Genomic DNA, 69,995 nt, shown 5'->3' with positions numbered 1-69,995 from the left:
TTTGCCGCAGCTGGGCGACTGCCCTGGACAGCTGCTTAGGCCCCAGCTGGTCGCTCCCAAAATGCGTGTACTGATCTTGCAGCTTCTGGTGCTTCTGGCTACATTTGCTTATTTCATAGTTTCACAGTAGGGTGTCTCAGGAATTAGAATGGCCACTGGCAAATGCTCCTGCTTATGAGTTAATGAGCACGGGACTTTTTAGTCTCTTTAAATCCATAAAAGGAATTTAGAATAAAGGAATATAGAATTTATGTGTATATATTTAAATACATAGAAGAATGGACAGAATAGTTCTATGCATACTCATATACACACAGTTAACAGTTGACCATTTGCTTTGCGTTTGTGCTTGTGTGTGCGTGCATGTATACGTTTGTTGTTGAACCATTTTAAGTAAAACAATGCTTCATCCTTAAATACTTAAGTGCGGGTCACCAAGAAATAAGGACAGTCTCATACTCAACTACAATCCTGTTGTTGCCCCTAATAAAATCAAGAATGCTCCATTAATCTAATTCCCTGTAAAGAATGGGCATATTTTGAAAGATATGAAAGGAATCAGCTGGTAGACTGAGTCAGGGAGTAAAGGCCAAGCAGGATTTCTAAATAAGAGAAGTGAGGGAGGGGAGGGAGGGGAGAAACAGTCTTCAGATGCCCTGGCACAGGGAATCTCGTGTGCACCTCCTTCCGTGTAAACCGGCGGGTCAGCAGCTAGCGGAGGCCGCCCTGGGCACACTGTCTTTGCGGAGGTGGACTGGGTAGCAAGGAAAGCCACTAATGTTGCTGTGGCTTCTCCGCAAAGACTTGGGAGTGTAGTTGATGCATCGCTGCGGCAGGCGGCCTGTGTAGCGTGGGCTGGAGTCCCTCCGCCCTCTAACCCCACCAGAGGCCAGGCCTCCACCATTTCTACCTTTTCTCCGACTGGCATTTTGCAGATTGGAAGGAAATAGTGGGGCACAAGGTAAACGCTCAAAAGACCGACCTCATGTTTCCTGCCTGGGATGTCATGCTTTGGCCTAGTGCCTCTCCCCTGCGGGCCTCTCAGCCCTCTCTCAGGAGGACCTGCCCCTGGGATGTGGTGCTTTCCACCACATCTGTGGCCTAAGGAGCTATTTTGGGGACCCTCGTTTAACACAGGAGGCCCAAGTTGGTCTCAGAAGTCCAAGACAGTCATTAGAAAGTATTCTCTGTGCATCTGGAAAGATTAACTTGTCCCTTCACTTTCTTCCAGAGGATACTATCATCCAGATGATAGTGCAGCTGCTCCGAGACGTGGGAGACCATTTGGAAGGGGAGGTGAGGAGCCGCCTGTGGAGGTCCCCGGGGGCTTGATGTTTCCCCGTCCTGCTCCCTCCCTCCCCCCTCCTCCCTCTGCCTGCCCTACTTGTCCTTCAGGCCTCCCAGCTCCCCTGCCCCAGGCTCTGTCACTCCCTTGCCTGGGGACACCTGAAGCCCTTGGTTGCTATTGAGTTGCTTCTCAGGGAGCTTTCCTCTCTCCTCAGGTCAAGGACCTGACTCAGTTTCTCTCATCTCCCCCACAACAACTTCAAGCCCCTGAGCCAGAGGTGGCTCCACAAAACCCGGCAGCAGGCCTCAGGAAGAAATCCCAGGAGAAGTCTAACCTCAAGAGAACCATTTCTCATAAGAAGCATGGCTCTGAGGAGCCCAAGAGTGCTGGGGCTGCAGACGCTCCCAGGCCGGGGTCCCGGCCGACCAAGAGGCCCAGCTTCCTGTACCTGTGTTTTGGGGGCCACCGGCCCTCCATCTCCAACAGCCTTGGTGAGCGGGCTCACCATTACAGCAACACTGCAGCTGCCTCCAGCTCTGGAAGCTTCCCCAGGGTTGGCATTGGCCACTCGAAGGGCAGCCAGCCCAGCTGACTTTTTCTCTTCCCTGAGCCACATGGGGGGGGCCTTGGGGAGGAGAAGAGGGATGCCAGCAGGCCACCCCCCCACATGCAACACCTCACCGGCTAGGCAGCCCAGAGAAGCCCCCAATGGAAATTGTATTCAGGGACCCCAGTTGTCCACATCTCCCTGCAGCCTCAGCTCTCGCACCCTGGCAGTGGGGAGGCACAGGAAGGAAATGCGACTGGGAGGCAGGAGACCTGTGTTGGGAGCTGTACTTTCGATGTCATTCTGCATCTTTGTGCCTCAGTCTCGCCTATAAAATGGGACACTTACCCCCTGTGTATCTATCCGCCATCAGCCCTCAGCCATTTCATTACCTCCATTTACAGAAGAAGGAACTGATACTTAGGGAGGTAAAACAGGGCTCAAGGTCATGGCGCATCGATGATGGAGCCGATGATGGAGCCAGAGACAGAGGGAGAAAGGATCATCCTGGGTGTCAGGGAAGAACTGCCTGGCCGGGGTAACTTACATTTTAAAAAGGAGGGGCAATGCTTTACACCAGGGGTGGGGAACGCTTTTTCTGCCAAGGGCCATTTGGATATTTATAACATCATTCATGGGCCGTACAAAATTATGGACCTGAAAATTAGCTATGAAAAATGCTCCTAGATTTATTGAATTTCGAGTCCCATGGTTGCCTTGGCAGGGGCAGGCCAAATGATGTTCCCCACCCCTGCCTTACACCAAAGAGGGGGTTTTCATGCAGGGGACTCTGGCCCGATGCGTTAATTCATTCTCTGGCATCTACTCTCCAGCTAGTGGATCAAGCCAAGCTGGTGGAGGGGTGAGGTCGCGTGGGGAGGGAGTGGAGGGAACAAAGCCCAGGAAGCCAGGTGTGTGGAAGTACAAAGGCCCTGCCCAGCAGCTCCCCTCCCCCCGGGCTCACCACCCTGCTCAGTCCACCGTGATCTGGGCACAGGGCCTACCGTGGAGGCTCTGCTAACTTCTGTGCAGTAGTTAACAGCCTCGGGCTAACAAAACACGCTCACCATTTCATTTTGCTTCTCAGACCTGGAAGAACCTCAAGTCCAAGAGGCCTTGTCTACAGACTGTGGGGATCTACATCCCTTCGAGCCGTCCACCCAAGCAGGAAGCCAGGGGCCTGGAGAGGACTTGCAGCCAGACAGAGCCTCGGAATGCAGTGAGTACCTCTCTCCTTGTCTCTGGCCTCACCCCTCCCTTGCAGAAGAGAAACTGAGCCAGGGAGAGGCAGAAACTTGTCCTGACCACCTTCTGAGTGCAGCAGGCTGGGGAGGCAGTGTGGGGTCCCCAGCACAGGCACCCAGCCACACTGCTGTCAGTCACCCTGTCTGAGCCTCCATGCATGTGGAATACCCCCCTGGGGGGGGGGGGGCGGGACACAACATAGGCCCTGCGAAGAAGGCATCGGCCCACAGGACAGGCTGGGTAGACGATGTGATTTAGGGCCTGGGTTTGAATTTGGGCTCTGACTTCTTCCAGCCGTATGAACTTGGACAAGCTGCTGCTTTTCTGGTCTCAGTTTTCTCATCAGTGTAATGGGAATAGCAATAGAACTGACTTCACAGAGCTTGTGGGGGCGCTGAATGAATGAGAGCCAATAAAGCCCTGAGAGCAGTGCTCGTTAGCAGCTAATAAGTGCTAGCTGTCATTTGTTGTTATTGCTGAGGTTGCTCAGAGCCCCGGGAAGAGCAAAGAGGATGGGAAGGGGCAGGGGCCCCAGGAGGGAAGCTCAACAAATGGTAGCTGCCTCACGATTGTTGTGTCCTCATGGCGGAGCAAGCTCAGAATCATCACTGGTAGTTCCGTGGGTCTGAAGATGCTCTTAAAGATCTGCTCCCCCACCCCCTTCTGCCTGTTTCCTTTCACCAAAAATGTGCCTTGAATGGGAATGGGAAGGGCCCTGTGCTGCTTTCCTCACACCTAACCAGCACCTCTAGGCCCTGGCTGGGGAATGGATGAATGAATGTGTTCCCTTGAAACGGGCCCTGCCCTCAGGCCGCGCCTCAGGAAGCTGGGAGTCCCCTGGGCCAGGCCTGGGACAGCCACACATGCAAGCACCTGGGAGACCCGTGAGAATCACCCACCCAGGCCTTAGGAAATGAAGGATGACCATAGAAAAGCTCTGATCTGCACCAGAGTGAAAGCAAACACTTTGTTCATTTTAGGAGAATTTATCCAGAAGATCATCACCCTACTCCAAGATGAGGAGGAGCAGGAGGGAGAGGTGAGGAGGGCATTCCCCGCAGAGACCCTGGCCCTCACTCTGGACCCCCGGTGAGGCCTGGCCGAACTGGCCTGCCCCTCCCCCAGTTCTACACCTGGCAGGAGCCCTGCTCTGCTCCCTCCTCCTGCCTTGCAGCCCCAGGGCACAGTCCCTGTCCCACCTATGAGCGTCAGAGTAGCTTCTCTCTGGGCCACACTCTCTGGGCCAAGGCAGGTCTCTTGGTTTCAGGGGCTGCTGGTCCCTTTCCCCAGCTCACTTGCAATTTCCTCAAAGCCAAGGGCCCTGACTCATTCTCTCTCATCTCATGGCAGCAACTTCAAGTCCAGGAGCTAGAAGGGGCTCTAGAAAACCTGGTCCAGCCCTGCAGGAAGAAATCCCAAGAGAAAAAGTCCAGCTTCAGAAAAGCCTTTTCTCATAAGAAACACAGCTCCAAGGAGCCCAAGAGAGTGGGGGCTGCAGGTGCCACCAGCCCCGAGTCCCGGCCACCCAAGAGGCCCAGCTATCTGCCCCTGTGTGTCGGGGGCCATCGGCCCTCCATCTCCAGCAGCCTTGGTGAGTGGGCCTGGGGTTGCCACGGTAACAGGTTGCCTGGGGGGGCCCCCCTTCCTCCAGGGCAGGGGTTGGCCAGCTGCAAGGCCTCCTGTTCAGTCTTGACTTTTGCTCTGGGCCCGGAGCAGAATGAGAGGTGTGGGAGGACTGCGGGGAAGAGAGGGGCGGGTTGCTGGAGGACCCACCGCTCTCAACACATTCTCCACATCCCACCACACAGACACACACACGCAAACATTTTAAAACAAGTGTGGTAGGAGAACAGTGCCTCTGTGTTTTGGACAAGTGCATCAGAATCACCTGGAAGCTAACAGAAAAACATACAGAGCCAGGTTTGATGAAGGAGGGTATGCCCTGGGCCGGCTCTGTACTGCACCGGAGTGTGCGGGCCGCTGGCATACAGTGATTCTGACATCTACGGAGTGATACTCCATGCCCCTTTCACACGTTAGCTCATGTAACTAGCTCACAACCCTGCGAGGCCAGTCTTATTACCCCCATTGAACAGATGGAGAAAGTGAGGTTCCGACAGGCTGAGTCCGCAGAGCCTCGCAGAGTTAAAGGGGAAGTGAATTCACCTGGGGGACCTGCTGGCAGGCCTGTTTGTTTTCCTCCCAGGCAGAGAGGAGGGAGAGGGGGTTGGTGGAAGAAAGAATGAGATTTCTGGAGGGGCAAATGGAGTCCTGTGAACTCTGAGGTGGGCCCAGGGGCTTGGGGGCTCACCCAGGAGCCTGGAAAACCAGGGCCCCACTCGTGCCAGTGCCTTTGGATAGCTGCTTGTCAGAACCTAGGCGCAGTGATGGGCTTGTGGATTTGACAGGTGCAAACACACTCACACAGCTCCTTTCACCCTAGATCCAGAGGGTCTTGAGACCTGGGACTCTTCGCCTGCAGAAGGGGGACAAGTTGGGTCCTCAGAAGCACCCTCCCAGACCAGAGGCCACACGCCGGAAGGGAGACCTCTGCCGGATGGAGCCCATGAATCTAGTTAGTATCTCCTGCTCTCACCTGGGATGGTGCCCCATGGATTTCACAGGCTGGACCTGAGTAGGGAACTTTAGGCAGCTGACAAATATCCAGGAGACCTCGAGGGGCAGGGAGGAGTGAGGGGTGACCTTACAGCTGGGCTGCTGGGGCGGAGTTGGAGGTGGGGAGCACCTGTCTATTATACGGGATGTAACTTCCCCCCACCCCACTGGTTTGCTCGAATATTTCATTAAATTCCCAGCTTGCTCTGGGTCTCATAATGAGAGGTGTACTGGCAAGCAGCTCTGGGTGGGGTGTCAAGAGGGAAGCCCTGCTCTGTAGCCTTTGCAGACTTCTGTGGCATAAATATCTCCACTGGCTAATCTCAAGCTGCCAACAGTTTATAACAATGGGTCCACAATTTCCCTGAGCATTTACAATGAACCCTTGGTACAGGCGGCCACCTGCATACCACTGTTTATAGCCCTGGCCGATGGCTACACTCCTGCTCCATCCGTAGCCATGAAATTCCCCTCCCTGCATTCTGATGAGCTGCTCCTGGTCCCAACTCCCATTCTTGACAGTGCTACTCTGTAGCCTGGATAAGGGACTTGGGAGGTCTCAGTTTTCCCATCTGTCAAATGGTTACATGTGGAGCCCAGCCCAAAGTCCCTTCTATTTCTATAAAGCAAACCCAAGCAAAGCTCTCATGCTGCAGCTCCAGCTCCAGCTTGGGGAAGATGCTTCTTTGCCCTTCATAACTGATCTGTGTGCTGTGCTTTAGAGACAAAATAGTCTGTAATCCATGGATGTGCTACGGCAGAACTTATCAACAGTCTCTCAATTCTTCTTTATTTGCCTTAGAGGAGCTGATCATTCAGAAGCTGATGGTCCTTCTCCAAGGGATAGATGGCCATTTGGGGAAGCAGGTAAGGACGACTCAGTCCCCCCAAGGCCAACTCTTGAGTCTCATCAACTCACAGCTGAGGCCTGAGTTCAACCCCCATTTCTGTATCTGGGTGACCTTGGGTGTGTCCCTTAACCTCTCTGAGCCTCGCTTGCCTCTTTTGCAAAATGGAGAATTAAATACCTGCTTGGCAAAGTTTAGCATATATATAGAAAACACCACACATGCAGCAGATGAGTTAAACGCTAGTTTAAAATAATATAAAGCTTGTGCAGCTCCCTTGCCAGCCAGGACCTCCTCCATCTAAGTCCTCCGTGAAGTTCAGCTCACCTCCCACCTCCCAGGAAGCCTCCTTCCCTGAGTCTGGATGGTGTTGAATTGGGGGAGGCCCTGGCCCACCCTTTGGCATCTATCTGATCTCCAATTCTTTAAAGCTTTTAGATTTCCCTCCCTGCTAGATAGCCTATAAAGAGATGATTCCCTGCCCCCGAAAACCTCCCAGTCTACTGGAGTGACAAACACAGATGGCACAGGAAGGGGCCATCAGGTGTGAGCGCAGGTCACAGATGAGTGACAGTGTGGCGGACGCTATAGGTACCTGGCAGCACAGTGTATCCCAGCCCAACTCCCCTGGGCCAGCACCTGCATCCTCTTACCTGAGAACTGGCTGCCAGAGCCACTTTGCCACCCCTGAGGTAGGTTGGAATGAACACCCTCTGCCTCCCCAGGAGCTGCCCTCCACCGGCGGCTGATGGGACCTGGTGGATACAGGCCCCAGGTCCTCTCGCTTAGGCATAAAGGAGCTGCACCCCGGACCTGGTCTCTGGGGCGGCCTCTGGAGGGGCCTAAGACATCAATACCTAAGACATTTAGGTATTAAGAGGAAGAGGCTTAGATGGGAACTAAAATTCATCAGCATCTACGCTAACAAAATATTTTGCATAAACCACCTTCCTTAAGCCCCTCCCCCACCAGTAATCAAATCAGGAGGGTGGGGTATCACTTCCCCATTTTCTACATGGCCAGGCCGAGGCTCAGAGAGGCCACTCAGGTGGTGGATGCGATTTAAACCTGGTTGTCTGGGTCCAAAGGCCTGCATTTTCCCCAGTTTGTCCTGCTATTTGCAGCCGGACCTTGCAAGACAGATCCTGAGTGGCTGTGGGTGGCGGAGGAATGGAACCCTGGAGCCTGGCTGCGTAGAGTTGGAGGGAGGCTGTGGGTGGGAGGGTCACCTGCCAGCGACACTGATGGCCTGCCTTCGTTTCTGCTTCCAGATCAGGCGACACCCCAGCTTCAAGAAGCTTTTTTACCAGCTCCCAGACTCCTCCCTCATAAAGCTGGCAGCCACCCTGCGCAGACGGGGCGCCCACTCCCTGGAGCCCCACAGGGACCTCACTGAGAGGCCCTACCAGTTTGCCTTCAGCTTGGCTAACAAGTTTTCTGGCAAAAATTGTCATGCCACCCTCAGCCTGATGGGTCTGCACTACCCCCAGTTCCTATGCAAGGAGGCCCAGCAGGTGAGAAATGGCAATATGGCACAAGTGACGACAGGGTCTGCTTACTGACCCCTGCTCTCCCTGCCTAGTCCAGGACTTCTGGGGTCCAGCTGAAATGCCACTCCCGTGCTGAGGCCTTCCTAGACAATTCTACACCACCGTGACCTTTTTCTTTCCCAAAACCCTCACTGGCTTTACTTGATGACTAGCATCTTCTTTATCCGGCTCTGGTCCCTAACTGCGTGCATTTTCATACTTTCTGATATCAGTGTGGAACATTGGACAGACTGCTATCTTAGTTGCTATCGTATTATTTCATGGGTTCTGCTGCTTGGCTCCCCAATTTGAGACTGTCATAAAATTTAAATAACAAAGCTAAGTAAGATTATATACCAAGCAAGAGATGGTGGAGGTAGACCAGAAGGAGCCTTCACAGACCTTGGTCATTAAGAAGAGCAATTGCTTTCATACTTTGTCCCCTCCCCCAAGGCTCTGAGATGGTCCCTTTGGAAATAATACTTATTACTGATTTTTTTAAAAATCTGAGTTTTCACATGTTTTCTGGAAGACCCTGATAAACAGTTTCCCCCACCCCTTTCAAATCCACTTAAGATAACCTGCTTACAAACACTGGACCCAGACCTATAGAGCAGAAGCTACTGAACGAGGGTGTGACTTTAAAGGACAGAAATGTTCTGTTTGTGGTGTTGGACACATGGAACCAGAACTTCTACATCCCAGTAGTCCCCTGGGAAACCAGAGTGTGATTGCAATGATGTCGCCATCACTCAAACACTCTGTCTTCCTCTCTGAGTTAATTGCCTTTGGAAGCCATGGCTAAGCCTTACAGGAAAGCTGGTCTTACTTCATGATGTTTGTACATTGTTAATCGAATGCTCTGCACAACGTTGGCTTATTTTCCTGGTGAGGACTCCTTGCGACCTTAGACCTCTCTTTACTCAGCCTCTCTGTCTTCTCCTGGAGAATGGGGCTATTACAGATAATTTACCCTCTAAGATGGGTCAGGTAATAGTTTATGGAGTGATCTGAGTTCTTTGTGAGAGATATTACAGAAACACCAGATTCGACATCCTCAGTAGCCCTAACTCCATCCTCTGGTTCTATCATTCATTCATTTATTCATTTAACCAATAGATAGTGTGCTAGGTGCTGTGAGGGCCTGTGGAAGGTTCTGCCAGTGGAAAATACAGAATGATCATTGATGACAAGATTAAATATCAATTAAATGCCAAATTAGTGGTAACTGAGGTCGATAAAGCAAGTTGGCTCTGGAAGACTTCCAGGAGGTGGCAGGCATTGATTTTGACTTTTGGGAACAGAGAGGCTGCAGATGGGGAGAAAGGGCCAGGAGGACACCATAGGCAGAAGGTACCATACAAGCAAAGACGCAGAGGGGGAGCGAGTATGGTGTGTTGATGGATTAATGAGACGGCTGTTGTTACCAGATAACTGGGCTCTGGCTAAAACCTATGTTCTTTTTCTCCTCCCAGAACATCACAAGTCCTGATGTCCAAAGTCCAGATTGAAAGCTGTGCTTTGCACTCAAGTGCCCTTGAACTAGCCAAAGAATTGGTGGCTTTAGCCAGAAGACCCTGAAGATGCTTCATGACTGTCCCAATTCAGTGCTTCGCAGACACGGCTGCAGACAGAGGAGACGGCCATCTGTGTCCTCACATCCCCGTGGGCTTGCCGAGGACACACGACGCATTCTTCCACAGCACGGGAGGCAGACACTGCGCTGGGAGAAATAAGCACCGGACTGGAAGTTAGGAGACGCTGGGCTCCAACTGCCGACCTGCTTCAGACTTGCTGCAAGGCCCTGCCTGTCCCCTGTCCTCTCCAGACCTTGGATTCTGGGCTGGAGGTGACTCACTGTATCCCTTCTGGTTCTGTATCTCTGAAATCTGTCTAAAGAGGAGTAGTGAGTGCTTCTACTCTGTGGCTAAATATACCGTCCCCACTGAGCTGGAGACACTCACCGAATGAATGAATGAATGAATGAATGAATGAATGAATGAATGAATGAGTAAAAAGGCAGAGAACTCCCAAGATCCAGGCGGCATTCCTGGGGGGGCCTTGCTCCTCAGCTGGAATTGGACAACCAGTGATCCTGCCTCTAAGCTGTGGGTCAGGGAGGAAGCCGGGGAGCTCCCTCAACAAGCACTGGTCTGCAGTGTTAGCCTGGGGGTCAAAGCCCTGCATTCTGGGGACAACCCTAGTGCTGACTTACGTGCCCTTGGGTGACACTCCTGGTTTTTACTTTCATTTAAGAGTTACTAAGTCCTTAATCTTATATTTTTATCAGCATGTATTTTCTTTTTTTTAATCCTTACCTGAGGATATTTTTTTCCTCATTGCTTTTCAGAGAGAGTGGAGAGAGAAAGCGAGAGAGAGAGAGAGAGAGAGAGAGAAATATCGATCTGAGAGAGACACATCAACTAGCTGCTTCCCACACACACTCCTATCGGGGCCGGGGAATTGAGCCTGCAACCCAGGTGTGCACCCTTGGCCAGAATTGAACCTGGGACACTTCAGTCCACGGGCCGATGCTCTATCCACTGAGAGAAATGGCTAAAAATATAGCCACTATCATAGAGAAGACCTGATGACATTTTCCCAGATGTTAGTTTTAAACGAGTCTTCGTTTTAAAAGTAAAATTTTGTTTAACCTCTCACCAGAACATCCACATGCATTTAAACAGATGTGCCTCCATGTGCAACATGTCATTCATTCAGTTGACCGAGCCCACGTGGACTTGTCGCCACCTCCCAGGAACTCTGCAGGCCCAGGCAGGGAAGACCTGCGGGCTGGGGACCACTGGTGTCAGAAACCTTGCAACCCCGCGTCCCTTAATTCTACGCCAGGGAAATGAAGCCGATGCCTTGCAGCTCTCCCACATCCTGAGCGTTTGCCAAGAGTCAGTGAGACATGAATGTGAAGGGTTCTGAAGGTTAGCTAGTGCCATGTCCCTGCGTGTCGTTAGTTTTATTAGAGCCACAATCTGGTAGCTTTCAGGAAAGGGAGAGGGGAGGTTCCAGCTGAATCACCATGGTTCCCGGGCGTGCCCTGCTCAAGAGCACAGTGGCCCAGGGAGGCTGCTCAGCTCCGGGACACTGTGGATTTGTAGACTTATGATGACGTTTTTCAGCTGGTGGCAGTAAAGTGTCTTAAGAAGGGGCCTCCTTTTGTTTTTGTCTGAAGGTGAGAGGTGGGCTGTGAGGGGCTCTGCCTCCTACACAGCTGAACAGTTTCCACAGCTTGGCTCAGGTGAGCCACTTGCCACATGGCCATCAGCTACTTGCGTGCCCCACAGGGCTGTGACTGCAGCCCTCGGATACTGCCTGGGACACATGGTCACAGGGGCGAGGGTGTTAACACCTGGATGGCAATCAGTCTTGTCACGCTCGGTGGACACTTCTGCTATGTGACCCTTTGGTGAGCGCTGGGGTGGGACTGGGGCGGAGAAGCCCAGGGCAGAGAGGCCTTAGGCGTTTAGACTGGACTGGCCTCAAACCTGAGGCAAACTTTAGCAATTGCCACTAAGCATATTCTGAAAGCCATTTAGTGTTATTGCTGCTAAGAAGTGGGGGGAGGCGAGCTATTTATGCACTTATTTTCGGCGGTGTGTAGGAGCACAGCGCCAAAATGTGGAGGAGGGGAATCAGTTTTAGATGGGGTCAGGGACCTTCGGGACAGTTTCCTGTTTGGAGCGCTGTTCTTTAAGCTCTGTGTATTTGGTATGAGTCCTGATGCTGGCATCTGTCTCATTTTTGTACTGTGTTATTTGGACAAATAAAGAAACTGACTTGCAAAAAGGTCTCAGCTGGATTATTCACAGTGGAGGCAAGATGGGGCCCACTGGGGGTCAGCCTCCTTGCCCCTGCCTGGGGACGCTCTCTGGATGCTTTCCAGGTGTCCCATCCATGGCGTGGTATTTTGCTGAGGCAGTGAAAAAAGTGTTCTGGGCTGGGCCTCAGGGGACGCTGCCCACAGGCTGATGACCTTGGAGACAAGACACTTGCCCTCCACACCTGACATTCTACAACTCTGTGACTCTTACGTATGTCCAGGAAAATGTGGGCCAGTCCTCATTCTCTGTCATCTGTTTCATTCGTCCCTAAATTCTGATGCCTGAATTCTTGTCACTCAGAACCAGGATAGAACTGGCAGAACACAGTGCCTGGTTTTGGTCTAGGAAATGTGGCCTCCACTGAAAGTCACTGAAGGCCTCCTTTCCCCTCTCAGATAGCATAGGAGTTCTGCCAGTGGCTCCCCAGGAAGGCGACCCTTGTCGTCTTTTCAAACCACATTTCCATTCCCCGAGCTCTGAAGGCTCACGGGGATGCTCTGAGGAGGATATGAGAGGGCAGGATTATGAGCCTCATCTCCCCGGTGAGGCAGCTAAGGCTCAGAGAGGGGCAGTGCTTTGTTCAAGGTTACACAGCCAGCTGGTTCAAGGTTACACAGACTAAACAGGCCAGGGCCCAGCTCTGAGAGCACCAGTTTTAATGCCCCCATTATTGTCTAATTCATTAATTCATATATTCAACCAATATATATATATATTTAAATATATCTTTATTGATTTCAGAGAGAGGAAAGGAGAGAGAGAGAGATAGATAGAAACATCAATGATGAGAGAGTCATTGATTGGCTGCAGCTCGCAACCCGGGCATGTGCCCTGACCAGGAATCGAACCCTGATCGCCTGGATCCTAGGTCGATGCTCAACCGCTGAGCCACGCCCGGCCAGGCTCAACCAATATTTATTGAGCACTTACCATGTGCCAGGTCTGATGTAAAAGACACAGTCCCTGCCCTCAGGGTGCTAATGGACCTCCCTGGTGATGGGAATTTTGTGCCAGTGGGAATGCAGGGTGGTGGACACCCTGTGAGGGTGGCCTCCCTCAGGAACACTGGGCTGCATGGGAGACCCTGCTGCTTTGAAAGGCTTTTAAAAGTTGAGCAAATAACACCAGGACATAATTAACCTAATTTCTCACCCTGAGACGTCAGGAGGCTAAGTGGGTGAGTCAGAGATAATGGGGTCTGCCGAGAGCTGGTCGAGTTTGGGTGTTAGTCGGTCACAGAGAGCGTGGAACTGCCACTGTCATTCAGATGCTTGTTTGGAAAACCAGAGTGTTCTGGCCTTGGCCTTGGTCCCAGTGAGAACTCCCAATTTCAAAGCATTAGTGTTGTTTTTTAAAAAATCATAAAACAGAGAAAGGAACCAATTAGAGTTGCCAAATTTAGCAAATAAAAATATGCTGGCCCTGTTCAATTTGAATGTCAGATATACAAAAATAATTACAATACTGGGACATATACTAAATAATCACTCATTGTTTATCCGAAATTCAAACTTCACAAAGCTTCCCGTATTTTATCTGGCAACCCTGGAACTAATGCGAGAACAATTCTCTTGATTACCTCAAAATGGGGAAAAAGAAATTAAGCCACATGAGGGAAAATACACAAGGGGATTTATTGATACTTATAACTGTAGCATAAGAGCAGCTGGGCTCTGAACACGGGCTTTGAGTTAAAACAGTTACTGTCACGTTCGGTTCTCCTTGCACACCAGGGAGCACGCATTCCTGAGCTGTGCAAGACCGGCACCTCCCTCCCCGGTCCCCACGTCTCAGGCCTCTGGGCACACAGCCACCTTCGAAGGGCAAGGGCAAGGGCACTGCCCAAGGAAGGCCTGCAGCGGCTGCTCCCCAGAGCCAGGCGCTTCCCTGGTGGTCTGGGCCACAAAATCAGGGGAGGCAGGGGGCCAAGTACACCTGACACTTGATTCTGCTCAGGCCTCTAGAGGTACATCGGGTTCTTCCAGGCAGAAGCTTCTGAAGGGGGCTCGCATAGACTGTTCCCTGACGCGGTCCTGCTACGCGCAGGCTCCACCGGGCCCCCTGCCGTAAGGGCCCCCACCCTCTGTGGCTAAGTTTGCACGGGGCCTCCCAGTTCAGGCTGCCTTCTGCCCACTCCGCTGGGTTTCACGCCCCGGGATCCGCTGGGCAAATGCACCTGCGCCTGCGGACAGCCTGGCCTCCTTCCTGGGCCTGGCGGCTGGAGCGCACGCACACCCTGGGAGTGGAGGGGCTCATCTTTTCTGGACAGACTGGGAAATTGAGGCTGAAGATGTCTTCCTTGTGGAACATTTTCACTTGGTGTGAACAGCAGAGTCTGTCCTTGTTCGGGGGAGGGGAGGGGCGGGATGTCTGGCCCCCCATTTCCTCTCCAACCACCCCAGGACTCAGGGAAGACCAGGACCGCTAGCACAGCTCCACAGGGGTTCCAGCCAGCGGCCCAGGCGGCGCCCACTGGTCCCCGGTGGAGCCTTTAGTAGGCTGTGCAAATGAGAGACAAAACAAGAGAACCTGGTTTCTTGACACCACAGGAAACAGGAAAGTGTCCGTGGCTCAGCCCTGCCTGACCCTCCAGAGTTTTGCCCTGTGGACTAGATCCTGTGGGTCAGGACCCATCTGACCCACGTCAAAAAACAAGCCCGGGCTGGGGTTGGGAGGACGGCCCAGAGCCCTGCAGTCAGGAGGGGGCTGTGCCACATGCTTTTCAGTTCCTGTCCTTGTCCCCCTGTCTGTCCAGAGCAGGGCAGTGGAAAGGTTGGAAGGACCACAGGGAAGCTGAGAGGATGTTTAGACAAGAAGGTGTTGGTCCAGGGAAACAGGACCCTCTACACCACAGGCTTGATATGGGTGTCATCCTGGTCCCCAAAAAGCCAGGGGTGAGGGGAAGGCATCTGAGAACAGTGGGGAGACGGCTCGGCCTGGGGTCGTCAGGTTCTCTCTTGGTCCAGCTCCAGTTTTCTCTCTCGGCTCACAGCTTCCTAGAGAAAGGACAAGATTCATCATTTCTAAGTCCCTCATCTAGCACTTGCCTCCCCTATTTCCAGTGAGAACATTCCTCACAGCCTCACAGTTTCCTGCCCCTCGGGGAGTCCTGAGCAAGTAGCCAGGCCCCACCTCGTGCGTCCAAATGGGAGCTCTTCATTTACACCAAAGCCAGTTGGACGGTTCCCTTTACTATACAAGGGTCTTTTGCAAATGGAGAATCCCGCTTGCAGAGCAGGAGTTGATAAGAGTGTGTAAAACACTATTGGGTTTGCAAAAGTCCGGCTAGTATTTGGGTTTTCAGGAGGGGGGAGAGGCAGAGACCCCAGGGTGCCGAGCACAGTTGTGCAGACTGAGCACTGAAGGACACACTGCCAACACAAGGGGTGGGCACTGCATGGACATCCTATGTCGTATGTTATTTGTGCCACTTTCTAAGAGTTATTTGCATGGTTCTGTAGCTTTGTATGTCATTCACACAGCTCTCTAGCAGTTGGCAGTCAATCGTTTTAACAAAAGCAGTGTATTACGACAGTCTTCCAGCAGCTGGCAGTCACGTTCTCTTGGAAGGGATTGTTTAATTAGTGCACCAGGCATTACATGGGCTAGTGTCAGCCTTGACTGTGACTAGGGGCAGAAAGGAAACTGGGTTGAGGGTGCTCAGGGGTCATTACAGCATCTGGGGACAAGGCAGACAGTGCCCGGCCTCCAGGGACACCGTGGGGGGGTTCCACACCTCAGGGCAGCTGCATTCCTGGATCCCGCTGGGATGAGGTCTGTAGGTGACCCAAACAGTCTTAGAAGTGGAGAGCACAGAGAAGTCGAGTGGGCAGGGAGCAGACCTGGATGTGAGAAGCCAAGGAGGCACATGTGAGGGATGAGAAGACCTGGGTTCCAAACCTTCCTCTACCTGCTGTATGACCCTGGGCAAGTCACTTGCCCTCTCTGGGAAATTGCAGGAAGACACCTGCTGAGCCCACTTTGGAGAAACGCTGGGATGTGAAATTGCATATTCCTGGATAATTTTCAAATCTGATTGTGTCATTCTGTTGCTTAAACCCTGTGATGACTCCCCAGCACCACGGGTGAAGTCCAACATCCTTAGCATGACGCTCTGACCTGCCATGTCTCCCTGTGCACCTCTGAGTGCACCTCCAGGCCTCTCCCTGCCCAAATGGAGAAAGTAGGACTAGACTCTGACTTTTGACTCTAGTTCCAGCCCTGGGTAGCTACCTTGGGTGGCTGTATCACTTTGTGATCAACACCTGGTCACAGACACCTGGATTCGGATCCTAGCTCTGCCATCTACCAACTGTGTGACTTTAAGCATGTTACTTAATCTCTGTGCCACAGTGCTTAGGACACAGTAATACTATATAAATTTTAGTTGCTATTATTACATTCACATTTGAATTGGTGGAAAGTCCATAGTAACTCAAGGAGAGGTTCTCAAGGAGTGGAAATTTGGGAAGTCTGACACACTTGGTAGCAATTAGGAAAATCTGAGTAGGAATTAGCAAGATGGGCCTCCTCCTGCTCCATTTGTAGCCTGCGGGCAGTTTCTCAATTTCTCCCCTTTCCACTTTGAGGCCACACAACCCAAGAGAGATGACCACGGAACTCTACTGGAGGACAGGCAAGGCTAACAGAGAGAAACTATGCTGATACATATATCTGACCATGCTCCAGAAAAGGACAGTTCTGGCAAAACTGCTGGTCTTGGAACGAAAGGGCCAGGGAGCAGGCTTGACCCCGGCCTGTAGCCTAAGTATAGCTATCCCACACGACCCACAGGCCCAGAAAGAGAAACACAAACATTTGTTTTGTAATGTACTGAGATCTGGGGGTGTGGGGTGTTTTTCATGCAGCATTATCATAGCAGCAAAAACTGACTAATACAACCCACATCAGAATATGAACGTAAACATTTGATTTAAAGTGTATGCATGCCCAGCCGGGCGTGGCTCAGCGGTTGAGCGTCGACCTAGGATCCAGGCAATTGGGGTTCGATTCCTGGTCAGGGCACAGGCCCGGGTTGCGGGCTCGATCAATGACTCTCTCATCATTGATGTTTCTATCTCTCTCTCTCTCCCTCTCCTTTCCTCTCTCTGAAATCAATAAAGATATATTTAAAAAATGAAATAAAAAAAATAATAAAGTGTGTGCATGCATGTGTGCACGTGCGCGCGCGCACACACACACACACACACACATTAATGTATGGAACACCTACATTCTACCTTTCATTCCAGCCTCTCTCGTCTTTATTGGGAGGGATATCAGCCGGGGACCAAGAGTTTACATGGGACTAGCCCATGGATGTGACAGTGTCCCTGTGATTGTAGTTTGAGAGGAAATGAGCAGATCACTCCTCTTTCTCTATGCCTAACATCTTTGAGCTTCTCTTTTCTGCACCCTGCCTTGGTCTTTGAAGCTCAGAGAAGAAAATCTGCGTGGAATTGCTTAAGATCATCGGTTTCACAACCTGATCTGTGAAGGAGCATCGCGGACAGCACGCGTGACCCGCCGACAGTCTCTCCCAGCTTATGAATGCTGCTGCGTTTGTTTTGACCGCAGCCTGCTTTCATACAGCACCTTGATTCCTAGAAGTTTGGCAACCAAGGCCGCTCTGGCTGAGCTGCATAGTTCCCGCTGCTCTGACGTGTGGGAAGAGGCCTGGCCTGGGAATCAAGGACCTGAGTCTGGGCCTGGCTCCCAGCCAGGGAGGCTTCTCTACACCCACTGCAGACCTGCCTACATTCTCATGACCTGAGCTCCCAGGACAGATATGTGGACACTCAAAGGTAAACGAAGGCCAGGCCAGGCGTGGCTCAGCGGTTGAGCATCAACCTAGGATCCAGGAGATTGGGGTTCGATTCCCAGTCAGGGCACATGCCTGGGTTTCGGGCTCAATCCCTAGCAGAAGGCAGCTGGTCAATGACTCTCTCATCATTGATGTTTCTCTCTCTCTCTCTCTCCCTCTCCCTTCCTCTCTCTGAAATCAATAAAGATATATTTTAAAGAAAAAAAGGTCAATGGAGTCTTGGAGTTGGACACCAAGGAGCAGTGAGAATAATCCCAGGCTGCACTGGCCAGTGCCCACCAGGGGCTGCCACCTGCCTGCTGCGCCCTGCACCCTCCCTGCCCACCTTTCGATCTAGAAAGTGCCTGTGGGTCTGCCCCGCCTCCTGTGGCAGCTCTGAGAATGTCCTCCCCACCACCCACCAAGTACCCCCCCCCCCCCGGGGTGAGCCTCTGACCCTCATCTACCTAACACATCCCTCTGCCTACCCAGGGGCCCCACCCGGGACAGGAGCAACCTGGAAGGATGCCCCTTAGAATGAGTCAGGGATTTATCTGAGCAATAAAGACTTGGAGCAAATGAAATAGCAGTGCGGGTCTGTTCCGTTTCGGGGGAATACTTTGATAATTCAGCAAAATAATTACAGGTGCTACCTGGCTTGGTTCGTGTTTGAGGCTGGCATTTTGCACTTGAGAGAGAGAGAGAGAGAGAGAGAGAGAGAGAGAGAGAGTGTGTGTGTGTGTGTGTGTGTGTGTGTGTGTGTGTGTGAATGTGCTTTTAACAATGTTTTGGCTCAGTAAAAAATTAAGGATTGGTTTATATGGGGCTCACGGTTCATCAAATTAGTAGGTTTTATTCTTGTCTTTGGTCTGAAGTTCAAAGTTCAAGAGAAACTCTTGAAAGTTGAGAGTTTAATTCATCTTTGATTTCCCCAGAGCCCAGAAGAGTGCTTGGCATTTATTGGGTGCTCCATAAATGTCAATTGATTTAATCAATGCCAATGTAATATAGTCCAAAAGCTATAGGAAGCAGGCCTACGTTGGTTAGGGCTTTTATTGCCGGCGGGAACAGTGAGGAGCTCTGTGTGTTGAGGGTCACATGGGTCACAATTCTGTTCAGAAGCTGAGAGGCAGCTAGTCGACCTCTGGCAGTTATATAGGCATGGCACCTACTAATTATTGACTGCTATACAGCTTGCTCTCTGCGAAGCAATGTACACAGTTGGCTTCACTAAACGCTCACAACAGCCTTGAGGTGGCCATTTCACAGATCAGGAAACAGAGGCTCAGAGAGACCACGTGTCCTGAGCGCGCTCACTGAGCGAAACCATGGCAGGTCGGGCGTCCTGTTCCAAAGCCCAGCTCCTGACCCCCACTCCTGACCCCTCTCCGTCCCTGGTAACCTTCCTGCAGTCCATTCCCAAAGCGGCTCCTCCGTGCGGGGTTTGAGAAACATTAGTCGTGCTCACTGCGCTTTGCTGCCTGGCTTTTTGGATCGCAGATGTCTTGGGAAGCCTTTCCTGGTGCCACTTGTCTTTGGCTTGTTCTTCTTGAAAACCTTGTCCACCCAGTTGGAGTCTTCAGCAGGGCTCGCCCTGGGCAAAGAAAGGCGGTAGTGGTGTGTTAGCGACCTGCCGGGTGTCCTTCACTGTCAGGTCCCTGCCCTAACTCAGAAAGCAGCAGACACGCCAGCGCTGTGATTCTCGGCCCTGGGAGCGTCAGGCTTCCCCAGCGACCTTTATTTTGTAATCAATGAATATGTATCTGAGTCATATGCCAACTAGTCAACAGAAACTCAAACTTTTATAGTCATCTGTCAATGCAATAAAGTTTAAATGATGTGAATAAAATGCATAATTTATGCCCACGCACAAAATTATTAAATTTATGAAAACTCTTTCAAAAAGTTCTATAATTAAAATTATACTAAGCGAAAGAAACAGGTCTATTTTAATGTATTTGATATGACATGATATGGTGTGGGAACATCAAAAGTAAGAGGCCTGCTCCCCCAATCCCTGCCTCTGTGGCCACAGAGAAGGCCAGCCACTGGCAGAGCTGCCCCATGGCAGGGGTGAGGTTGGGGGGCAGAAAACCCTTGACCCTGCTGGTGCCTTCCACTGGCTAAACCAATTGCTTTCCAGCCAGTAAGGGAGCCTGGGAGCTTAAAAACAGAGAGACCCCCCCAGGCCCTCTTGTAACAACTGCGAAGATAATCATGGAATACACGTGACACGGCCCCGCCCATGTTTCTGATAAGAAAGGTTTTTTTGGGGACAATCTATGACATAGGACGGTCAGCCTCCTTATTGGGCTGATAGAAAATGATCTGGATGAAGGGAGGCTCTCGATTCATGGCGCCCAGGGGCTGCAGGGCTGAGCAGCACGCCTGCTCGCTCCCTGGGACTGAGATGTCCCCAGAGGCCCAGTGCGCTCGGGGAGGTGCATGCCCAGCGTGCACAGCAGGCCGGTGTCCCACACGTTGTCCCCACTAAAGAAGAGAGCAGAGGAAAGGATCCCAGTGTTCCTGGGGCAGCTAACGAGATGGAAACTGTCACTGAGCGGCTCCCCCCTCCCCGCCCCCATCAAAGGACAGAACACGACCTCGGGGAGGGAGAAACTTACAGGGCGTCCTGCTGGCTGCTGGCTTCCTTCACGCTCACCAGAGGCGTGGCGCTTTGGGGGTTCAAAGAGGCAGGAGGAACTACAGCCAAAAGTAAAAAGGTAGGAGATGGAGTGAGGCGACCGGGGGAGGGGCACTTAGTCATTTCTGATATAACAGTAGCATAGGACCACAATCTTATTGTTGGACTTGACTACGAGGCAGTGGCGTCTGTGGAAGGGCGATGCTGGGCCTCCGTCGAGCGTTATCAACGGTCCCTCGCAAGCAGCCGTGCGAGGGAAAGTTTTCAGAAAAAAACCCAGGGCCCTGGGCCTGCCACCACCTGCTCTATGCACTGCCTTTTTCTTGGAATAGAAAATATTAATCGTTTTATGACCACTGTTCTTAGGTAAGCTCTTTGCATGTCTTCAGAGTATGGGGATATGTAAAACATAACAATTAACATATAATTATGTAATACATGTGAATAAAAATAATATGGAATCTGTTTAGATTCCTCTACCTGAAGTCCTTTCATTTGGGGGTCTGGTGGATATCTCAAATCTAGTTGCGGTCCCTTTGTTTACGGATTTTCCTAGGGTTTCTTGCAGTACCCCACCCCCAAGAGCATGGCTTAGGCTGTCACAGAGGCTCAGCTGGGGCTGTAACCCTCAGCACCACGGACAATGAGGGCCTGACCATTGTGGGGCTGCTCTGTGCATCGCAGGAAGGTCAGCAGCATCTGGCCTCCAGGTATTGCCAAACGTCTCCTGGGGGTAAAATTGCCCCAGCCGAGAAGCGCTGGGCTCTCTGTATCCTCTGTCCACCCCAGGATGAGTGAGGAATGCCACCCAGGGCCCAGGATTGCTCAGGTGCCTGAAGGTGGCCACCTGTAGGCACAGGTGTGATAACATAAAATAAAGACATTTTATTTAACAGGAAATAAGAGAGCATGTGAAACACTTTGACCAATTGTCTGACTCTTAATATCCTTATATTTTTGTCTCATGGTGATTAAAAGAATCAAAGTAAACCTATTCCACAGAAAGCGTCACCGTGACTTGGGCAGATCTGAAAAGAAGGAAAGCTTGCTAATCTGTGCTACTGTTAACCCTAATAACTACGGAGGTTTGGCTGATGGACCATAAGGACCCCACAACCTGGCTTCATTCCACGATTAGGGCCCTGTCCCTTTGCCCCATCCTGACCATCCACAGCGGCCAAACAGGTATCCTCTTCATCCCGGATGTACCTTTGATAGGGGGTAAGGCCACACAGTAAGAATGGGACCACAGCTGTTTTAATGATTATTCCCCTTACTAACTATAGATAACAGGTTTTCCTACAGACCCTGGGAAACTGGAGGGTGTGCTGCAAGAAGAAAGACAGAGCTGTAAAAAAATAGACACATTGGGGTCTGGATGGGTCCGCTGCTCAGAAAAGAAAATGCATTTTGAGAACAGACAAAGGACAGGAGACACTTTGATTTGGTTGCTGTGCCTGGACCCTGACCCCCTGCAGGAGTTTGCCTCAGGAATGCTGACCATTCTCTGATCCCACGAATGTGTAGAGCTGTTTTTAACACCATTGAAAATTAACTACCTTGTTATTGCGCTTCAAGATCCTGGAAGGAGACACATGGACCATGGACCCATGCAGCATTTCTTTCTATTCCTATATAATCAGCCAGCTCGTAGGAGGTGTTAGAGCAGAATTTACAGGACGACCTGCTGCTCTCCCCATACTGGCGGCATTATTGGCATAAACGCTCACATATGATTCAACCCTGTCTCTGCTTAATTTGGCTCAAGTAGTGACAGGCAGCCCAGACCCACTGTGTCTGGTTTCATCTTGCACTTTCCTTCCTTGCACCCGAGCTTCTAGAATGAACAAAATCTGAAATGGTCTTTTCACTCTGTCCAATCCCATTCCACAGACCATGATGGTCAGTATCCCACCCATGTCAACTCTTGGAGATAACAATCTCCAAGAAGCCTTCCTTACTCCCCCAGAGAGCACTGAGAGTATTCTCTGTGAATACTAGTTATATACAACTTAATTTATCTTGTATTTTTTAGTTTGGTTTCCATGCCATTCTCTCTGCTGGGGGGAAGACTTCCTGAGAGTGAGGAATTGTATTGTTCATCTCTGTAGCCCCTAGAACAGTGCCTCTCAACCTATCTGCAGCAAAGAACCAGCTATTTAAAAATCTTATTTACAATCCATAATGGACCGATACTCTTGTGAAATCCAATCAAAAAGAATTAGGAAAGTTCTTCGGCACCGTGGCTCTATCTTATTGCTACAAACATTTCTAAATGCTACTCTCAATTTCTGTGCTCATTTCATTGTGAACTAGTAACAAGTAGTTAGGGGACTGGCAGTGTCCACAGACCACCCACAGACCATCTTGGCACAGTGGCGTTCACAATAAAATTTACCAGAACAGCATTTTCAAATATAAGTGGGCAAAAGAATCAGCTGCAGGGCTTGTAGAAAAGACAGTTGGGTCCCACCCTCTGAGTCTGTGATTTAGCAGGTCTGGGGTAGGGCCTGAAAACCCTCCTGTCCAATGAGTTCTCAGGTGATGCGCCGCTGCTGGTGGGAAACACACTTGGAGACTCACTGGACTAAGGAAATGAACAAACGTCAAGCACGCTGCCCTCCTGTGGCTCCCTGTCCTCAAGCCGGGCAGAGCCTCTATAGCTAACGGCTGACTTCGCCTGCGCAGCCCTCGGAAGCAATGGTTTCGGCCACCATGTTGTCATATGCTTGCCGGGGGGCTCCAGACATAAGAAAGCCCTGAAGAGCCAGAAGGTCCCTACCTTGGGGCTGCCCTGAGCCCAGTTCCTCCACGGGTGGCTGTGCAGGTGATGAAGAACACTGAGGCGACGTTTGAGGTGTCCTCCCAGCTGGAGGCCCCAGGGGCGGCCTGAGCAACAGAGATGACTGGGAGGGTGGGGATTCGGGTGGGGATCCAGTCAGTTGTACCTGCTGCTGTGGTGACATGGGTGATAGACCCAGTGCTGAGCTGGGCGGTGAGGGGACAGCTGGGAGTGATATAGGTGGCGAGTCAGTTGGAGAACGTGACAATGGAGAGGCCAGTGGCGACGCAGGTGACTCCTCAAATGAAGAGACAGGTGGTGAAACAGGTGACTTTACAGGCCACTCACGTGTGGATTCAGGTGTCTGTACAGGTGGGGACACAAGTGGACCTTGGCCATCGGATTCTTCCAGACTGGCCTGCTCTGGTGGGAGGCTTGGTTTACTGTGTTCAGGACACTCGTCGCCAAGAGCGAGTTCTATCTGGCAGTACACTTCTACCCGGGGGAAAATCACTCTCCTGGAGGGAGAATTAAGGTAAGCGGCATCTAGGAAAAACAAGAGCATGGGTCACAGGCAGCATTACCAACCTTGACATCGGCATGGTGTCTGCAAAAAATGATTTTCCAAATTATTTTCATAAACACAATCAGTTCTCATCAATGGCTTTCCTTTACTTACTTGAATTTACACTGAGTATTTGATTGTGGATTAATTCACTTATTCAGGGGGTATTTGTTGAGCGTTTCTATGTCCCCTGAGGGAGGGACATTTAAGCTGAGATCTGAAGGCCAGTGTTCCAGGATATGGCCAGGGTGGGATGGGAAGAGCATTTCAGACAGAGGGAACAGCATGCACAAAGGCCACAGGTTTGAAGGGGCACCAGGTCGTTGAGGGCCTGAAAGGCGGTGTGGCAGGAGCCAGGGTGGGGCGCTGTGGTGGGAGATGGGGCTGAGGAGGCCCATGGACCAGATCTCGCAAGGGCCAGCAGGCACTACTGAGGACTCTTGATTTTCATGGAGGCCGTGGAGCCTTCTAGGCCGGGAGATGCCCACCTGACACTGGTTTTGACAAGGTCACTGTGGCTGCTGTGTGGAGATTCACTGACAAGGGCATGGGGACCGAGGGAAACCTGTCAGGGTGCTGAGGTGTTTGGGGCTTACACCTGGAAGAAGGTAGAAGGAGGCAGAAGATTCTGTTTAGGAGGCAGAATGAATGAGAATTGGTGATGGACTGATTGGGGGTGAGGGGAGGTAGGTGGCTTGCACAATCGGATGGATGCTGGTGCTGTCTGCTGAGACTATGACCATGGAGGGAGGGATCCGGGGGTGGGGAAGTGGGGAGACAGGTTATGACCTTGTTTTGAGACATGCTGAGTTTGGGAGGCCTTGGAGATGCCCAAGGAGAGATGACAAGTGGGCAGTTGTGTGAATGGGTTTGGCTCTCAGAGGAGAGATGAGGGTCAGGGAGCCCCACCTGTGGGGGGTCACCGAGGCTGGGCTGGTGGCTTGGGGGGACTTGCCCAGGGGGGAAAGCGGAGTCAGAAGAGGGAGGGGCCGGGTGGAGTCGGGACACAGGGAAAGGGGGCCTAGGGCAAGTCAGGCAAGACTGGGGTAGATGCAAAAGCTGCTGGTAAGAGAAATCACGCGCCGGGAGGAAATATTCACAAACAGTATTCCTCACAAAGGGCATTTATCTAGGATACATAAAAGCTCCTGAATGAGGAAATGAACTATTCGGTTTTTCAAATGGGCAAAAGAGCCAACTGAAAGAGCCAAAGCTGGAACAATCTGAGTAAAAAGATAGAGCGGACTAGTACCCTAAAGGATCACCTAAGTATCCAGGAGTTAAGTGGCGGGGAAGGAGACCAAGGTTCCGTGCAGAACTCCAAATACTTTACGTAGACATCCTGGCCTTCGAAAGGGGGAATCACGCCTCCCTTTCTCAGGGCGAGACTTCCTTCCAAAACGCACCGATGGAAAGAAGAGAAAGGGGACCTTCACCCGGAGAACCTGACAACCCCCTGCAGCCAGGTGGCCGCGGGCGGCAGCTTCGGCGATGTCGTGTCTGGCGCGCCCCGGACATCCTGTGCCGAGAAGGGCGCCTTGGCCCTGCTGCCTTCCTCCCTCCAGCCCACAACCCCAGCTGAGGGACACCCTACAGAACACCTGGCCACTAAAACCCGCCGAAGCCACTAAAAACAAGGAGAGTCTGAGAAACTGTCACAAACAAGAGGAGCCGAAGGAGACATGACAACTGGATGGGATCCTGGATCTGAAAAAAACCATTAGGCAACAACTAAGGAAATATGAATAAAGAATAGACTTTAGTTAATAGTAATTTGTTAATATTAGTTCATTAGTTGCAAATAATATGCCATACTATGTACCAAATTATATATGCACCGTACTATAGCATCTAACAAATGTGAGACATGAAATAGGGAAACCTGGATGTGGAATGTATGGAAACTCTGTACTATTCTCATATTTTTTCTGTAAATCTAAAACTATTCTAAAAAATAAACTTATGACAGGTCTGGGGGAAATGGGCATAAGAGTTGAACAGACACTTCCAAAGAAGCTACTTGAACAACTAACAGGCACATGAAAAGATGCTCAGCATCATTAGTCAGCAGGAAAGGCAAATCCAAACCTCAGTAAGACACCACGCGAAGGAAAAGACCTGCCCTACCAAGTGTTGGGGAAATTGGGGGAGACCGGGGCTCTCATATGCTGCTGGTGAGAATGTAAAATGATACGACTGCTTTGGAAGACAATTTGGTGGTTTCTTAAAAAGTTAAACGTACATTCTGGGAATATGCCTCATTCCACATATATCCAAAATAACTGAAAATGAAATCCCAAAGAGATATTTGCACACCTATGTCCACTGCAGCCTTATTTACAACAGCCAAGAGGTGGAAGCAGCCCATATGTCCATCCCGAGTAAATGGATGGAGGAAATGTGGCACACACATTGGAATATTATGCAGCCTGAAAATGAAGAAAATCCTGCCACACGCTACAACGCGGACGAACCTTGAGAACATTCTAAGTGAACTAAGCCAGTCGCAAAAAGACAAATACTGCGTGCTTCGCCATGGGAGGGATGTACAGTGATCAAGCCCGTAGAAACAGAAAGGAGAACGGTGGTCGCCAGGGCTTCGGGGGAGGGAGGCATGGGAGGGCCCTGGCCAGCGGGCGCAGGGTTTCGGTTTTGTGAGATGAAAAGTTCTGGAGGTTGGCTTCACAACCATGTGAGAAAGGCCAACATCACTGGGCTGTACACTTAAAACAGGAGGTGGTACATTCTATGTAGTGTTTTTATCACAGTTTTATATATACAAATTATATATAATTATATAATAGAATGTAATTATCATAATTACATATAATTTGATTTATATATATAACACATCTACCATGTGATCTAATCATTCCATTCCTGGGTATTTACGCAAGAGAAATAAGATGCGCCCATGAGTGTTTACAGCAGCTTTCTTCATAATAGCCCCAAGTGGATACAACTTAAATGCCCATTAACAGGTGAATGTCTGAGTGAACCGTGTGCATTCACAGGGTGGAACGGAATGTAGGCAGGAATGCACTATTTATATGCCACGCAGTAACACGCGTGAGCCTTAGAATAATTACGCGGAGGGAAAGAACGCAGGCAAAAATCAGGCTTCACACTCTAAGAGTCCATTTATCAAAAACTCCAGAAAATGCAATGAATCTGTAATGACAGAAGTAGGTCGGGGGTTGCTTGGGGACTGGGGGTGGGTGGGGGAGGTGGAAGGAACCACTGGGGGCACCAGGAAACTTTGGGGGTGATGGATTGGTCACCATCCTGATTGTGTTGCTGTTTCACAGGCGTGTGTGTGTGTGTGTGTGTGTGTGTACACGCATCCAACTGTGAGAGGCAGGGAGGGGGGAGGGAAGCAAGGGAAGGGGGAAGAAGGGAGGTAAGTCTGGCTGGACGTGCCTGGGCGCCAGATGGCTATCTTTAGACGTGGCGTCCTCTGAGCTCTGACCTCACTGGGACCCCGATGCCCATGTCTGTGGGGGCTGTGGGCCTTCGAGCCCCCCGGCAGGCCTGCCCTTCCCTTTGGCTGAAGGCCACTGCCGAGCAGGCCGAGGGTGGAGAGGAAGGCCTGCCCAGCAGCAGGAAAGCAGGTGGGTGGGAGCCCTTGGGAGGGAGGAGGGGCCGGGGTGGGAGGTGAGGAGCTGAGGGTGACACCTGTGGGTGCGCCTTCCTGGGGAGCTGCCCCCTCCAGGAAGCAGGTGGGTGGGAGGCCGAGTGGACGCCCCCTTCTGTCCCCAGATGGCAGGTGGGGATTAAAACCGCCGTGTTCAGCTGTATCAGTACCTCCCACTCGCATCTGGGGACACAGGCAAACCCAGCCCCACCAAACCCAAGGGGCTTTGGGTGGTGGTGTCGAAACCTGCCCTGAGAGGGCCGTGCACACTGGCACCCTGGAACAGCAGCAAGCTAGCTGGTGGCCAGTGTGAGACAAGGTCTCCCGGAGAGCTGTGTGTTCCCCCGGAGCGGCCCGGGTCATGGGGAAATCGCCGTCCCCCATCCGCCGCCCCGGGCCAGGGGGCCAAGCCTGAAATGCTGCTACTAGGGTTTCAGCCGGGGCCTGGGACCACCACTCATACCTGGGCAAACGTCCACGCCAGCTAGGGTGGAGGAGTGGGGGGGTTCCCCGGGAGATGGAAGGGTGGACGAAGGCGCTACTGAGAAATGGGGGAGACTCGAGACTTGAGATGCTTCACCGCCCACTTGGTGACTCTCCCCAGGGCCTGCCCCGAGAGGAAGAGAAAGGAAAAGTTCTAGGGGAGAGATAGGTATAGAGTAGCCTGGTACCAGGCTGCAACCTGGGGTATACAGGGGCCTCCTGGGACAGGCAATTGGTGTCTGCTCCAAGCTCTGAGCCCCAAATCACAGGAGATCCCTTAAATCCCAAGGCCCCAGCCTACACCGTCACTGGGGAGAGAGTGGAGGGGCTCCCCAGCTGGTGGCAGAAAGGACCCCAGGCCCCAGCCAGCCCCTCCTATTCCTGAGGTCCCATCTCTACCCCCCCAATAACACCCCTCACGTAGTTCACCTTTTTGGATACCTGGAGCTCACCTAAATGAGGATGGCAGAGTTGTCAGAGGAGAATCAGGGTTAGGAGGAGTCTGTCCTACAGAGACGTTAGAAGAGGTGCCTGTCTCTGAAGTCAGAGTGGAGAGTGGACTGGATTGACCACAGCAAGGACATGGGACTCTGATGTCCTCAGCAAGAACTACCAGCTATTTGAGAATTGTGCTGAGGGCTGTATGTGGCTTCGCTCCTTTAATCTTCACAATAACCCCTGGGTAATTTCCATGATTAGCCCTTTATACAGATGAGAAAACTGAGGCCTCAGGAGATTAATTACTTGCTCAAAGATCACACAGTTGGTAGGTGTCAGGAACTAGAATCTAAACTCTTTTTACAGATTAGGAAACCAAGACTCAGAGAGGGGGAGTGATTTCCCTGAGCTCACACAGCTGGAGGGACAGGAATCCTGGCCTAGGCTGTTTGCCTCCGGAGCCCACATTGTCTCCATCTGCTCTTGTTGGGAGAAAGGACCCAGGAGAAAGTAAAGAGTCAGTTCAACGGGAGCTTGGGAAAGCAGGAAGCAATTTTGAAGGGGAAAAAGTGACATACTCTGGGAAAAAAACCCTCATTCAACCCCTTAATCTCACTCCCAAAATTACATCTATACACACAAAAAGTACCCCACAACATTGCTTAGAAGAGTGAACATTTGGAAACTCAAAGAAATGATCAAGCAAAGTTTTCTGTACAACTGTGATGGAATATTATGAACCAGCCCCAAAGGACAGTTATAAAGACCATGTGGCAACATGGGAAAAACTTAGGGCAGAACACAGGTAAACGCCCTTTGACCCAGGAATCCCTTTCTTGGAAATTAAATATGAAAAAGATTTTTTTTCTTTCCTTTTAACAGAGATGCTTGCCATGACCTTCGTCATGTTAAAGTGTCATCAGAATCTTCCTTCTACCCAAATCACAGAGAACACGCAGGTGTGGGGACCGCGGTTTCCAAGCCAACCCAGGGCAGGGCTGTTCCCTCTCATTCGTTGAGCAATATGTCACTCAAAGTCTTACATAAACCTGTCCACATAGTTCTACATTAACAATACGGTTTTACTGAAAAGAGAATTAAAATGCAAGAGAATGAAATGACATAGACTAGAAGATACAAGCTATGCATTTCCTAAATATAGTTTTAAATCCAGAAACGTATTTGTACCAGCCCTCACACTGTCCCATCAGTTAACCTAGAAGCTCCTGCACAGAGATCCTGGTTTCTGGCCACAGGGGCCTGTCCTGGACACCGCGGGCTCTCAGTCCCCGCACCCATTTCGGGCTCTCCGGGGTGAGGGGCACTGCAGGTCACAAACCTGGGGGGATGCTCCTCTGCTCAGCTCTTCTCCTTCCTGTCTGCCCACCCTCCAGACCCCCCCTCCTTGGGGCTCCACATGGTACTTACTCAGCCGCCTCAAGTACAAAACGGCATCTTCGTACCCTCGGTAGTAGTAATTGTGTAGCACCTGCAAGGTGGGCACACCAGGAAGAAAATCAGGCTGCAGCGACAGCGACTCCGCGGTCCCCTCACCCCGAGCAGCTGCTTTCGCCACTCTGGAGCTTTATTTATGGGCTCTTCAAAACGTGCCCGTCCAGAGTCCCATCCACGACTGTGTGCTAAGGACTGGGAGCGGTGCCTGGCCGTGTGTCCACAGTGACGCCGCGGGAGTGTGGCAAACCACTCACAGCTGCCCGCCAAAGTCCCCTGGGCGGGAGGCGCTGAGGGGGTGACAGCGGAAGCAGAGGACGTGCGTGTGGACCATATGAAGGGCGAGGGTTGGAGACTGGGCTCAAACCCAGTGCTGCCACTTACTGGCTGTGTGGCTGTGTGGCTGTAACCTCTCACAGCCTCAGTTTCTTCATCTGTAAAATGGGGGTAATAATAGTATCTATGGCAGGCGATGCTGAAGGATCACACGAGGTGTTGCCCGCAAAGCCTTTTCCATAAAGGGCCAGGTAGTAACTCTCTGGGGTTTTGCAGGCCACATATAGTCTCTGTCATTTCTTCCTCTTCTTCTTCTTCTTTTTTTTTTTTTAACGGCCCTTTGTTTTTTTTATTTTATTTTTCCTTTTTACTAAATCTAATAAGGTGACACTGGTTAACAAAACTGTGCACAGGTTTCAGGTGCACAATTCTATAACATCATCTGTACGCTGCATTGTGTGCTCACCACTCCATTTTACAGCCCTTTAGAAATGGAGAGCCCACTCTCAGCTCACAGATTGTACAAAAACACTCCCGGGCCGTAGTTTGCTGACCTGACACTGCACATCAGAGTGGAAGGGTTCAGTTAACATCCCATCAGCCATTCTGACCGCCCATTTTACAGGGGAGAATATTGAGGCTGGGAGCCCTGGGGGGACTTGCTCAGGTCACATAGCTCGTTTGTGAAAAGGCCAGGACACAGGTTTAGGAGGAAGTTTAAGGGACCATTTGAGGGGAGGAGACAGGGGAACTGAGTGGGCCCCATTAGTTTCCCCACTGCACCCCAGCCCCCGCCACCATCCCCCTCCCCTCCCGCTCCAGGCCCCTTCTCTCACCATCAGGTCTGGGGGGAACAGGGCATGGGTCATCCTGGCGATGTTCTCCAGGGAGAACTGGAAGGAGCAGTTGAACATGCGGAAGTCGTGGAAGATGGCAGGGCAGTCCCGGGGACAGATGTCCTGCTGCCCGCTGAAGGTGGAGATGGTGATGGCGTCGGTCCAGAAGGAGCAGGGCTGCATGCCCGTGAAGCCCCCGTCGATGTACCGCTGTGGGGGGCAGAGCGAGAAGTGCTCGCCTGCGTCAGAGGTCCCCTCCCCACCCAGGGACTACACCAAGGACAAGCCTTGACAGTGAGGTCTGGGGGCTGAGTGGGGTGCCTGAGATCACGGTGGCCTCTGGACTCCAGCCTGGGGCTCTGTCCCTGCAGGGCTCCCCTAAGTACTGGTGCTGAGATGAGGCTCCCAGGCCTCTGTGGGGAGGGGCGTCCATACACTGGCTAAAGCAGGAGCAAGTGCTCCCTGTCACAGCTACTCCTCCCAGGCTGGCCCTCCACTGCTGAGGGCAGGACTGGGGAATGGAGCTGTCCCCATGGCCTTTTGAGGAGCACACATGGTGGGCCTCAGCAGGTTGTGAAAAAGCCGATTTCCAGACCACCTTGGATCCCCACCGCCTCCCTCTGTTGAGGTCAAGCACCCCTGACACTCTCCGGAGCACCTGTGAACAGCCACCACGACCACCCTCCAGTTCCTTCCCCTCTGGGGTTTCTGTTTCCTCAGCTGTGAACAAAGGACCCCAAATGCTGAGGCCCTGACTCTGGGGTAACTGAGGAGCACACAGCGACACACGAGCTGGGCTCCATCTACTAGCAGGGTCCTACCTGGGTCTCATTGTCTCTGTATATGAAACGAGGAGGGGCGTGCGTCAGACCCTCTTACTTAGAGAGTGTGGTCCCGGACCAGCAGCACTGGCGGCCACTAAGGCCTGTTAGAGGTGCAGCCTCAGGCCCTGCCCTAGATCTGGGGCAGAATCTGCATTATTTTTTAAGACCCCTGAGTGATTCATGGGCACATGGAAGTTTGGGGGACACTAGCCTAGATGACCTCAAAGGTCCCCATCGTTCAAGGTTCCAGGTCCCAATGGTGCAGGGTCTACATCTATGCTTTCTGTTGAGTCTGGGAAAATCTGGAAAGCCTGTGGCCCCTTGATTTGCCCGGCTCAGTAATCAACTGGTACGTCCAGAGAGAAGCCCAACCCAGTTGGGAAAGTTCATCTTAAAGCCCCAGAAATCCATGTATGCTGGGAATTCTGAGTAGAAAAACATAAGAACCTTTCTGACTCCTGATCTTCCCACTGAATTCTGAGACCACCCCTCTGCTCCCCCAGATGCGGGTCACAGGGGCCCGGGGTACCCCTGGGTCCTGGCTCACCCCTTCCCACACCGAAGCACTCACCACTCCGCGGTAAGTGGGAGGGATGAGACCACAGTACACGGGCACAAAGCAGCTGCAGTACAGGGCCTGTGGGGGGAGAACAGGGCTGAGATGCCTGAGGCCGTGGGTACTGGGGAGGGGGGAGGGGCACCTGGGGGCCTCTGGGACACAGCCAGCCTCGCCTTCCTTAAACTCAAGGTGGAGGCACTGCCTCCCTCCCAAGTTCAGTCCATGTCCTGGCCCTGACTAGCTGGGTCCTTGGTAACCAGCTTGGTCAGTCTGGGCCTGATGTCCCAGCTTTAAAGGGAGAGGGTGACCTCAGTGATGTCCAGGGTCCCTTCTAGCACCAAATTTCCGTCAATCCAATGGGATTCGACAACTGTCGATGTGTCTCTGGCTTGGTCCAGGCCCTGGCATCAAGGAGGGTGAGATGCCCACCCTCAGAAGTGCTGAAAGAGGGAGAGCAAGCAAGTAAGTGACAGTACAGGGGTGACAGGTGCTGTGATGGAGGTGAGCAAGGGCACTGTGGCACCCAACCAAGGAGTGTGTGGGGCGGGCGGATGAAGGGACATTCCCTGGGGGGAGTGACTGGAGTCTTCTCAAGCAGGTGCAGGGCAGTGAGGAGAGAAGGGCCTCCGGGCAGAGGGCCCAACAGGTGCAAAGGCACAAAGGGCTGCTCTGTGTGTGGTTTGCTCTGGTTGGCGTGGGTGGGAGTGGGAGGTGGTGGAAGAAGCCTGGAGAGAAAGGTCTTGAAGAGCTGGTGCCAACAAACCCCGGCGGGCGTGAGGTGGGTGGAGGAAGTATCCATGCCCGTTGCCTGTTCACCCTCCACCCCCAGGATCATGGCCAGGCCGGTGTGGGGATGTGAGGATGGGTGGCAAGGGCCTTGTATTCAGGGGAGGGGAGGGGTCATGCAGCTTAACCCCGCTGTCATGAAAGAAAATTGGGTACATCCCCACACTCCCCAGCAATAGTAACTCACAGCTAAAGGTTATATTAATGACACCAGAACAGTAAGAGCGAACTTCATAGGTGATACCCATTTAGTGATGATTCAATCCTTTCGTCAAGGGCCATTGGAAGAGAGGGCAGAGAGGAGGGCTGTTCCCACAAACTGGGAGTAATGCAAGGGGGACACCCTGCAGCTCAGCCTGGAGGCCCAAGAGGAGACACAGCACCGTTTCTGGTAACACTCAGGATTAGCACCAGGGCAGCGCAGAGGCCTAAGGAGGGGCTGGGCCGTGGGGACTCTGGGTGCTGAAGCCTAGAGGATGGTGACCAAGTGGGATTTGTCTTGGACTTCTCTCTGTTCGCCTCCTCGAACAGTGGGCCTGACAAAGAGATGCGGGAGGGCGGACAGGGAAGGGCTAGAGCAGCAGAGAAGGGAAGGCAGGCAGCCGGCCATCCCAGGGCCATCAGGAGAAGCAGGACAGGACCCCCAGACTCCACCGCCCTGCCCCTCCCAGCCCCTCCCACCCAGGCCCCGCCCCCTCGCCTCAATGAGCTCTTCTTTGGACGTGAACTCTGAAACCACAACGCTCTCTCCATCGGTGAACCGGGTGAGGCTCACGTGCAGCCTCCCGGTGGCCGCCTTGTAGGAGTCCTCGGGCAGGGCCTGGTACAGAAACTGCCGCATCATCTGCACCATCTTGCAGGAGGGGGCCAGGGGCCCCAGGAAGGATTTCTTCACCTCGGCCACACCCACGTTGAGGACTCTGAGGTACTCATCTGCGGAGGAGACAGAGAGGAGGGGCGGTCAGCGACTAGTGGCCAAGAGACCGACAGGATTCTCCATCTCATCCTGCGCCCAACAAATGGAAGACCTAGAATTCCGAAGCAGGGAGGCTCAGGAGCCCACCTGTCACTCTGGCCTGGAGGAAAGCAAGGCCCGAAGAATTAAGCCACTGGCTCCAGAGGTCCCACAGCTAGTCAATGGCAGAAGTGCACCCAGGCATCCCGACTCCGTTCACATTGAGGCAAAGGACCACTTTCCTAGCCCAAACAGCTCTCCCCAGCTTCCCGTCACCATGCCTGGCTGTCTGCCACCAGACTGCATTCTTCTGGAGTCTTAGAAACTTTATGTCCCAGGTGAGATTCCCATCAGAACACTGACAGAGTTCCCAGGCCGGGCGTGGCTCTGGGGTTGAGTATCTACCTAGGATCCAGGAGATCCCGGTTCCATCCCCAGCAGGGGGCATACAGGAGGCAGCCGATCAATGACTCTCATCATTGGCGTTTCTCTCTCTCTCCCTTCCTCTCTCAGAAATCAATAAAGATATATTAAAACAACAACAACAAAAAAGCCACTGACCCAGTTGAAAGCCTTCACCAAGGGACACCCTGGGGCACAGGCTTAGTGCCTGCTAAATCTGTGTGCAGGGAGGGGGTGCTGGCGCTGAGGCAGATGAATTACAGGGAGGGGTGAATTTTTCCTGAAACCATGGCATCATTTCCCTTTCTGGCCTCTGGAACAGGCCCAAGGGGGAGAAGGCCCCGAACCAGGGAAGACAGCTGTGCCAGGGTGTGCTGCAGGCGCCCCAGGAAGGGGAGACAACATTCTACTTCCTTTTGAGAGGAGCCCAGCCAGGGCACAGGTGCCAGGTGGGGCTCGGAGGGCAGATGCGTTGTTTGGGGGGTGGTAGAGGAGGGTGTAACCTGCCCCCTCCAATCCCCAGAATCCCACCGGGAAGTTTGAGCTGTAAGCTTGCTAAGAGGTGACATCATGCTTGATCCACAGCAATACTATGAGGCAGGCATTTCTCTCCTCGCTCTACTGGTCAGGAAACTGAGGCTTGGAGGGGTAATATAACTTGCCCAAGGTCAACTATCTGGTAAGTGGACAAAGTGGGATTTGAACCTAGAGTGTGTGACCCATACTCCTTCCGCTAAACTAGGCTGCAAGCTTCCGGAGCCTGGCCTGTACCTGGTTCCTACCGATTGCTGCTAATTTCTACTGTGTGGAAACTCTCTGGGAAATCAGAAGTGGAAATGGCTCTGAAAAGGACTGCAAAAGTTTTAAAACAAATATTTAATCATGCAACATCCTATACAGGATGATTGCTTTCTTACAATCAGTATCATGTAGCAATGGCTTTTTGGGAAGTTGTGCAGTCATGAGCTCTCTGCCACTAGAGGTAATCAAGCAGAGGCAGGACAAGTACCTCAGTTAGAGAACTTATCAAAGGGACTCCTGGGTGGGCAGTTAGGGCTAAGATTCCTTCTGATTTTGAGATTCTGGGATCTTCATGGGAGCCCGACAAGATATCTGGGAAGTTATCACATCGAATCTTGTTTTCTATTTACAAATAGAGCAGCTGAGGCACAGAGAGGTTAAGTGATTTGCCCAGAGTCACATATAGCAATCTGGGGCCAAACCATAGCTAGTAGTGGTCTACTCCCCTTGCGTTTTATAGTTCACAGGTAATTCCTCGCTTTCGCATCATTTTCTAGGTATAGAAACCGAGTCAGAGAAATGCTAAGTGTCTTTCCTGAGGTGAGGCAGCCAGTTTGCCCTGACTCCCACCCCACCTTTTTTCCCTGGGTGTCGGACTGATTTCAGAAGCTGAGCGAGCCTGGGTTGCCATGGTGACAGCCTTTTCTCACCAACATTTAGAATCACAGCTGCATGTATATGTGTAGTAGGGACTGACCTGAGTGGTGGAGCATCTTAGCTGTCACCCCTCAGAGGGGAGGGTGCTCCTGGGAGGTGGGAAGGCCCTGCAGTCTTAGCGAGGTTAGCTTTGCCGGGTGCCAGCTTGTACAAACAGCATTTTCCCTGAAGGGAGAGCGGCGGCCAACCCAGCAGCAGGTTATGAAACAACTGGGCATTTGGATGCCAAGGTGTTGGGTCACTGAGTTCTCAACTACAAGGCCGGCTGGGGTGGGGAGTCAAACCAGGGTGGGGACACGCTGTTCTTGGAATTCTTTAATATTCACCAAGTATATGTTTTTATTGATCTTAGAGAGAGAGAGAGACAGAAACATCCATGTGAGAGAGAAACATCGATCGGTTGCCTCCTGCATGCTCCCCGACTGGGGACTGAACCTGCAACCTGGGTATTTGCCCTGACCAGGAATCGAACCTGCAACCTTTCGGTGACTCTTCAACCAACTGAGCCACCCGGCCAAGGCTATTTGTGGAATTCTTAGTAAGCAACAGGAAGTGGTCACAAAAGGGTTGGTGGTCTTTCCCACAAGGCCTGGGAGCCAGGAGCACCTGGTTCAGCTTGCCCAAGCACCCCTGGACTCCCCTCAGGGGGAGCTCGCTGGGACCGATGGAAGGAAATTTGTTCTTATTGCACAAGAAATACATGTTCATTGTGAAAGAAAATTTGCTTTAAATGCAGATAAGCAAAAAGAAAAAATTTAAAATGACTTGGAATCCCTCCACCCAGAGGTTAACATTTATTTGGTTTATGTCTTCCCAAACTATGTATTTTATATTTATTCTTACTTACAAAATGCTTTTAAGGAGTCAATCTAATTACACTATTTTGTAACTTGCTTTTTTCACCCAATAAATCACGTCTTTCCCATCAGTAAGTACCCACTTATAGCCTAATTTACAAGCAGCATGGGAAGCTACTGTAAGGTTACAAGATTATTTACTGGGCGGGTGCCCAAAAGGGGTCGGCTATTTAGTTTGTCTCTTTGCTTTTATAAACAATGCTACAATTAATAATCTCATGCTAAACTCTTTGCTTGTGTCCTTCCTTATTTTCCTTGGCATGGAAATAGAGGTGGGGATGCTGGGTCACAGGCATGTGTGTATTTAGTCTTGTAATATCTATTTTAATCATGGCTTTTGTATATTGTCGATTTACAATCAACTCAGCTAGTCAGGGGTGGTGGTGGAGCAGTGCCCAAGATAATAGAAATAGTTTGGACATCTCCAATATACTGACATCTGAAAACAGTGCTATCTGGAAAGTAGCAATGCTCTAGCCAGAATCATGTAGCCGGGGGTAGGGGACAGAAGATGGTCTGATTTCTCCCACTCAGGTGCCTAATTTAATATCCTTTCCTGCTGCTCACGGGGATGGGTACCACAGGATGCCTTTATCTCTCCTTCTCCTTGCTTCTCTTCAGGTCTCTGTCTGTGTGTCTCTGTCTTTGGAGCCCTCCCCCCCACCCCCGTCTCCTTCTCTCTCTCTCTCTCTTTTCCTAACAAGTCTCTGTTGGTAGAAAGTCAAGTGCTAAGCATAGCAATTGCTGGGGGCTGCGAGGAGGGATACATTTAGCTTGCTTCTTTATGCATCTCTGCACTTCCCAGCACCTTCTCCCGTTTAAAGGCCTCCTTCCAAGCTGCAGGCTGCTGGGCTCCGAGACACAGTGTCCCACACTGACCACAGCAAGGCAGGATTTAAAAGCAGCACAGGAGGAAACTCAGGGTTGGCTGCTCCCACCCTCAGCCCACATTCTCCAATTCCTTTCACAACTTTGGGTGAAAGCATCTAAGGGTGGTGTTTGTCTCCAGAGCCCAGAAGGCGATTCTCTGAGGGCTGGTCCTTGTGGTCCTCCTCTCCCTCTGTGGCCTATCATGGTGCGTTAGCCATAGAAGGCCCTTCAGAAGCCTTTGCTATAAGCTGGGAACTCCTCCAGGGCAGGGATGGGCCATGCTCCCCCACGATACTTAGTGGGTGCTCAGTGTTTGTTCAGAGTGTGAACAAAGGCAAATAAAAACCTGACAGGAAGGAAAAGCAAATGATAAGCATGCTCACAAGAAGAGCTACTTGACTTAATTTCCCAATAAAAGCTTGAAGGCAAGATCACCCCAAACAGATAGATACTAGAGTTAACTATATTGGTAAGTGTGGCTAATTCACCAGGTTCTATGACTCTATAGTGCTAAAAACTCCAATAGAAAATAAATAAGATCCTGGCACTGGGAGGCTTTGAGGCCATTTGGAAGCTACTCCAAATCTCAGCCACTCATGGAGTCTTTTACTCTTTTCTGTGACCAGATCCATTTCTTGGAAAGAGGTCAGGCTTTGGAGCCAGACAGATTTGGTTCCAATCCCAGCTTTGCCACATACTATTTGGGCCATCACTGGCAAGTCACATAACTTCTTCCAGCCTCAATTTGCCACCTATAAAATGGGACCAATAATATTTACCTTACCGGGCTGTTACAAGGCAGTAGTTTTGAAAGTGCCTGCACACAGCAAGTGCTCAATATCAGTATGCCGGTCATTCCCAGGTGACCATGGCAAAGCCTCCTTCATGTTCCTGCCTCTCCGCTTTCTCATCTGAACAGGGGGCAATGGTCCCTGCCCCACGCCTTATCGGGTGTGCTCAGGCTCACGTGTGTGTGCAGAAGAGCAGAGGAAAAGCACGGTAGAGAGGAGGGCGTGCACCTCTGTTTCCGAGCGTGGGCAGGGCTGGCGAGAGGTAGTGCAGGCACGGTGGCCTGCGGCACTCCTCCCTGTCACCTAGGGGGCCCTACAGATCCGGTAGGAAAAGGGGGGACTGAAAATTCATTGAAGGGGAGGGATAGGGGTAATGAGATATTTATTTTCTTTATTTGCTTAAGTGCCTAAAGTTTCCCCCTTTGTGAGAGCGAGGATGGTCTCTGTGTCATTCGTCCCTTTGTCCCTAGCACCTGATACAGCGCCTGGAATAGGACAGGCATCTAATAAACATGAATACACACATGAATAATGAATAAATGGGTGAACCCCAGCCACGGGAGGAGGACACCGAGGGCCAGACAGAGCAGCAGCTATTCAAGGCGACACAGACTGAAAGCGGCTTCCTCCCCGGCCTCAGCAAGGCCTCGTGCTCAGCGAGAAACCCTAGAAAGATGGGCGCTTGTCAGCTAACAGGTGAAACTGCTGGGGATCCCGTTCCCAGGGCTGCGTGGGATGGGTCTGCGGTGGAGGATGGGGCTCCGCAGGGCCCGGTCCCCTGCGGACCGGTCGCCTAGCAACCGCCTCCGGCTCAGCCAATCACTGCGAGGCGCCTCCCGCAGCGCGCCGGCTCTGGGGGGAGCGCCCTGGGGACCGCGCGGCGGGGACGCCGCAGCCCCTGGGGAGGCGCCGGGGAGCAGAGCTGCCCCCCAGGAAAGCCCTGCGGCTTTCAGACCTGGAAATCTGCCGCTCCCACCCGGCCCCTAATTGTAGCCTGAACTGCCGGCTGCGTTTCCCGGTGGGTCTGAACCTGTGGGTCCCGCTCAGGCAGGTTTTCACGCTTATCATCTCAGTTTCCCGTCCCAGTGACAGCGACCCCCGAGGGGCAGCGCCCCCGGTTTGTTCGCCACTTTATTTCTGTATCCCACACTGCAGGGCCATCGATTGAAAACAATTTGGCTTCAAGCTGCAGTGTCGCTGCAGTGTCTCTGCAGAAAGCCCACAGAGGCCCTCCCGGCAGTGGTTTTTTTCAGTCAGGGAGCCTTTGTTGAAAAGAAACCTCAAGTGGAAACTCAATATATAGGACAGCTAAAAACAGGGCTGCCGGGGGGGAAGCCAAGCAGGGTCTCAGCCCCGTCCGATTGCCCCCGCACCCTGGGAAGGAAGCTCCAGGATGCACAGCTCTGACGCTCCTATGATTCTCCGAGCCTGGGTCAAACCCAAAACACTAGACTAGACCAATCCTCTCATTTACAGGCAAGAAGTCCAGCTCAGGGAAAGGTTAAGCTCGGTAACTAGGGCCGAAAGGCTGGCTGGCTGGAGAGATGGATAAACGATGGACATACATAGGTCTCACAGTCATGTCAGCATAAGCCAGAGCTAGAACGTACGAGAAAACTCATTTTTTCACTCTGTTCTGAATGCATTATAGCCTTTAGCCAAAAGCAAAACAACTCTGACCTCGTAAGCACTTAACACACACACACACACACACACACACACAAATACTTTCTTATGGATAATAAGTCTCCCATGTATACCTTTTTCAAACCCTAAAGTTTACTAAAGAACTAGCTTTAAAAGTTCAGATTGTCTTATATCCTGTTGCCATGGAAACAGCAGTGCCTCCTACTGGTTCGTGGCCTGTATTCCTATCAAGGCGCCTTGTCTTCCCCTTCCCAGGACCTGGGCCCTCACCCTTTCCCTGTGTGTGTCTCCCCCAGATTCCAGGCACAATCTCCCCAGCTTTCCACGGAAGGACTTGCTGATCACCTTGAAATGAAACAAGCAGAGAGGAAATGTGTCTAGAAAGTTCTCTGGAACTTCACAATGTTCTCAGGGCCATTGCCCTGCTTTTTTCTTTCTGACTGTTTTCTTTGGTGGACCCAGAATTCCCTTTGGGATTCTGCTTCACCGTGGAAACGACTACCCCCTTCCAGGCTGTGGCCCGTCCTACCACCCTACAGATGCTCCCTGCACTACAGAGGGGACGCTGGGCTAGTGCAAGAGCTGTGAGCTAGTCACTGTCCAGTCTTAAGAGTTGTTTTTGGTGTGTGTGGTCGAGGGACCTCCAGGGGAGGCTCTGCTATACAAACAGAGCCATGTCAGAGCACCTCCTCATTTGGGACCTGCTCAAATCAGGACACCACGGTCGAGGAATGCCCATGCCTCCCTCTTTCAAAACCATGACAATTGAAATTCATTTCTGCCGACTGGAGTTACTCAATGTTCCATCCACCCAAGACTTCACTTGGTTGGGTGTCACCTGCGTCCCTCTCCGTCCATGTCACATGAGTCTTGACATTCTCATGAAATCCACAGCACTGTTTACTGCTCTTACAAGCTGCCACTCTCCGGTTCCCCCTTGGTGCCAGGCTCTGTGCCAGGCCCTGGGCCTCACTGTCCATTTAACCTTCATGACACTCCTTTGAGGCAAGTGCTATGTTATCTCCTCTTTATGGATGAAGAAGCTGAGACTTAACCAGTAACTTGCTCAAGGTCACACAGCTGAAAAACAGCGGAGCCTGGCCTCGAATCCCTGAGGGTCCCAAAGCCAGTGTTCTTTGCACCACAGCTCACTGCCTGCACCAGAGAGGACACGCTCTCCCTCTCTCAGAGCCTCTGTCCCCACTGTGAGGCCAGGGATCGGCCTTTCTAGGAGTTAGTTTAGGCACACCTCCTAAGGGCTTAGATGTCCCTGGGAGACGGGAGGACTCCCTCTAGGGAGTGGGGAACATCTGGCTCTCGCGGCCTGTGAAATCATTTGGTCTGGCCCTGCCAAGGCAACCGCAGGCAGGACTGGAAATTCAATAAATCTAGGAACTTTTTCATAGCTAATTTGTAAGTTGATAATTTTCTATGATCCTTGAATGATGTTATAAATATCCAAATGGCCCTCGGCAGAAAAAAGGTTCTCCAGACTGGCCTGTGTGGCTCAGCGGTTGAACATTGACCTATGATCCATGAGATGGCGATTTGATTCCCGGGTTGGGGCTCGATCCCCAGCAGGGGGTGTGCAGGAGGCAATGGATCAGTGACTCTCTCATCATTGATGTTTCTATCTCTCTCTGGAATTAATAAAGATATATTTTAACAAAAAAAGGTTCCCCAGCCCTGCTTTAGAGTAACAGAACCAAATCACATCTTTAAACATATGCTCCTCTACCCCCAACCCAAAGCCCCTCTCAAGCCAGGTCAGTCTCTTCTTTCATAGTAAACACACAGTGCACAATCCTGCTTTTCTACCCAATGCTCACACTTTTTTTAAAAACCATCTATGCAGACCTCACCCTAAAGCCCAGCTTAAGATCTGGGCCTCCTCCTGGAAGCCTTCCCTGATCACTCCGCTGTTAGCTCTCTCTCCCCCTACTGCCTGTACCAGTTCCCTCAGGCTCTCTGGCCAGCTGCACTCCTTGAGGACAGGGCCTGTATCAGGAACACCCTTCTCCCCTGCTATTGCCTAGCTCTGTGTCAAACACTTAGTAAGTATTCAAGAATGAATAAATTAACACCCTGGCCGGTGTGCTCAGTGGTTAGAGCATCAGCTGCACACCAAAGGGCCAAGGGTTCGATTCCTTATCAAGGGCCTGTATCTGGGTTGCAGGTTCCATCCCTGGCCCCAATGAGAGTGCTTGCAGGAGGCAACCAACTGATGTGTCTCTCTCACATCGATGTTTCTCTCTCTCCCCCTCCCTCCCTCCCTTCCTCCCTCCCTCCCTCCCTTCCCTCCACTCTCTCTAAAAATCAGTGGGAAAAATACTTGGGTGAGAATTAACAACAACAAAAAGAATGAATAAATTACCTATTTAATGTTCCGTAGGCAGGGACTATTTCTTCCCCATTACCCCCCATTTTTGTTCCCCATTATGTCCCTAGCATTTAATTCACTACCTGGCACACTATAGGCACTTAATAAATGTTTGCTGAATAAATTAATACTGAATATTTTTTTAAATGAATGAATGGAGGAGATCAAAGGGTGTCTTCTCTACCAGGCTGATGGGAATCTTTCCTACTAATGGTCAGGAAGGTGGGTGTTCAGTGACTCGGCCGGCCTTGGGGCTGTTCTTGGGGCAGTTTGCTCTGTCCAGCCTGATCCTAACTCTTTTCGAGCACAGATGGACAGACCCTGAGCTGGGGCTGAGGCGGAGAGTCTCTCCTGTGGGGTGGTCTCACAAGGACAGGGTTGGGTTACCCTCAGGATCGGTGGGTCAATCCCAACTTGAATGGGAGGTTTGTTTATTGCTTGTTTGCCTGTTTTCCCTGCAGCATTGGAAATGCAGCTCAGCTGTCTGCTGAATTTGATCCCAAAATGAAGCAAAGAAAACAACATTATTTTAATGCTCTCTGCGTGAGCTGGTTTAAGAATGGACCTAGCAAATGCAGTACAGGACCCTGGACTGGATTCTGGGACAGAAAAAGGACATTAGTAGACAAACTGGTGACTCTCTAGTTAATAGTAATGTATCAACGTGGATGTCTCAGTGTTGACAAATGTACTGTGGTTATGTAAATGCTAGCATTAGGGGAACCTGGCTGAAGGATATATGGAACTATCTGTACCATCTCAGCAACTTTTTCCTAAATCTAACGTTATTCCAGAATAACAAGAAAAGTGACAAAACAGATTGACCACAGCCATCAGACACCCAGCGCCCGCCACTCAGCCGGGGCTCAGTGGCGCCTGCTGATGGTGGGGATGGGCCCACGTTTGTCACCTGCATGAGACGCTTTCCAAATAGTCAGATGTTCCTACCGTGCGACCAACACATTCAGAGCTTTGCCAGCTTTCCCCTTCGAGTCTCTTCTACTTAAGAGTCCAAAGGATTGTTTGGGGAAGTAAAATCTTTACCCACTTGGTCGAAGAGGCTAAACGTGTGAAACGCAAGTAACTTCGGATTGAAAGACACTGATTCCAACATGGCCGTGGGAGTTACAGCATTTCTATAGCACGTTATAAAAAGTCTTTTTTGCACATATCACACCATTTGACCTTACTTTCTTAACCGATGTGCAGGTGATTGCCTGCCCCATGGAGTTTGGCTGGGAAACGGCCGTGCTGCTTCACAGCCACCTCTAAGTCACGACTGGGAAAGGTGTAGACGCGGAGACTAAGCGAGAGCCCAGCTGGGCTCTGTTGTAGAAACCTGGGAAAGCGACCTAATCGCTGTCAATACCTGTTTTCTCCTTGGGTATAAACAGGTATAAATACAGTATCTACTTCATGGCGTTGGGAGAGGGTTAAGGTAAAGGACTCGTGCTGTGCATTGAGCGCCGCGCCTGCACATTGTAAGTGCTGGATAAATAGCTGTTATTAGCGTGGCTCTAAGATGTGACTCAGAGCAGAGATCTTTTAACAGAAAATGCTGCTGTCTCAGGCAAATTGACTCTGGGAATGATTTTTGATGACATTTTGATTCTGAAAGTGCACCCAGCAGCCAGGACTGAACTCCAGGCTTTGTCTGGACGACACACAGACACACCTCTGCAACAAGAAATGGGGCTTTACATTATGTCTTAAAGAACTTCGGAGAGACTCTCAGCTCCAGCAATATAGCTAAACTGAAAAGGAGCCTCCTCAGCTCAGGAACAACAGTAACGACTAATCGCCTGATAAAATAATAAAAAATAAAATAAAATAAAATAAATTTGTGAGTCATGCTGAACTCGCAAGAAGGAAGAGAAGGAATAGAATCAGTGCCATGGGGAGAAAGCTGATGTGTGGTTGTCAGACCAGGAGCAGGAGCTGTGGTCTCCACCAACCTTGGGTGTCTAATTCCTTGACTGAGTGACAAAGACAGGCACGTGGGTGACAGAGGCAAAGAATGACCAGAGCCAAGGTTCTCACAGAGGTAGTCTTGTCCTCCCAGCACTGGCTCCTGAGTCCCAATGGGCCCACTGCCCGGACACACCTGAGCCACCTGCCAATGATAATAATTCAGCTGCCCTTGGCTCTGGGGCCCAGGGAGCCTGCGGTCGCTGGGACGCAGGAGTTGCCTGAGGCAGCGCCCAGGTGCTCGGTGCAGACAAAACACCTGTGGCGTCCTCAGTCTCCAGGGGAGGAGTCCTGCTGGGTCCTGCTGTGCCCACATTTGAGCAGTAGGGCCCCACTGCTCCCTGGCCCTATCATGTGCTTTGCAAGGTCCTGTAGAAGCCCAGCTCCTATCCAGAAGGACAGCTGCCTCCCTTTCCGACAAGACAAGCACATCTGTGCCACAGGGCCCTTGCACCTGCACCTCTCTCAGCCTGAACACGCTTCTCGCGGAACACACCTGGCTTTCCCCCCTCCTTCCGCCTCAGAGAGGCTCCCCCAACAGCCCACCCGAAATGTCACCCTTTACTCATCCCTGTGCCCTTGTCCTGCTCATTTCTTCCTGTGAGCAGCTGACCCTTCTCTGTGTGTTTGGATATTTATGGCTGATTTCACAAAGAGAATGTCAGCTCCACGAGGGCAGACAGCTATCTTTTCACTGCTGGATCCCCAGGACCTAAAATGAATGAATGGAGTGGTCCAGTTCACCTTTGTAATTCAGCCACAGTCTGGTCCTCTGCTTCTTTATCTGCATATTGAGGGGACTGGGCAAACAGTGGCTGTCTAATTTTTAAAAAAAGAAAAAGCCCTAGCTGGTTTGGCTCAGTGGGTAAGCGCTGGCCTGCACACTGAAGGGCTCCAGGTTTGCATGTACCTCGGCTGCAGGCTCAAGCCCCAGACCTGGTTGGGGTGCGTGCAGGAGGCATCCAATCTATGTGCCTCTCTCACATTGATGTTTCTCTCTCCCTCTCTCTCCCTTCCACTCTCTCTGAAAAGCAATGGAAAAAATATCCTAGGGTGAGGATTGAAAAAAAAAAAATCACTGGAACACGTTCTTTAAATGAAATTTTAAGGAAAAAACCATTATAAGATGGACAATAGCCCGGCTATACTTGCTGTCCCCAGGGGTTCCATGTGTGTCCTCTCCCTGTTCCCCTGCTCCTTCCCCTCCCAACCCTATAGAACCTTGGGGCTCCTCGGAACTCAGTTTGGAAACCACCCGCCTAAGTGAGTCCCACCCCCAACTAGTCACTTCCTCTCCCAAAGACTAAATACAATTATTTGTAAAACGAAGGAGTTGGACTCACTGACCTTCCTTCTATGACACTCTAGTATTACATGTCATACCCGTAACTGCAGAAAATTACCTAAGAGCCAGGTAAACCCCAAAATAGAAATGGCAAAGACACGCTGAGTGGCATGCCTGCCAACAGCCAGCAATTGTCAGGAGTTTAGCAAGCCACTCTTACTTAAAGAGCAATTTGTGGGAGCCATGAGACCCATAAGATCTCAGATAGCTCAGCCAATCTAGTTGATGAAAAGAGAAACGATGTCTGAAGCAATTAGGACAGCACAGCAGCAAGTGCTGAGCAGGCGGGCAGATTCTGCGGGCAAACGAGAGATCACAGAAAGACATCAGTGGGGCAAAATGGGAAGGTTCTTGGGAGGAAAAGGAAACAGGAGGTCATTAGAAGTAGGGGACACCACGGGTGCTGTGGCCCACTGCCCAGGCCCCCTGCAGGACTGGGGCAGCCTCCTGATGGTTCAGAGCTCAGCCCCTCCCCAGCCAACAGACTGGACTTGACCTTATGGTTATGGAGTCATGGCAGAGAGTCTCCATCACGATCATATCACCACTTATGGTATCATGGCAGAGACTGCTAGTCATTCCCACTATCCATTCTTTCCTTCTTCCTTAGTAATTGAACCTCCAATTTTTAGCTGGACACATGGTCCGCCAAAATAAAGTCTACATTTCTCAGCCTCCCCTGCAGTCAGGTGTGGCCATGTGACTAAGTTCTGATCCATGGGATGTAAGGTGACGTGATGTGTGTCACCTCCAAGGCCTGCCCTTAAAGGAAAGAGGCGTGCCCTCCCCTTCCCCCTCTCCGACTAGCTGGAATGCAGACATGACCGGGAGTCCTCTTGGACTGAGCAACAGGATGGAAGGAACCTGGGTCCTAACTCTGTGGAGCCACCACACAGCTTTGGGGGGCTGGGGTACAAAGGCCACATGAGCGAGTAATGCTCTTCTGTCCTGTTGAAACCTCTGTTATCCCAGCCAATGCAACTATAATGTCAACCCCTTAGCATGCAAAGTTCATTCACAGGGGCCACTGCTGATCCCCAGAACCAGCCAGAGGGAGGGGGAGGGGGGCATTCCTCTCTCACTCTGCACAGTGGCTGAGCTGAGGCTCAGGGCACCTTGCTCAAGGTCACTCACTGCTGAGTGGCTTCCCAGGCCCAGCTTGGTCTGAACTCCACGGCCCTCCTTACTGAAAGGTCACGTGAGAAGGCTGTGTGCGAAGCTAGGCTCGAAATCTGACCGTAGGACACTTTGTAGCCTTTGTTCTCAGCAGCCTGCTTCCTAGTCAGTGCTCTTTTTCACGGGGACTCTGGTCTCTGAGGCTGTGGGAGTGCCAAGGATTTAGGGCCTGCTGGGAATCAGGGGAGACTCTCAGAAGGGGTGACGTCCGAGTTTGGCCTTGGAGGATGGGGACAGGTAACAGAGGGAGGGGAGAAAGGGAACAGCATCCCGGGGAGGGAAGGTTGGAGCAAAGGCTCAGAGATAGGACACAGCCTGAGACGACTGCGCCGGTGAGAGGAGAGCTCCCCGTCGAGCCCTAACCCGCAGCCCACCCTTTTCCTAATGGTTTGGTGGTTTGGGGGTTTGTCGGGGGAGGCTGAGGTTGGCATTGCTGAGAAGGCAGCGTGAGAGGTCTTGGAAAAGAATTACTGTTAGAGGTCGACACAAAGTCACCTGATGAGCTCAGCGGAAAGTCAGCTCAGTGCCTTGGTCGTTCCCCTCACTCGGCCCATCCTGTCCTGAGCCGTGAGGCCACCCAGCCCACCCCCGGGCTCTCTGGCTTCAGACTCACAGTCCTCATCTGCAGAGAGATACACACGCCGGGGCTGCTGCCAGAACAAAGCCAGGGGGCCTGCACGCACCTTCTGTGGGAGTTTAAAATGATTTCCAAATACAAAATATAAAAAACAAAACAAAGCAGGATGAAACCCAGTAAGTAAATGCTGGTAATTGTCGAAGTTAGATGATGATGGGTTCTGGGAGGTTCATTATGTTATTCTTTCCAACGTGTTTAAACTATTCCCATTAATAGGTTTTTTAAATGTATGTAAATGTTCAAAGCAGCACTCTTCGTAATAGCCCGGATGTCCCTCATGTGACGAGTGGGTGAGTAAAATGCGGCCTACCCACGCAGGAGTGCTGCTTGGCAACAAGGGGTGAGCCCCACGCACTGCCTCTTGGACGAGCCGGGTAACCTGCCGAGCGGGAAGTCAGGCGGGAAGGCCACATGGTGCAGGTCCCATTCACAGGCAGTGTCCCCAGAGGCAAAGGGACAGAGACAGAGACTGCATGAGCGCTGCCAGGAGCTGGGGGAATGGAGGGATTGAGGGGTGACAGCCAAGGGGTACGGGGTCCCTTTGAGGGATAATTAAAATGTTGTATAAATGATTGTGATGTTGGAATGGACAACTTTGTGAATATATTAAAAGCCATTGAATTATATGCTTCACATGGTGAATTGTATGGAGTGCGAATTATATCTCAAACAGCGGTTTTGAAAGTTTAAAAAAAAAAAGAAAAAGCAGGGTGAGGGGGGAGAAAAGCAACCAGGAGAGGCTGCGGGCCAGGCCTTCAGCCCTGCTCTGAAAAGTGGGCTGGGTGTGGGGATCGGCCAAGGGGGAGAGAGGGGCCAGCCCCTAACAGGGTCATCCTTGCTCATCTATGGCCCAGCCAGAGGCCTTCACAGAAAACCAGTCCAACCTAAGCCACCGTAGTGAAGCTTTCTCCCCGCCCTGGAAAGAGCCATTCCCCACGAGCAATCAGGTACAGGGTTCGCTAGTCCAGGCCTGCGAGGGGCAGTTACAGTTTTCCATGAAATGCCTGCCCGTTTCCACTGCCTGGTCACACTCATGGCATCGTAGGAGGTGCTGCTCCCCAGTTTTCCAGAGGGCACTGGGTCTCTCAGCCATGGCTGCTCATTGAAATTCCCCGGGTGCCCCTGGAGCTCCTGATTTAACTTGTCTGGGGAGAAACCTGGGCAATGAACATTTTAAAGCTCCCCGGTTGATTTGAATGTGCAGTCGAGATCGAGGACCTCTGATGTAATGAAGTTCTTTTTTTTTTTTAAGGACTAGAAGAGAGTATCAAAATTATGGCATAGAGTACAGTAAGTATTCTATCACCGAGCTCTCTACGCCAACCCCGACGCCGGTGGGCCCGCACTCTTCACGCTCTCTGCAGGCTTTGCATTCCTGCTGCGTGACTGTGGTCATGCCGTCCTCGCCAGAAGCCAAGGCGCCTGCCCAACCTGTCGCTGCCTGTCAGATGCCTACTCACCTTTCAGGCACCAGCTCAAATGCCACTTCCATGAGGCCTTCCGTGATTGGAGGCATTTGCTCCCTCCTTCTGCACCCCTGCGCCTTCTAATTTTCTCACATTCAGGTGGAACTTCCTTGGATTATGATTACCTGGCTGCCTTTGAGTCTGAGTAGGATGGAAGCTCCTTGAGGACAGAGTTGCATTTTGTATTATATCTCTGTACTGTATGCTCAACAAACACTTGTTGAATGAATGAATGAATGAATGAATGAATGAATGAATGAATGAGTGGCTTGCTATGCAGTTTTTATAGAAGGGACAATGACAAATAGTAGCTTATCTGGGGCTGGGGTTTTAAGTCCACCAAATCCCCTTTCTGGAATAAGAAAAAAATATTTTTCAAAATTGCATACATACCCACCCCTCCTCTGCCCGGATTGGAAATCCTGAATTCCCCACCGGTTGTCATGGAGAGCGCCGCTCGTTGGCTGGACTTTGGATGGATGAATGAGGGAACACATGTTTACCGCATCCCTAATAGAAACCAGGCACTGCGTGTTTGTACCAACACTTTCCCACGCCCCCGGATCGGCCCTGTCACGGAGCGAGGCACACGCCTCGGCTTTCACGGAGCAAAACAGTCTGGGGACAGGACGGCCCAGGCCGGGAACAAGGGGAGAGAGGCCTTGCGACCCGTGTGTTGAAGAATCTTGTTAAAAAGAGACAAGCCTCTGGTTATAGGCAGGCAGTGTGATTGTTTACACATAAAATATGAGATAACCTACCAACAAACTTTTAGAACTATTAAGAAGTTCAGCAAGGTTGCTCAAAACGAAATTAATATGCAAAAGAGTCAACATTCTTTCTATCAGCAATAATCAATTAGATTGGAAGATGCCGGAGAAAAAAGATCCCATTTCCCATAGCAACAAACTAACATATCTAATCAAAGACCAACAAAATCTTCATCGAAGGACAAAAAAGGCCAGAAGAAATAGAGAAACTATGTTTATAAATGGAAAGATATCATTTCAATCAAAAGCCCAACAGAGCTTTTCCTATGGGAGGAGAGGGTCAACCATAGGGCAGTGTCTGCAGAAGAAGCTGGAAGAGGGGAGCGGGGTCGCCGCGTGTGATGTGCCACCTAAGGCTCTGGGATCAAAGCGGCATGACACGCGTGGAGGGGACACGGCAGCCAGGGAGGGGGGGAGGCTTCCTGGGCACCTCTTGAGGACCCGGGAACTCGGATGGGCCAGAGGCATGTCCAACGAGAGCACAAAGGGCTGGCTACTGGTTAGCTTGGCACATGGCAAAATCACTGAAAACATGAATTTCTACCCCAAACTAGCCACAAAATAAATCCCAGCCGGATTCAACGAAATACAAAAGAGCAAAACTTTAAAATCTTTGAAAGAAAATATAGAAGAGATCATGGTAACAAAGTAAAGATATTTTAAAAACACAAACTGTAAGAGGAAATGATTGATACAGCTGACTCATTAGAATTAAGATTTTCCGAATGACAAGAGACATCATCATCAAAATAACAACCACCCATGGGGTGGAATCAGATAGCTGCAGTGTCCGTAACCGACCAATGATTAGTGTCCAGGCTACGGAAAGAACATCTACAAATTAAAGAGAAAAAGCTAACTCCGTAGAACAAAACCAGGTCACGAGCAGGCAAGTTGCAGAAGAGGAAACACAAGTGATCAATATACGCAGAGATGCTTAACCTCACTAGTAACCAGGGTACGCAGACTGAATGAAGTGAGACATCATTTACATTCATTAAATTGAATTAAAACTTTGCAGTCTGGCAGTACCAAGGGTTGATGACGTTGTGGGGAGATTAGTGGTTAAATCGGTGCAACCACTTTGGAGAGGAATTACGCCAAGTCCAGTACAGTTAACGCGATGCACACCCAAGGGGAACATTCCAGTGGGCACCGCAGACGCAGACGCGGGTGCTCACTGCGGTGTTGTTTGTAACAACAGACACGGGCGGTGTCCATCCATACAGTGGCTAAGTGAACCACGAGAGAGTCTAATGGAATATATACTGAAAGAGGTAAGGGGCCTCGAGGACAGGAGACCGAGTCCTGGTTCTTGTGCTTCTAACTGATGACAGATGTTATACAAGCCACTGTCCCTTTGAGTAGAGAATACCCCCCCAGGTCTGAGTGCAGATTCTGCCTGCTCAGAGGGGCTTCCCTGACCTCGCTGTTTACACAACCAGCCTCTGCACCCTGACACCGCTTGGTCAAGAAGCAGAGTGGTTTACAGGGTGATTGTGGAGCCTCCGGCCAGACGGGGTTCAAATCCCAGCTTTACCAAGTACTGTTTGTCTGACCGTAGGCAAGTGATTTAAGCTTTCTGTGACTCAGTTTCCTCCTCTGTAAAATGGAGATAATAATAGTTTTGCCTCAGAGGGTTGTTGTGAGGACCGAATGAGTTAATATCCCAGACTTAGAACTGTGCCTGACATAAAGGAAGTGCTGATTGGCAGTAAATCAAACGGCAGGTAAACTAATGAAGTAGGCTGGAGTGAGCGGGTGCCCCTTGTAAACAGGCAGCTGAGTGAAAAGAGTGGATCCCACCTGCCTCTCGCCCTCCCCTGGGCTTCCCTCCTAATCACGGGCGGCACACGATGGAGTCTCTGGTCTCCCCTGCAGCCAGGTGTCCCTCACGGGTTTCAGTTCCTCTCCCCTGCTGTCCAGGCCTGTCACAGCCTGGCCAAGTGGGTTTTGGGCAATATTTATGGAATTGATTGAACTGAATTAATTCTGAGAAGTCCTTGAATGCCAGAGGATGTAGACACCATTGATTCTCTCCAATGGTTATTTTAAGAAGTTGAAATATGACATGAGGAGGGTGGAGGCAGTGGAGCAGGTGAGCGACACAGACACCCAGAAAAAGAGTGAATCCAGAGGCAAATTAAAGAGAAAAAGCTAAGTCCCAGGGCAGGAATTCTGCGAGTCCAGATCAGGGAGTGGTGGCTTCCCCAGCCCCTGTCCGAAGGCCTGTCCTAGGGTCCACTGGGTGACTGAAGCATTAACTGCCACATTCACAGAGGATTCTGTGTGTAAAGAAAGATCTAGAAGGATCCAGGCAGAGCCCTTAGCCCTGGTTACAGGAGGGCGAGTGGGATTGGGTGGGGTGGGGTGGGGTGGAGGCAGGGGTCAGCGGAGAATTTTTTTACTCTATATACTTTTGCTCTATACACTTTGGCATTGCTTGAGTTTTGCACAGTGAGAAAGAATATGTTTATTGCATGTGAAATATTTAAAAGAAAAATTAACTTTGCACATAAGAGGTACTCAATGAACAGGCATTAGTATTATTCTTTAAAGCAGAGACAGAGACCTCCCACCCAGCACAGAGGTCCCCGGCAGGAAGGAACCCGGTGGCATCTCCTCCTCACACGCTGGCCCCTCAGCCAGCCTCACTGGCTCTCCCTGCAAATTACATCCTGAATCCAGTCGCCCAATTGCTTCTCAGCGCCCCCACCACCCTCCGCCTGCCCTGCTCATCCCCTGCCCAGACCTAACATAGCTTCCTTGGTTCCGCTCTGGTAGTTAGGTAAAATCTCCACTTTACGGATGCAGAAACTGAGGCACGGAGAATTCAGTAATTTGCCCCAGGTCCACATTGTGAAATGGCAGGGCTGGGATCCAACCCACGGGGGGGTGTGCCCTTCGCTGCCCCCACATTGCCTCCCTCGCAGCCTGTCTGTGCCCTCACCTCTGAGAAGGAATCGGAGCTTGCACTCTGGCTACAGGCCCCATGTGATCTGGCCCTTGCTGGCCTCTCCAGCTTTATTCCCATGCCCTCCTCCTCACTCACCACTCCCCAGCCTCCCTGGCTCCCTGGCTGCTCCTCCATCTAGAACATTCTTTCCTTCCTGATCTTCAAATGGCTTCTTCTCTCACTTCACTCAGGTCTCTGCTTGAATGTCACCTCCTCCAGGAGGGCTTCCCTGACCACCCTTTCTAAAACAGTCCCCACTTTATTCTCTGACTTTTTCCTGCTATAATTTTATTCATAGATCTTGAACTTCCTGATGTGATATCACAAGGTTACTTGTTTGGTTGTTTATTATAAACAATTATGTCTCCTCTCCCTAGAATTTCTGCTCCATGAGGACAGGGATTTGTCCCCTGTGCCTGGAACAGAGCTGGGCACAGAACAACAGTGAAGTAAATAAATAAATGAGCCCTAGATGGCCCATGTGGATGGACTCTAGGCCTCTTTAGTGCCAGGTCTGGGCCTGCTGTCTGGGGCTGCTAGGAACGTGTCCAGCCCCCTGCACGCATGGCCCCTCTGCCCTCTGGGTCAGTGGTGTGGCCCGTCCTTCTGTCTGGGGCCCCTGGGCTGGCAGGGCAGGGGTGAGTGAGAGCTTCCACATTCCTTCCCAGTTCCTCCGCATCCTGCCCCTGCATCCACCCCTCCCCTCGGCTCCAGGCTTCCACCTCTCCAGGCGCCGGGAAGCAGGTCTGACAGGTCCATCCCCACCGAGGGGATACAGACAGAAGTACAGCCCTTCCCATTTTACATGCAGCCAGGCAGGGGAACCCTTCCCTCCCAGGTCTGACTGGGCCTCGGGGTAACTTCCCGGGCCAGGGTGTGTGCGGGAGATCCTGCCTTAAACTGGGGGAGACGGGCATCACGGGCAAGAAGAGCGCTGAGGGAGAGAGAGATGGGCCCCAGTTCACACGGAGGGTCAGGGGCGGTGCACCTGGCAGACCCCAGCCTCAAAAGTCACAGCTGCCCAACACCCCATTGCGCCGCCTCATCCTCTCCTGTCTCCCAGAAGTCCTGGCTTTGCTCCCAAAAGCATCCCTGAGGCTCGGCTTTGGGGACTCCCCAGAGGCTCGGGCGCCCAGAACAAAGAAAGGCCTTACCCATCTCAATCCCGCAGATGACCAGGGCAGCGATCACCGCGCCCGCCGACGTCCCCGCGAAGCGATGGGCCGTGTCCAGCATCCGCGGGGCCAGGTCCCGCAGGGCATCCACGGCCCCAGCCTGGTAGAAGGAGAGGAAGCCGCTGCCCGAGAAGGAGATGGAATGAGGGGTGTCCGGGTCCCCCTTGAACACCTGTTCTTCCATCTCAGCCCGGGCCCCCCGGGGGGGGGCAGGAGTCACCCCTCAGTGCCGGCCCTCCCGAGCTGGCCGCCCAGCTTCGCTGCCAGCCGGAGCCGGGGCTGGGACTGGGGCCGTGGCCGGCGGGCCCGGGGTGGCTGGGGCACCCGCGGGCGGCTGGGGCAGCTGAGCTCCGCCCAGCTGTGTGAGCTGTGTCTGGTCCCCCGGGTCCCTGGGTGTCATCGCGTGGCTGGGTTCATCTCCGCAGAGTCCTCAGCCCTCTGCCGGCCCGGGACACCTCGGGGCAGTGGAGCGGCCACGCAGGGCCAGGCCCACGGAGGCGGGCACGCTCAGCTGGAGCCCAGAGCCAGCAGGCTTCGCAGGCTGAGTTGCAAAACTCCCGCGATGGGTATCAGAGGGCCTCTCCCCGCAGGCGCTGCGGCAGCGAAGGAAGAAAGGCTGGCGTCCCTCCCGGAGGGGGAGGGCGGGGGCCGGGCGGGGGGCCCCTCCCCACGGGGCAGGCCTGGCAGGTTGGCTCTGGTCTCTGAGGGGACACGCTCCCACCACCCACGCCCCCACCTCCACGCCCTCCCCGGGCTCCTTCTCCAGGCGCCGTGCGGTGTGTTGCACAATTGTTTTTATTTGTTCCTACAGAGGCTCCCCTTGGCTTATGCTCTGTTCACGTGTTGGGACCGGCCCCCGGCGAAATCCTAAAGGGAGAGGAGCCGGGCTTCGGGCCCCACCCGCGGCCTGCGCTCCAGCCCCAGCGTCTCCTCTCGCTGTCACTGCCACATCGACCCTTCGTCAGCAGCCTCGCACCCAGCTCCCCACCTTCACGCTGCCTCGGGGTGTCCGGGCAAAATCAGCCTGAGCCCTAAACACTCTGAGTGTTCGAGGCTTCCGGCTGGACACCCTTCTTCCAGCTGTGGGATGGGAAGCTCCAGATGGCACCATTTAGCCCCAAGAACGAGCAGCCTGAGAGGACAGACATGGGGGCATCGGGATCAGGACAGAGACTTTGGAAGCCCAGAGGGTGGGGAGGTGGTGCACGGCGACCAGGGTAGTGCCAGGGGACACCCTTCGCGCCCCCTCTGGAGCTGTGTGCGTGGCGCTGGAGAGGGGAGTCTTCCTGGCAACCTGAACATTTCACAGCAATCCCCCCACTCTGCCGGTCCCCAGGCCCCCCAGAGGCAGGACGAGGGTTAGAACTGAGACACCAGGTACCCCCCCAGCGGCCAGCGCAGCTCCACGCCCCGTGGGATGTGCTGTCCCTGCTTCACCCGCCCCGGGAGCTCCCCCAACGCCGCGGCCTCACTGACCGCGCGGATTTCCACGGGAGGGCAGCGCCCGGGACCCCTACAGGGAGTCCTCTCTCTCGGGTGGGTCGTTCCAGGTATAGAATCGCTCCCTCTGGAAAGAGACCTTTAGATTAAATGTGTGTAAACAAACAGAGAAAATGTGAGCGTGAGTGTGTGTGTGTGCGCATGTGTGTGTGCGCGTGTGCGCAGAGATCTGAGGCTCTCCGCCGGGGTGGGGGGGGTGTGCCTGGGTGGAGTCCCTTCAGCTATTGGAGCATCGTGCCCCTGCCTCCGTCCTGGGGAATCAGGTCAGGCCCACTAAGTGTTTGCACACCCAGCTCTGCGTCGGGGACCCTTGGGGACAGGAACGAGTGAAGTGCCATGTCTGAACTCAGACACTTCCAGGCTCCTTGGGAACAAAACAGTCAAATGTAAAGTAAGCAGAGAGCCAGCCCGGCGGTCTGTAACTAAGCGCCGAATTGTGCAAGCTGAGTCCTGCCGGGAAGTTGAGCGAGGAGGGTGAGCAGCCTGGGCTGGAGCCGTCGGGGAAGCCATGCGGTAGAGCTGCGGGTTTCGGGACTTGAAGAAGCTGCGGGGCAAGGAGCACACGAGCTCCCTGCGGAGGAGGGGCTGGCGGGGTGGTGAGCTTCGGAGCAGACGGACACGGGTTGAATCCCAGCTCTGCTGTTTACAGGCAGTGTGACCTGCTGTCGCCGCTCCAGGCCTCAGTCTTCCTCGTCTGTAAAAGGGACAATAATACCTATGCTGCGCAGCCGTTTAAACGTTAACGATGTGGCTGTAGGACGCCTGGCATGGGGGATGTCTATTCTTATCAACCTGTGGAAGGGCCAAGGCTTCTGGAGCAGCTGGGCCAGGGAGTGAGGTGGAACAGAAAGGTGCCACTGTGGCCATTGTCTCCACTGTCGCCGTTCGGGAGGAGCGGGCAGGTTCTCAGGCGGGAGAGCCCTGCAATGAGGCCAGGGCTGGAGGACGACGCAGGACAGGGCTGCCTCCTCCTAGGGAGGCAGCAGCCGGGCCGGGGCGGTGGCTGAGGGAAGACGGGCTAGTGGAGCCATGGCTGCGGAGGCTGGCAGGACCAGGGAACTGGTGGCTGTGCAGGGTGAGTCAAGGCTGATGCCCTGGGGGCTGGGAGGAGCGGGGCTCCTTCTGTTGACTCGGGGAAGCTGGACGGAGGGTGAGTTAACTTTAAGACAAGTCTGAGATGACAGCAAGACATCAGAGCTGGGATGGCAGCGCTGCCTCCCAATCCCGGAGCTCCAGCCCGAGGAGAAGGGGGCAAGTACAGAGGTCTCTACTGTGGCTCATTCAAAGCTGGCTGCCTGCAAGCCGACAGGGGTAAAGCACCCAGGAAGCCGCTGGGTGCGCCCTCTACTGGAGGGGTGAAGAAACCTCATCGTTACAGGCCCGGTACCCCTGGACTCCGTGAAATGAGACGCTATTAGAAGTCCTCTAAACTTCTGATTCACAAACTTCCCTTCCAACGTCTGGTGCAAGAAATTGTTCAGGGCTTAAAACAGATCTGCCCTCCAGAGTGCAGCTGCTGGTGCTCTGCAGGGGCGAGTGAGGCCTGTCTGGTTGGCCTTTGTGAAGACGCCCACCTGTGTGCTCTCCGTGCCGAATGTGTAACCACTATGCCAGGCATCCAGCCTGCACGCCGCGTGCGTGGCGCACATGCTTAAGAACCCACTATGGTGGGAAACATTTCATCCTTTAAAACAAAAAAAAAATTTCTCTTCTTCCAAAAGTTCTATTATTTTTTCCCATGGGGTCAAAAGGTACCTAAGTATATGATTGCAAGTGGAAAGTAGGGAACAGAAATCAAACATTGGCAGTTTTTCCATTTTCATCTGTGTGTGAATTTTTAAATATAAATGGGGGGACATAAGCATTAATGCAAGTCAAAATGTTTCAGGAACCAGTTTCAGCATTTCGACTTCATAACAATATAAATAAACCTATTGAATTTTTCTGAACAATGGGCTGGAGCATTTGAATCTTTTTTAAACAAGTAAATTTCTTACTGATGGCAGCTCCATGGTGTTTGCAGCAGTTTTATCCTACAGCAGATTCCACCCATTCACTATACTTTCTGAGTTGTCCTACAAGCAAGCAGATGCTTTAACGTTGTCTGTCTTCCGTGCCGTTCCTGTACGTTTGCTATTAAAATACATTACACTATTTTAAAAAGACATTGGAGCTGGGAGGGGGTGGGGTGACTCCAGGCCCCTGCCATTGAGGCCACAGAGAAGGGTATAAACGGCTGGAGGTGGCACAGGGTCATGCTGAAGAAAGACGACCTCGGACAGGTATTTCCTTTTCCTGTCATCTCGCTATGCCCAGTGAAATGGGAAGCAAGCCCACCCTGCTCTACACGGCTGCAGGGGCTTGAGAAGGCTGGGGGCCCACCACCCTTTCAAGGACAGAGCCTTGTGCTGACACAGCCCCTGGGGTCCCCACTCCTCAGGCTGAGCTGTCAGATTAGGCCCGGACTTCACTGAGAGAACTTCTTCAGTTCCATGGAGACAGGGACAGCGGAGACCTCAGCAGGTGCAAACAAGCAAACTAGAAATTCACGATTGCGCATGAGAAGGTCCCATGGGAGCTGTTAACGCGTTCACCGAGCACCGGCCTCGGCGGAGTGCTCTGCGCACCTGACCGTAGGGCCACAGGGCCCGCCTGTCCTGTGCCTGTTCTGTACCTCGGTGCTAAACAATGGAGAAGGTTTGTCTCATGTCCCCTTGTTGCTGACGTTATACCTAAAGCCCTGCGAACTTCAAGTGGACACCATCATGAAAGGATAGCATTCCAACGCTTCTGCATTTGATTTTGAAAGTCAGCTCATAACCTCTCAGGTGTTTTAAATCAAGTTAACACTGCTCTTATGACTGGCCAGCCTGTGAGGAGATACCATGCAAGTAACTGAGACCGCTTATCACACACAATTCTGACAACACAGCCCAAAATGAATTTTTAGAGGAACACGGAGTTCCCTCAAGTATAAGATAAGTGAAGCCTCCTAGGACACAGTCCTTCCAGGTTAGCCTTACATTGATGGTGAACCACCCTCTGCTTTAGTCTTGTAAAATGTTTATTTAGTGAAGATCCTGGTGACTTCTTGATGTGAGAGAGTATGAAGGTCACAGACTAGCCCTGAGCAATCTTGCTGATAATGTTTAACCTGAATCTAATGGAGGCCTCACTTCCAGTTCACAGTAAATAGAGTAGGAAGGAACCCATAAAATGATCCCAGGTGAAAACAGCCAGACACGCTGAAACTGCAGGAAGGGCTGGTACATGCTCTTGTTGTGACACAGCAGCCATTCCCAGCCAGTTTGTTCTGTGCCCATTTCCCACAAAGCAGCTGAAAGACCCCCCTTTTTTTTTTCTCCAATTACAGTTTGCATTCAATGTTATTTTGTATTAGTTTCAGGTGGTTAGACAATCATATTCTTTACAAAGTGTCCCCCTCGATATTTCCAGTACCCACCTGGCCCCACACAGTTATCACAACATTACTGATTTCCCCGCCTCCCTTGCAGCTAGAGGCTATCAGAGATCCAGTTCTGGCCAATGAGAAGTAAGGGGAAATCTGCTGGGTGGCTTCTAAGAAAGATTTCCTCCTTGATAAAAGGATAAAGGAACATAAGCCAAGCCCCATTTGCCCCATCGCCCTTTCTTCCTGCCTAGGATGCTGTCATGTGAGAAAGTGGTATTGGGAGCGATGACAATCATTGTTAGCAGACACTGAGTATATTAGTTATCTATTGCTATGCCACAAATTACCTAAAAACGTATGCCTTAAAATGACAAATATTTATTATCTCACGCAATTTCTGTGGATTAGGAACCCAGAAATGGCTTAGCTGGGTAGTCTTGGCTCAGGGTCTCTCAGTAGTGGAGCTGATAACAAGGGTTGCAGACATCTCAAGGGTCATTAGGGTGGAAGAAGCCACTTCCAAATACACTGTTGTGATTGTTGGGAGTCATCAGTTCTCAGCTGGCTGTTGATAGCAAGCTTCAGTGCCTCACCCTGTGGGCCTCTCTATTGGGCTGCTCACAAGAGGACAGCTTGCTTTTCCCAGAGTCCAGAGTAAGAGATTCAAGGGAGTGAAAGAGAGTTAGGGAGCTAGAGCTAGAGCTAGTGATAGCAAGAGAGAGGGAGGGAGAGGGAGAGGAGAGAGAGACAGAGAGAGAGAGACAGAGAGAAGAGACAGTGTGAACCCAAGATGGAAGTCATAGTCTTTTTATAACTTAATCTCAGAAGTGATGCCACCCCTTCTGCCATATTCGCACCCCCCCTACATTTTACCACGGCCAAGGCCACACAGACCAACCCCAGTAAAAAGTGGGAGGTGTGAATACCAGAAGGTGGAGATCATTAAGGGCCAATTTGGAGGATGGCTACTACAAACTTCTGAGGACAGCAGAAGAGACAGAAAGAGCCTGGGTCCTTGAGGAGATTGTCGAGTGACTACACCAAGCCCCCAACCATTTGTCCCCTTCCTGTTGTATCAGTTAATTGAATGCCTTTATTGATTAGCCACTGTTCATTTGACATTTGCTGCTGAAAACCTCATTAAGTAATGAATGCAAGGACTGTTAAATATTTCTAGTAAAATGTAGGAATGTTATCTTGAGAAGAACAAATAGAATATGCCCTTCGCTTTTAGTAAAAGCCAAAGAAATACTTTAAGGTATAGATAGTTTGTTATTATAGGTGAAGTAATCCTGATTCATAAAGAGTCTGAAAATTTTAATCAGAAAATTTTTATTACACTTTTTAGAAATTATTTAATAACTATTCTTTCATTAGAAGAAAAATAATATTTTTCTGTTTCCTATTCCTCTTGAAAAATAAAGTGGCATTCTGCTAACTAATTGAACTTGCCTTTCAAGGTGATGTCATTTTTGAATTCTTGACCAACATATAGATATATCCTCTGTGGGATGCAAGTGTTTACACCTTTCCTAAAAAGTCAGCAATTTTAAAAATAAGACTTAAGGACATAGGAGAAAACTGGACAGAGTTGACACAGGGACAGAGCTTGCTGGCATCCTTCCATGCTGTCCTTTCATATGACCTTGCGATCATTCATGCAGCCTAAATCATATCTTCTTGATGTGAAATGGCTCAAGTCCACAGTAAAGTATCAGAAATAGAACAGCAAACAATGACCTACCAGGCAGAATAAACAAATCTTAACATTTCACCACATCTCAGTCAAATATTTGTTTGGTTTTAAAGAAATAAAATATCACAGAGAGAGGTGAAAAAAACCTCACAGATGCAGGTGAAACCTCCTTTGAATTCTTTCCTAATCTTCCCCACTCTCCCTCCCATAGGAAACCATGTCCCAGATTGGAACTTTCCCTTCCATGTCTTTACATTTTTATTATATGAATATATTTCATAAACAATACATTAGTATTGTTTTATACACATTCTTAAATTTCATGTGAGCCAACACCTTGATTTATTCTGTAACTTGCCATATCCATTCGCTGTTGTGAGACTTGGTTCTGGTCTTTTCCATCTTACTGCTTTTGGTAACCTGTTATGAGACCAGGGGGTGTCTTCAACATTCAAGTTGTTTCCAAAGTTTCATTAGAACCAACCAACCTTGTATACATCTCCCTTTGTATCAGATAGGAATTTTTCAGGTCACAATGTGGGTGTATGAATTGTACCCACAGAATTTTAATTTATGGAGATGACTGAGTGATGACATGGAGAGACTAATACCACTGAAAAGAAGATTGTTATTACTTACATTTCTGGAGACAAGGGACATGCCATGGCACACGGGGCCACATGGCGAAGCACCAGGTTTGGGCAGGAGGCAGAAGGGATGAGTTTAGGATTGGCTGGTTTGAGTAATGTCGGAGGGCTCTCTAGTTGTTGGGACCTGGTCCTGGTGATTAGGGCAGAGGAATATTGCTCCTGAAGCCAGATAGAGGCGGTGGGCTCCGACTGGTTAGTATACATATGAAAAGGGTGCGCCCAGCCCTTTTCTGTCCCTAAGACTTGGCTAGCCCTGGGAGGGGCAATGTCTTCCCAATTAGGGAGGCCACAAATGCCAGAGCATCAAGAATATACAAAAGAAGAAAACCCAGTTAATGCAATGGGCACTTCTTCAGTTTGACCAGCTGTTGGCAAGTTGCTCTCCAGAGTGGTTGTGTCAGTTTACACCCTACTGAGAGTTTATAGGAGATCTAATTGCTTTGCTTCTCTTGGTATTGCCAGGATAAAATACTTTCACCAACCTGAGGGGTGTGAAATGCTATCTTGTTGTTGTTTAATTGAGATTATCTTGATTATTCATGAAGCCGGGTATCACTGTGATAGGTAATTAGACAGACATGAGCAGAGTGAGGGCCAGGTACAGAGGTCACCAGGATGGAAAAGCCCTGGATGCCTAGCAAAGGACAATTGTAGGGTGGGACCTCGCCCCCAGGGGGCCCTTTCCTCCCCTAGTATACCACCGGTCACGGGGTTTGGACCCCCTGACCTTTCCTCCCTAGAGATAACATTTAGGCCTCAGTTGTGTTTTAGCTCCAGGCCCAGAAGAGCAACAAAACCAGCCACAGCTGACCTCAGGAGACCAGATGCACTGGATAATCACATACACACACACACACACACACACACACACACGACCAGATGCACTGGATAATCACACACACACACACACACACACACACACACACACACACACACACGGCCCCGGAGCCAACCTATCAACCAATGGAGACCACAGTCCTGAAAGGACACACCTGGAAATCTGCTGAATATTATAGTGATAGTCCCCTGGGACCTCCCCTAAACTCTCCACCCTTAAAACCTTTAGGACAGAGGACCCAGTGCTCTCCCTCTCGGGAGCATGCCTGTGACTTTCCCTCTCCTTGCCCCCCAGGCACGTTGGCATTAGCATTAGCTTCCTCACTCCCAAGTTCCAAGGGCCCTTCCTTTGCCTCTATAACTTGTTTCCTAAGCCCGTTTCTTCTAGGAATTACTTTTTCTACCTCTGTGATTAACAAAATAAATGTTTTCTTATAGTTTGGGTCTGAATTCTTTCCTAGCCAGAACCCAAGTACCGAGGTTGCTGAATCCAACTCCAGTCTGACCCCACCAGACTAATACCCAGTGCCGTTCCCACCACCTACAACAATCATTTAATTCATCCATTTGTTATAAAATGGTATGAAGCTGGAAAATTTTCAGGACAAGTGGAATAGGGAAACTGAGACACATAGTTACACAGCATTTTGCAGCCACCCAGTAAATCCCATCTTCCCTAAATCAAGGGCACTTCAGAGTAAAAGGCTGGCACTTCTCCCCAACCAGAGGATAAATAGCTTAAATAACCCTACTCAGGGATAATTTATTATCTGTTATTACAGATAACAGAAATCCAATTAGTGCCATTTGCCAGACACACTCAAGGGCAGGCAAAAATAAGAGAATAAATCCCATTTTGGTACCTCAGCAAAAAGCTGATGAATATTCTATTGATCTGCCCTTAGGACATCCCCTAAACGCCTAGCCTTTAAAACCCCTGAAAATGAAGGTCCCAATGTGCTCTCCCTCCAGGAAGCATGCCCATGCCATTCCCTTCCCCCATAGGCACGTGTCCCCTAACCTCTAAGGGACCCCATGAGACTTGCCACCAGGGAAGCAATGGGCAGTGAGTGGCAGCTCGTCCCGGGCTAACCCCCGAGCCTGTCTCCAAGGCCCCCTTTCCCCGTGAGCCAAAGCAGCCCGGCCTGGGCCCTCCTGTCGCTTCTCCTGTGCCCTTCCTTGTTTCATTGCCCTAAGTATACCTTTGGCTGCAGTCAATAAATTCTTGCTTTCTTTCCTACACTGTCTCTTGATTGAAATCTCTCTCAAGAAGACAAGAAGTGCGGTCTTCTCCCGTCTCCCCTGTAACACATTCCTCATTCTGGATTCCTCTTTTCCTCTTTTCATTTCTTAGCCTTTTCCCACTAGGGTGGTGGCAGTGTTTGTCTTTTTAATAACGTGTAGATGTTGGTACTAATACTAGCTAATATGAATAACATGAATATAAACAATTGAGTGCATTGCAAATATCTCCTCCCAGTTTGTGGCTTGTCTTTTAACCTTTTAATATTGTCTCTATGGTACAGAAGTTTACAATGTACCATATTCTTCTTTATGATTTATATTTTTTATGTTTTAAAGTCATGAAGACCATCTTCCATAGGAAGTAGTCTTGGTTATTTTAAATTATTTAATGACCAAGCCTAAGCTATTCGTTCCGTCTTCATTGAAGAACTGCAGTCTGGTGGGCAATTTGGCACCACCTATTTCAAAATAAATGCCTGTAGAAATACTCACAGAAGTCCCCCAAAATATATACAGCACCAATTGTAATAGCAAAAGCCTAGAAGTAACCTAAACACCAGTGGGAAGCTAGTTACGTGAATTGTGGTTCAGAAATATAATGTAATTCTCTGTAGTCACAGAAAAGAATGAGGGAGACCTGGGTGGGCTCATACAGAAAGTTCTCCAAGATATATTGGTAAGCAGGAAAAATAAAATAAAAAACAAAGATCCAAACAATTCATAAGCTACCATTTATGTCAAACAGGGGGGAAAAAAAAGATTCTCTCTGCGTATCCATGTAAATTTCAGAAATAAAACTACTGGATGATTACTTGTGAGGGGCGAGCTGGGGTGGGGGGGGAGGGAAGCCCATTTTCACTGCCTGTCACTTGTGCTGTTTCATTGCTACTTTCCTTACAGTGCACAAAGCGGAGCTGCCTGGGTTGGTCCCATTGCTCTAAGTTGCTGTTTGTCTGGCATCTGAAATAGTCTGAGGCCAGGAGGGCCTTTGGCTGCAGTAGCTGGGGAGCAGCTGATTTGTTAGCAATGGGGTGGGGGTGAGGGCAGCCGGGCTCTGCAGGCAGAGCTGGTGGGGTTCGGGCTTGCTCGGGCCTGGGGGCGGGGGCCCTGTCTGTGAGCCAGGGGGAGGGGCTGGGAGAGGTGAGGATGGGGGTGTCTGTGCCATGGGAGTGGGGGGACAGAGGATGGAAGGTTGGGGCAGGTGTGAAGCAAGAGGATCCCCCCAGGTCCCTGCAGCCCCGAGACTGGCTGTCTGACTCCCTCGGCCTGGGCCACTCTGGGGCTGTGTGACAGCCGGGTAGGAAGAAGCCCTGCGCACACATACCCCCCACTGGAGGAGGAGAACCCCCACCTCAGAGCTTCCGGCAGGCAACTCTCCGGAGAGGAAGGAAAAGCAAAGTCACCCTCAACGCAGGGAAAATACTCATCCAACCAGCGAGAACCGAAGGACCCCCAGCTTACCCTCGTTGAGGGAGAAGAAGGGGAAGGGCTGGGCCTGACATCCACAGGACAAAGTTAAAATGTGCCCCAGGGATAAGTGCCACCCTCGGGCCGCCAGAGCAGCTGGTTGGGGGCAGGGGCTGTCTGGGTTCAAATCACTGCCAGGTCGATTCCACTTCTGACGCTTTTAACATTTCTGCGTCTTAGTTTTCTTATCTGTAAAATGGGGAAACGATCCTACTAACCCCCTGGGGGGTTGTCCTGGCATATGGTGCTTACAAAGTGCTAACCCTGTAAATTTTTATATTTTTTTTGTAATCTGTATTTACGGCCTCTGTAAATGCACCACAGTGGGGACCCGGGCAGGGGCTGGGCAGCGTGGAGACTGGGCCTGTGTGAGGCGCAGCAACAAGCCGGCAGCCCGAAGATCAGGCCCCGCTGGTCCATTTCCAGGCCCCAGCTTGCGGCGGGTCCGCCAACACCGTCCCCTCTCTCCTCCCCCGCAGGGAGCGGGCGCATCAGGGGCTCCCCGGGGAGGGAACGCTTTGTGCTCTCACCTCCCTGGCTGCTCCCCGGGCTTGACCGTGAGCCCCGAAGGGAAAGACACGGTACATAAGAGGATCGCAATGCACGGCTGTCAAACAAATACTTGTTGAAAGGAGCAAGGGGTCCTGGCCTGTTCCCTGTCGCAGCAACCCTGGAAATGACCCCCCCAAACCGGGCAGTCATTGGAAACGGTAAGTACAATGATTATAGAGAAAGGTAGAGAAAGGCTTGTGATGTAACCTTAGAAAAACAAAAGAAATCAAAATGGTCCGGACGCGATGGGGATCCATCCCGATATTTTAAGTGCAAACACAAAGTTTAGAAAAGGGGTATAATATGCTATGGTTTGTGTAAAGAGGGGAAGGAATAGAACTTCGCCGGCAGCGTGAGCAGGAAACACCTGAGCGACAGCGAGACTGACGGGGCCTCTCCGGAGGGGCCCAGAGGCGGGCAGTCGGGAGGCGAGTCACTGACAACACTTTTGTCCCTTCTGAATGTTGAAACATGAGCATGTTTCTGATTCAAAATTCAAATAATTTAAAACTCTTCCTGGCACATAACAAAGTAAAATAGATCAATATACATTTTTCTACTATATTCCTCAGCTCTAAGGCACTTGTCTCCCCTCTCCGCACACAGGCGTTTTACTTTCTGATACCGGGATAGACCTCACAATCCATGGGCATTCTTACCAGTTTCTTGTGGTGTTTGTTTTGTTTTGTTTTTCCCAACTGAGCCAATTGCTGGGAGAGACACCTGCGGTGCCCGAGTAAGTGTTGTCTCAGTTTTTGACAAACTGTCCCAGGAAGGTGAGTACCCCAGGAAAAATCCAAGGCAGATGAGTCTTTCCTTGTAACCACAGCTGAACTTAGGGCCCAGGGCTTCAGGTTTGATAATTATTTAAGCTGAACTAAGCTGAGGAAGCGGTTATTTGCATGGGCTTATGGGTGTAGCAGGTTATGCCTTCCTCTAAAACCACTGATCGTCTCCTAAAAACACTTAAAAATATGTTTTTTAAAAACTGTGGAAAAGATATAAACATACCAGTAAGGACCATTCTGAAGAAGAAGGGTTCCTACAGTCCCGCCACATGTGGTTGTCACTGTTGCAGCCCCTTTCACATGCCACGTTTTTCTGCGCTGCATTTCCTTGGTCCTAAAATTCCATCAAGGTTAGGACTCAGCATCAATTTAGTAAAAGCTTTAAACTGAAGTTTTGGTCCAAACCATTGCCATGGTCACAGGCTGGTTGTGGAGTTGGAAACACTGATGAAGCCCAGTGCCTGCCGGTTGGGCTGCCACAGTGGTGAAGCGCACTGAGCGTTGTGACCAAAAAGTGGCCTGGCAGCCTTGCTGCTTCCCGATACCCCGCAGGACCCATTCTGACACATGCTCTGTGGATAAAGGATTTCTTAATCAAATGAATATGTTTATGAAATATTGTGGGTAAAAGATTGTGATAAATTGCAGATCCACAACGCAAACCTTCATTTTAAAGGTACTGAAAAGTCCTGTGTGGCAAGTTCCATTGGTTTCCAGCCTAACAGCCATTTCCATCTTTTTCCTGGCTAATCAAACCCTAATTCTGTTTACCCTCTTCAGGGCAAACAACTCCCAGAACAAAGGGGTTAAGAAAGAGCAGATGAACACAATTCTGGCCAATAAGACAGAGAATAATCCACTGGGGAGTTCTGAGAAAGTCTTTGTTCTTCAAAAAGAGACTAACGAAAATGCTGCATTCAGCAATGTCTGAGCAGCTCCTAGTGAACCACAAACCATTTCACAGAATTATGAAAAGCAACCATGAAGACACTGGAGAGTCGCCAAAGCACACAGATAGTGGAGCACAGATAGTGGGGAGGAGTCAACACTTGAAAGAAGGGAATAGCCCGGGATAAGCTTTTCATTTTTTGTAGCTTTTTGCCTGAGTCCTGTGGGGTGGTTAAACCAAGGCTAGAAGCCCACAGTTGTGCCCGTGTGAAAAGCCGGAGAGCAGAGTTTTGGTGACCACGCAGCTGGAAAGTGAGGAGAGAAGCCCTGGGAAGGATAAAAAACCACGAGGGCAGACCCCAAATGTAGATTCTGTTCAAATCTCTGAGCCCCACGTGTGCAGGACAGACTGAGACCTCAGCTCCCACCTACCAGAGAGGAGACAATACATGCAGTTGGAGAGTTCAGCCAAGTCAGCTGACTGCTGAAACAAAAAAATTAAAAAATAAAACAAATAAATAAAAAAGCAACACTCTTCAGAAGCACAAAAGGAGTCCCGAGCGTCTACTACATATTATTTGCCATGTTCAGAATACAACCCAGAGGTCCCTGACATCAGATTCAGAAGAGTAAAGTAACACTTGTTATATTGAGTTTTACTAGTCGTGTAGTTGGGGGAACGGTTGCCAAGTCACCGTCCATATACTCGTAGCTTCAGGTGATGCAGACTTTTGATGTCTCCCAAACCGGGAGGTAGATCCTTTGAATATCCTGTAGCAGTCGCTCCTAGGATTGCGCTCCTCTCTTCATGCCCGAGCCTGCCCTGTCCCTCAGGAGGGGAGATGACAGTCCAGTTCCCACGGCAGCCCCTCCCCTCTGCGTAGTGACAGCCCAGCCAGGCCTCAGCTCCAGCGGGAGCCCGAACCCAAGGCTCAGGGTTAAGTAAACTCAACAGCCAGGATAATGGGGCCCTGGTGTGGGAAGCCAGATAGGTCTTTACATCAGCCCTGCAAGAGCTTTCTCATTCCATTCCAGCTAGGATGGCCCCTTCTAATCAGGGGACCAAGACCAGGGTGACAATAGACTGTGGTCGACAATAATTGGAGCTTAGTAAGAAAAGAACAGAAACATTTATTTATCAAGAAACTGTAGTATTGTTTAAATTTAAGAGTTTATTTTTTTTTAATAATTCATGATCTTGGATTATTTACTTGTTTTACTATTGAATGGTTACTTGGTTTAGCTGTTTGAAAAAGGGTTGTGACTTCGTTTTTTAGAAAAGATGAAGAAACATAATGCTTTCTAGCTCAGTGGCCAGTATCTACAACATAACCCTATTCAGACCATGCAAGCTCAGAACAAAAGCAACACATCGTAACTGTAAGCGAGCTAAGATGGAAAGGACAGTCCTGAGGGCTCAGCTCAAGGTGAAAATAGCCATAGTATGTACACGAAGTTCTTCCCTCAGGTCTTGCCTTTTTAATAAACAAAATTCTCAGATGCAATGACTGAACCGTTTTGTTAACTGGATTCAAGGGGTTCTCCACTCGGTGCTTTATTCAAAAGGCGAGATGAGGTCGTTACAAGTAGCTCTATTTAAGTAAAGGAGAAGGGCTTCGCAGCCAAAGCTCTGCAGCCCGAAGGGAGGCTCAGTCATTGCTTACAGACGCTGTTTGGTTAATTGCCTGTTGATTTCTTCTTTGTAGTTGGCTACATTTACCCAGTTGTTATCGTCAGCTCTTCCTGTTTTCTGCTGCATCTGCCAAACACTGTGCTACATTTTGACATTTAGCAAGAAATAACACTTAGAACTGCCCAGACCTTGAGACCCTTGTCTTACCTGTTTGGCTATTTATGAAGAATTATAGTAGTTATGTCTTAGGTGAGGCTGACCACTTTCGATTTATCTTTGAACTAGCGATTCTACTTCTGGAAATGTATTCTGAGGAGATAATCTAAGGCATAGGAAGAGCTCTAGCCAGCATGGCTGGCTTGGCTCAATGGTTGAGCATTGACCTAGGATCCAGGAGATCGAGATTTGATTCCCGGTCAGGGCACAGGCCTGGGTTGTGGGCTTGCTCCCCAGTGGGGGGGTGCAGGAGGCAGTGGATCAATGACTCTCATCACTGATGTTTCTCTCTCTCTGAAAAATCAATAAAAAATATATTTTAAAAAAAAAGAAAAGAAAAGCTGTAGCCAAAAGAGCTCATCGCAGTCCTGTCTTAAACAGTCAAGCATCGGAAGCCCGCAGCATCTGAGATAAGGGAATGACCTACGGTCTACCCACCTAATAATATGTGAAGTAGCCATGTTTTAAATGATGTTTACATTTAAAGTATATTTGGTATTGAACTAGATTGTCCTCTGTTGCCTTTCCATCTAATACAGCAATTTTCAACCAATGTGCCACAAGATTTTTAAAAACATGCAATATCGGACTATTTAGTCAGGGCCACTGACCTCTTTTCCCTTAGACTGTCAAATTTTTTAAAATGACAACAGCCAACAAAACAAGAGCTGTTGGGTATGAATGAATAAAAATTATACCTGTTTTTTTTGTGTGTCAGGCAAAAAATATATTTTTTGGTGTGCGGCAGTTTTAGTAATTACTTTATGTATGCCAGGAGATGAAAAGGGTTGAAAATCGCTGATCTCATACATGAAAATGGTTGAAACAAAGTTAAAAAGAAAAGTTGTAAGGCAAAGATTATTTGTAAAACACTAGCTATAAAGTTTGGTCTTGGATATATTAAGAAGGGCCCACCTAGACTGTGGTCACCTCTCCATCCAAACCCAAAGCCCAGACATGCCTCAAATCCCACCCCCTCCAGCGGGCTGTCCTGCCTCGCCCGCCCGCCCTCCGGGCCCTTGGCCTGGCTGCCTTGTAAAGGTGGCACTTTCATTATGTGTCCCTCCCACCGGGACCCTTGACACCAGTGCCTGGATTTTTACAACTCTTCTACTCTGCACAGCACACAGCTCAACCCCTGTACCCAACCGATCACCAAGTCCTGTGCCTTTTGTTCCTGGCTGTCCCAGCTCTATCCCTTCCTCTCTGTCCCTCGGGTGAAGGGCTGTGCCCGTCTCGCACAGGGGTTCCCACAACACGGTAGCTA

The 69,995-nt window shown here is 50.9% G+C and overlaps 2 protein-coding genes across 4 annotated transcripts in view; one reads left to right on the top strand and one right to left on the bottom strand.

The window, feature by feature from the left end:
* Positions 1-9,584, top strand: part of BNIP5 (BCL2 interacting protein 5) — an 11,319-nt gene extending 1,735 nt beyond the window's left edge. Inside the window, exons 3-11 of one of the 3 annotated variants that reach the window (XM_016223669.2) lie at positions 1,232-1,296; positions 1,503-1,779; positions 2,923-3,054; positions 4,061-4,119; positions 4,431-4,671; positions 5,524-5,655; positions 6,499-6,563; positions 7,816-8,058; positions 9,549-9,584. In XM_016223669.2, the coding sequence (XP_016079155.2) occupies positions 1,232-1,296; positions 1,503-1,779; positions 2,923-3,054; positions 4,061-4,119; positions 4,431-4,671; positions 5,524-5,655; positions 6,499-6,563; positions 7,816-8,058; positions 9,549-9,584 (1,250 nt within the window). Of the gene's footprint in view, positions 1-1,231; positions 1,307-1,502; positions 1,780-2,922; positions 3,055-4,060; positions 4,120-4,430; positions 4,672-5,523; positions 5,656-6,498; positions 6,564-7,815; positions 8,059-9,548 lie in introns of all 3 variants that reach the window. The other 2 variants (XM_087817104.1, XM_087817105.1) reach the window with 2 other exon arrangements.
* A 5,237-nt stretch (positions 9,585-14,821) lies between these two features.
* On the bottom strand, positions 14,822-54,028 carry PNPLA1 (patatin like domain 1, omega-hydroxyceramide transacylase). The gene is made up of 10 exons (XM_087817103.1): positions 53,824-54,028; positions 33,692-33,924; positions 32,218-32,283; positions 30,823-31,032; positions 29,687-29,747; positions 23,139-23,684; positions 20,337-20,415; positions 19,181-19,306; positions 15,646-15,751; positions 14,822-14,905 (listed from the first exon to the last, which is right to left on the bottom strand). The coding sequence occupies exons 1-10, from the start codon at positions 54,026-54,028 to the stop codon at positions 14,855-14,857; spliced, it is 1,683 nt and encodes a 560-aa protein (XP_087673229.1). The 3' UTR covers positions 14,822-14,854.
* Between the last annotated feature and the right edge of the window lie 15,967 nt (positions 54,029-69,995).

This window comes from Miniopterus natalensis, chromosome 5 (genome assembly GCF_054644295.1).
Source record: "Miniopterus natalensis isolate mMinNat1 chromosome 5, mMinNat1.hap1, whole genome shotgun sequence".
Lineage (NCBI taxonomy): Eukaryota > Metazoa > Chordata > Mammalia > Chiroptera > Miniopteridae > Miniopterus > Miniopterus natalensis.
This window is presented reverse-complemented; position numbering and strand designations above follow the sequence as displayed.

Excerpts from the sequence above, each read along its gene's own strand:
- PNPLA1 (XM_087817103.1), bottom strand. The coding sequence starts at position 54,028 with ATGGAAGAACAGGTGTTCAAGGGGGACCCGGACACCCCTCATTCCATC. Across the intron at positions 23,685-29,686 it reads TTTGTACTTGAGGCGGCTGA|ATGCCGCTTACCTTAATTCT; the intron begins GTAAGTACCATG and ends TGTTTTTCCTAG. Across the intron at positions 15,752-19,180 it reads AAGCCAGGCAGCAAAGCGCA|GTCTGCTCCCTGCCCACTCG; the intron begins GTGAGCACGACT and ends TCTCACATCCAG.